General features: G+C 37.1%; 1 protein-coding gene across 1 annotated transcript; it reads right to left on the reverse strand.

Moving 5' to 3' along the window:
* Window positions 1–10,870: 10,870 nt before the first annotated feature.
* Window positions 10,871–54,158, reverse strand: TPO (thyroid peroxidase). Its single transcript, XM_017833826.1, has 15 exons — window positions 53,995–54,158; window positions 53,235–53,405; window positions 48,499–48,592; window positions 46,179–46,260; window positions 42,386–42,555; window positions 39,909–40,041; window positions 35,033–35,162; window positions 32,126–32,332; window positions 25,433–25,948; window positions 20,612–20,870; window positions 19,919–20,089; window positions 18,188–18,425; window positions 14,884–15,092; window positions 14,194–14,364; window positions 10,871–11,031 (listed from the first exon to the last, which is right to left on the reverse strand). Exons 2-15 carry the CDS (start codon window positions 53,271–53,273, stop codon window positions 10,871–10,873), a joined length of 2,580 nt encoding a protein of 859 aa, XP_017689315.1. The 5' UTR covers window positions 53,274–53,405; window positions 53,995–54,158.
* Window positions 54,159–72,089: the final 17,931 nt, after the last annotated feature.

Here is a 72,089-nt window from a genome sequence, read left to right on the forward strand (position 1 = left end):
ACCACAAAACCCAAGATCATTTTATGATATACTCACTGAAATACTCCCATGCTACTTACCTCAACTAAACAGACAGGTGCTCTTTATTTTGAAAGTGTAATACACACCAGATAGAAACCAAATATCACCAGCTCAGAAACAGATCAAAGAGAACGGTACTGCTTTACTTGGGAACAGCTCAAAGGCAGCATTTCTGCCCCATGGAAGAAAATGGCAGAATTTTACAGTGTAAGGACTTGTTCTCATTCCATGTGAAATAAGTTCATTTAATGAGGAGTTTATTTGAATAATATATCAGAGGAATATAGTGGGAAAATCCATTCAGAAAGTCAAAAATGGGTCAGAGCTGATTACAAATAGCATCATTATAAAACATGACAATTATTTAAATTCTTTCTGGTAAAATCCGTCATTGTCACTTTGACGTATTTCTTATATTTTAGTTGAAATGAAGTTTCACATTTGAATTTTTAGGGTAAAAGCATCAGTAATTTTTCAGAGATATAATCAGCAGGCTCTTTATAGGCAACAACAACTTGACTGTCTTACCATGAATTCTTCCTTAGAAGCTCACAGATTTTTGGGGTGGTCAACAATCTATGCACTTGGTATTTGGAGATCATTTGTCTCAGATCAGAGTCCCCAGTGTAAGCTTTGACATGACAGAATTAAAATATTAAGGGTATTGCTAGAGCTATTCTGGCTGGAAAATGACCTAAAGCAGCTGAGAGCTTTGTATTTTTCCTAAAATTGAGAATAGGAGGCAGAAAAATTCTGCAAAATCTCTGAAGCATCGTGGAATACATAAACTTTGATCCATAGCTCTGTCTCTCCATTCACACAAAGGATCATGGGATTTTAATGACTGAAATGGGTCAGTACCTTTGATTTATAGCTCATCTAGTGGGGCACTAACCTCAGCCCATGTTTGTTTACTGTTATTTGGCTATACAGAGTGTGGTATCAACCATTATTCTTCATTTTAGGAGCTCAAAAAGAAGAGAGAATACAGGACTCTTTTTTCAGTCATGTCAACAATTATCAAAGATGTGAAACCAAGCACTTGTAATGTGTAGTGCTCAGCCAACCTCGATGACAGATAAATGCTGGGAAAACTGTAGTTCATTTTAAGCATTGACTGAAGTCTCTCTTGCCACCTTCAGGGGACTCATCCAATATTAACATCTCCTGTGTTCTTCAAAAGGTGATCATTTCCCTTGCGGTCAAATCTCATTCAGCAATCAAATCAATGAAGTGATAATTAATTACAATTAATATAGAAACCCCAGGAAACCATGAGTGGAAATAAAAGATAAGCACTCTACAGTTTTATGATAAAAAGTCAGAGAAAAAGCATGCAGGTCATGTATATGATAAGCAAGTAGGTGCATGAAACACTCAAAAGGAGAATGGGAAGAGCGTGATAAACATGATGGAGGATGGGCTGCCTACTTCTTTCCAGGCACTGTGCAGGCAGCTTGACAACACCACTCTGCAACAACACAGTGTCTAAAATCACAGTTCTTAGGCTGCACTATGTAACAGAGTGCAAACACCTGCTGGGGAAATGGTCAGTACACAAACCTTTAGCTTTTCAGTGTGACTTCAGCCCTCCAGTTCGGTCAAAGCTGTGATTCAGTCTTGTGATTTGGTTTCTCTTGAAGTGTTTACCTCTGAGTTAATCCTGAGCTAGCAGGGTCTACCTGGAGGTTGGCTATCTATGCTGTGTTCAGGGGCTGGGGATTCACATTTACATAGGCTCCAGTATGTGGCCCATGACAATGAATCTCTTCTGCTGCATCATGTGCCATAGTATCTTTTACCTTTTTCACTCTGCTGTTCTGTCTCTCTGATGCAAACAGAAGTATGATCAAGTACAAACTGGTACATGGTGATAAAGTGATAAAAGTTTCCTGAAGGGTGGAATTTGTGCCCCTGCAGTGATGGGTATGCAAGGCATCTTCAGCTGCCATCTGTATCCCAGCAAAATTGCTTTGCTGTTTTGGGAGTGGGCAGGCATCCATCAGCTTGGCAGGTGTGTATGTTTCCAGTGCCATGCAGCACCATGCAAAATAAAAATGACCTTCCAAGCTGGGAAATCTGATTTTCTTGAATTTCAATATCCAAAGGGTGTAATCATGTCACTGACAGACTTGTGACTGACAGAGTTCTAAAGAGAGCTACACCAAATTCATCTGCAGCTTGTGAGACAGGATGGGAAAAATAATAATCAAATGAGAATGTTAATTTCTCCTTAACTTTCCACCAAAAGTTGTACAGATTTAAAAAATTGATGACACTGGTAACTTAGTTTTGTAATTGTCAATGCTTTATATTTACTATAAATGTACAAAACTTTTCTTATGTATGCTGAAATGCCAAAAGCAATTGCAATGAATACTCACATAAATAATAATACAGTTTTAATATTTTTCATTGAAACATTCTAACAGAAGGGAACGTGTCAGAAAATAATATCATAACTGCAAAACAATGCTGCTAAAAATCTTCTCTTATTCTGCTTTAATTCAAGTATTTAGTTTTGCTTTTACACATCTCAGTCACTAGTGGATAAAACTTTAAGTTTAGTACACACTTCATTTGAAGTGCTGAACTCTTTTGCTTCAATCTACTCTCTTTACCTACCCCTGACTATAGCTCACCATTTATCTTTGTTTCTTAATTAATCTTTAGACATGAATCTACCCACTGGAAAATGCAAAACTGAGAATTATCTGAGTAACAGAATATAGGGCTCCCCTTGCAAAATTTTCTCAAAATATAGGTCGTATTTTTCCTGCAATTTTGACAAAAGTGTCAAAAGTCTTGGGGTTTGTTGTCTCAAACCAGCTGGTTTTCTCAACCATGCAGGGTACAGTGCTGAGACTACTAAGTGACTTTGCAGACTAAAGCACCTGCTGTGATGACTCACTACTTACAGTATTCTGCATTCTGCAGCACAACAAAGAAACTTGGTCCAGTATTATATATAATTCAATGAAATTTTAAGGAGGTGTCATTTTCAGGATTTATGTTCCTTCGACATAGCAGTAAAAGCATGCAAAAAGATAAAAACATTTATCTAAATGTTACGATCTGTCACTGTCGTAAAATTCAGAACAAAAATTAAAGCTAAATAAAATTAGGAGGCCAATGACTACATTTTAGATTGAATGACTGTGAGGAATCTTGAAACTAAATTCTTTTGTGCTGAGGTAAAATGCATTTTAAAAGATAGGTCTTTCTAATAATGGCGTAATAAACACTTGAAGAAAAGTACCAAGATCAGTGTTTACAGAGTCATAGTGCTGTCTACTCTCTTGTATGGTTCTGAATCATGGGTCATCTACCGCCACCACCTACGTCTCCTAGAACGCTTCCATCAACGCTGCCTCCGTACAATCCTAAATATCCACTGGTCAGATTGTGTGACCAATACATCTGTTCTAGAACAAGCAGCAGTCACAAGAATTGAGACCATGTTGCTGAGAACACAGTTGCACTGGGCAGGGCATGTCTTAAGGATGAAGGACCACCACCTCCCTAAGATCCTGCTTTATGGTGAACTTGCCACTGGCTGCCGCATGACAGGAGCCCCGAAGAAAAGATACAAGGACTCCCTGAAACAACATCTTGGCCTTGGCCATATTGATCAACATAACTGGTCTACTCTGGCCTCCAATCAGTAGGCCTGGAGACACACCATCTGTAACGCAGCTGTCTCCTTTGAGAACCCATGCAGGATCACTCTCGAGGAGAAAAGACAACACGGAAAGAATCGTGTCTTGCAGAATATACCATCTAAGGAGTCTTTCTGCTTTGCCTTTTGCAACCGGACTTTATCTCGTATTGGCCTCATTAGCCACCAACATGCCTGTAACAAACGTGGATAGAGCTTTCCTAAATCTTCGTTTGCAAAGCCTAGCCATGACTGACTGACTGACTGACTGACTTTCTAATAATATACAAAAATAACTACATACTGAAAAAAGGAATTAACGTTGTAAAGCTGTATACTCAGTTGAATTGTATTAAATGTTAACATTTTCACAAAAATTAAATTCTGACATACTTTCACCTTCCCTAACTATGGAGATTGGCTTTGAAAATCAGAGTTTACAGATTGCATTGGGAAAATCCACAAAAATTTCAAAATATCTTAGAAAGATTAGTTACATAGTTTTGTTCAGAATTGTAGAGATAGTTGCTACCTTATGAGATACAAGTCAGTGTCAGAAATGGTTATTTCTCCTCGTCTGTGATTTATACGTCCTGCTCGATGGCTTGCACCCCCTGTTCCTGATCCATGGTAACATAGTTAGCATAGATAACACAATTTTATAAAGCAAATGTCCAGTCTTTGTGACTGAGCTGGTTGTGTGTCAGTCCCCTTTCCACTCCCCATCAGACCCTGAAGTTCCTGTGCACAAGACTTCTTCTCCTTCTCCCTATTAAATTCCCTAGAATCATAGAATCATGGAATGGTTTGGGTTGGAAGGGACCTTAAAGACCATATTGCTCCAACTCCTCTGCCATGGGCAGGGACACTTTCTAGACCAGGTTTTTCAGAGTCCCATCTGTAAGACACCAGGCTCCAAGCTCGTCGAAGGGGTTTTACTTTAAAACTATACAATGCTCAAAAAAATTCACCTACTGATATTATTAAAAGGGCTTTCAGTTCTTTTATACCTTGAGAGGGCACATGGGAGAAGACACTGCACACGTTTCTCAGGAGGCCAAATAACACACTTTTCCTGGTAAACTTTAGAAAATAAGGAACTTGGCAAAAGTTAGAAGGACAACATTCAATCAAAATAAAGCATTCCAGAAAGCTTTGACTTAGCACATGCTAACCTATACATCTTAGCAAAATCCAAGCCATCTGGGTTTAAGTTACCCAAATATCAAGGAGATTAGGAGAAGTGAAAAAGAGAGAGAAAAAGAGAGAATTATAGCTAGCACCCCTAGATCCCGCATAGATCCAGCTATCAGCAATCCAGGAGACGGCAGGGCTGTGACCACCATCCAACCTGGCCTTGAACAATTCCAGGGATAGGGCACCCACAATTTCTCTGGACAGCCTGTTCCAGTGCCTCAACACCCTTACAGTAAAGAATGTATTTGTAATAGCTAATCTAAACCTATCCTCTTCCAGTTTAATGCCTTTTCCTATTACTACATCATCTCTCCTTTACCAGCCTTGAAGGTCCCATCCCTTTGAAGGCTGGCACTTGGTCAGCCAGGCTGGGATGACCCTCTCTCAGAGCAGGGAAATGTAACAGCACACAGAGCATTGTCTATAAAATTTAGCATTTACAACTCCTAAGTGGATCTTGCACTGGAATTGCTGCTGGTGAACAATACCTGTGATCCCTCAGTGGTCAGGGATGCCTCCACAAATCATCCATTTTCTCCAAGGACTGAGGGAATGACTTGTATTCTTTTACCTGGTTTTGAGTCTAGATTATGATTCTTATATTGATACAGTAAGCCAAGTATTAAGGTTTGAGTCAGTGTGCAGAGGATCCAGGTAATTAGGAACCATAAACTAAGCTGTACTAAAAATTCTGTGCTATGCTACTTACAAAATTGTGCTACACTATTTCTGCTATGCTAATCATAATATTCTGTTAAAAAATTAAAGCTTTCATTGAAACTACAACTTATTGTTTCCTTGTTCTGCTGAGGATCTCCGAAAGAGTCTGTCTGTTCCCGTGATGTCAAGTGACATGATTTTACCTATAGACTTCAATAACTTCATTCTTTTAGATTGCAATGGGCCAGAAAGCAACTGGGAAAGTGTGATCTGAGAGGGATACCTATGGTCTAGTCTGTTAAACCCTAAATCTGTTTTCTGTAATCATTGTTCAGTTAGACACCTAAAAGCAGCAACAATTGTGAAGGACCAGGAATCAGAATGGGGAAAATCTCAGAAGTGGAAAAAGATGTACAGTGATTGAAAGGACTTTATGATACAGACTTTACAGTTATTATGTATATACACATTGTATGCCTCCCCGAAATTTGTATTTCCTGGGGGATGTCCCAGCCTGTTGACCTCCCTGCTCCCCTGTTTCTCTGCCGATTGGCTGGAGGAGCTGCAGAGAGGGGACAGCCTCCATTCACCCCCTCTCCCCAGTTCCTCCCACGTTCCTCCCTTTTTTGCCCGTGTCCCTATCCTGGTTTGTCCCCCCGCTTTTCTGTCTCATGCTCCACCCTATGTTCTGGCCCTTTCCCCTCCCAAGCTGATGAAAGACTGGGTGCACGCGTGAATAAAGCATTCTACCTGCATCCCACCTTTGTGTCCAGGACTCGTGCGGTGCCACGGCAAACAATAGACAGAATCTAATTTAAAAACACATATCAAAAGAAACCGTTTCCCCTCCTTGAACTCAAAAACCTCACCACGTTTTCAATGCCATTTCAGTTAATGCAGTATTTTCAATAAAAATTTTAAATATGTTGAATGTTTTCTGCTACATTCTACAGTAAGCAAATGTAAAGTTTTAGAAAGTCTAATCATCATACTCCAAAAAGAAGAAATATGTCAAAAGGTCAAAATTTGTGAACTTTATATTTGCTACTGGTTGACTATGCAGAGAAAAAAACAAACCACGGGCAGAAATTCTACACAGAAGAAATGTTTGCATATTTAGATAAATAAGATAAATGTTGGTTAAACTAAAGATAACTGTTGGTTAAACTAAAGACTGGCATAGTACTTTCAAACTCAATATTTTAAAAAAAAAAGATATTGATAATTCCTAAAATGGTGGAAACTAAAGGGCCTTTTTTTAATCAAATGAATCAAAATGTCTAATATTCATTCTGATTTATATAGAATATACTTAATGTGACACAGCACCCTCATTTCTTGCCAGCTAGATCTTATTTCAGTACCAGAGAGGGAAGCACCTCTTAATTTTCAGTTTGTTTGTTCTTTCAGGGAGCTATTAATAGAGTATTACAGATAACCCTGAAACGTCACTTCTGGGTCTACCTAGCTGGTCCTTGGGATTAACAGTTAAGGGCAATTCTTTAGTGGGAGTTGTCCTCTGATTAATTTAATTGGAGATTTTAATCTTTTTTTTCTTCATACACGCTGCACAACGAGGTTAAACTGGTTACGGAAAAGACTTATGGTCAATTCTCAAGTGAGTTGGACTTCATATCTTTAAAAAGTATAAGATGGGCTGGATACACATGAATATTTATATTGAAAGAGACAGGTAATGGTTAGCACTGTAAGAAACAGAATGGTAAAATGAGTTCCTTTCCAGTTGAAAATCGCATTTGCTGAAGTATGCAGTGTTGAAGGTAATATTAACCTGCTCATCAACAGTAGAGAAATGAACATGAGACTTCCTTTAATTTTAAAACTATTCAACTGTTCATGTTAGTTCCTTTAGACTACATTGTGACATCTTTAATGACAGAATTAAATCCTCCAGGTAAGAGTCCAGTATTGTTCATTTTTTTGCCCACAACATAGACATGAAAAAGGCTGAGGGCAGTCACACAATAGGCTCCTATCCTTTTAATGCATAATGTGTTCTTTTTGTAGTGTCACTGAAAGGCCTCATTAAAGTTATAGAAGTTTAAAACACTCAATAGATTTTTTCATTAATTTGTAATCTAATTTAAAATGTAAAGTTCAAACTGTATTACTCATTGAATTAGAAATTTCCCACGAGCACTTTAGATAATCCTCATCCATTAATCATATAAACACATGCTAGTGTACTTGTTGGAAGTATTTTTAACACAGCTTTTTCAAGTTTTTTATATATTTGTCATATTTTAAAAAAATGTGACTAAATAAATTGAGATTGCTTTTTTATTTGAGATAACATCAAATAATTTAGGATTTATTAAAAAAATCAAACTGATGTCCATTGATTGTTGTGAGGGTAGAAATAAGTAATTATGTATATGACATACTTCAATCTAAAAAGTTTCTGCCCATTGAATAAGTCTTCATAAATGGTTAGCTTTAGCTAACTTTAGCTACTTCATTTTGGAGGCAAAACACACACATTTTAAATATTTTCACCATGGGTCAACAGTGAAGATATATAAAATGTGACAGTCTTTTTCTTGTGGTTAGGGTATGCATAGATGGAAAATTGAGACTTTTATGGGGGGTTTTTTGTTTGCTTGATTTTATTTTTTTTCCTTCTAAATATAACATAAACCATGGGCCAGAGTGGTAAGGGATGAGCAACTTTGATTTGAGGCAATTCAATAAATTCACTTCTTGAATAAAGTTACCGTATAGAGGTTTCCATCTGAGTTAAAACTTTATCCAAACTTAGAAAAGAAAGCCTTGAGACTAGTGATGAATTCCACCAAAGAAAGCAGGATTGAAGGTTATGTAGATTTGCAGTATTGACTAGTTAGCATACTAGAGCTCTTCAAAATTTTAAGAGAATTTAAGTTTTGAAGATAAATATTCTTATAATGTGAAGTGCTCTTATAATTTTAAATCACTCTATACTGCAGATTTCCAAATTCTTATTACTTCAAAATTTCAGCAGCTCATGTATTATTAATGTGTTGGTTTAGAAAAGTGTTGCACTCCCTTTTTTTACTAAGTCTCAAAACCTTACTCTAAGTGTATGGTAAAATTATCTAGGCCTTATGAATGATGTCCTTAAAAATGCAAAAACAATAGACCAACAAACCAAGCCACTCAATGACCTTGATAAAAACTTATCAGTTGAAGTAAAAATACAGACAAATTGTTTTATGTAAATTTTTCATATTTTTTTTAATATGGAAATTAAACAAACTAGAACACAGTTGACTGTAACATTTTCCTTGCACTTATTATTACAAATATTTTTTGGAGCAATCTACTGTCACGTAGCTAATTGACTACTTATTTCTCAATGCACACTAGCATGATAAGAACCGCAATTTACAGAGAAACCATATAAAACACTGCTAAAATCCTGCTCCTTTTCTCCATACCTAATCACAGAATCAAAAAGTCATTGAGGCTGGAAGGAACCTTTTGAGATAAGCTAGTCAAATCTTCCTGTTTAAGCAGGATCATCTATAGCAGGTTGCCCAGGAACCTCAATAGATTAGATAAATGGGCTGACAGGCACCTCAAAGTTCAACAGAGGAAATACAGACTCCTGCATCTGGGAAGGAATAACCCCAGGCACCACTACACACTAGCAAATGACTGGAAAGCAGCTTGGCAGAGAAGGACCTATGGGTCCTCATGGACACCAACTTGAACATGAGCCAGCAATGAAATCTCGATGAAAAAGCAACTAATGGCATCCTAGGATGCATTAAGCAGAGTATTTCCAGCAGGTCAAGAGAGATGATCCTTCCCCTCTGCTCAGCACTGGTGAGGCATCATCTGGAGTCCTGTGTGCAGGACTGGGCTCCTTAGTACAACAGAGATATGGACATATTGGAGAGAGTCCAGAGAAGGGACACAAAGATGATCAGAGTCTAGAGCACCTCTCCTATGAAGAAAGGCTGAGAGCTCTGGGGCTGTTTAGCTTTGAGAAGACTCGGGGACAATTATCAATTTGTCTGAAGGAAGGGTGCAAAGACGGTGGAGCCAAGCTCTTTACAGTGGTGCCCAGTGACAGGACAAGAGGCAATGGACACCTACTAGAGGCTCCCAGAGAGCAGGTAAAGAGGCAATGAGATAAAGAACAGTTACAACTTCATGCTTGAATCTAAGAAGGGGAGTGATATCTTTTTAAAGTTTTTCAATATTTGTGTTAGTTTGACAATAGAAGTTATAGCCAATATGCAATGTCTGATACTCTACAGTGGCTTAAAGAATTATCAGCTGAATTAATGGCATGATTTCAAATTGACCAATCAGTTTAAAATGTAGTTATGGCAGAGATTCTGTAAAGCAAGTCTCATTGTTTCTATAAAAGAATGCAAGTGAGATCCAGCTTTTGCCAGCTTTTGCCAACCATTTCCTGAATGGATGTTTTCTTCTATGGTTTTAAACTGTAAGAGGAAGCAATGTGTGTTACATCACAGAAACTGTTATGACTGACTCTAGAGCTTCAACAATTCAAGCCTTAGCATAGCATGGAGGGATAGGTCCATGGACATCACAAACTACTCCATTAACTGAGATCTGAAGGAAGGTGCTAACCTTACATGGTAGACATACAGCAATGGCCTTGGTGGCTGTACTTGCACCCATTTTTTTTGACTTGTCAGAAAGCAAATGAAGCTCTGAAAAACATATTTGACTTGGTCTGGGATAATGATCACTTGACACAGCAGCACTGACTAAGAACTTTCTGCTTGCTCCCTTGACATATAAAATTTACCTTATATTTGGAGCTGCCTCATATTCATGCTAGTGTAGTGACCTCGTAAAATCCTTGTTGCACTCAACACCAGTGTACTAACCTCTTAAATTAATCTGAAAGCAGGTTTTGGTCTCTGGATTTAAAGGTGTAAATTAATGTAACCATGGCTGAATGGAAAAAGGAATAAATTGTAAATAATAAAGAGAAGAAACATCTGAAAAATAGGTGGGGTTTTTTTCTGTTTTCTGATTCAGATGAAACTCTGAGTGGCTCAAATTAACATGCTGAAAAGCTGAAAAAAAACCAAGAAAATGCATAATTTCTTCTAGCTCTGAAAGGGTTAAGGTATCACCATAAGGAAAACAGTGGATTTTATACAGTAGGAATGGACAATGAAAAGCTTATTTCTCTGTCTGTATTATTTATCCAATACCTTTATTTACAGAATCTGACTGTGCCTTTAAGCCTATAGTTCTGTAGAGGTTTTTCACATATGTTAACAACTCTTCGATAAATCTCAGTTTTATGATTTCTTTACAGCATTATAAAAGAAAACAGAGAAAGTTCTAATGGACAGTATGTTCACAAGCATTACCAATGCATGTTCTTCCATCTTCTGCCAGCTTGTAAGGATCAGTATGGAGACATTTGTAGCTGCCTTCAGTGTTAATGCATGTAGAAGAAGGAGGGCATGGTGGATTAATTTTATTTTCACATTCATTGATATCTGCAAAATGAATACACACTGATCAATAATAATTACAAATTACAGAGGGATTACTAACTTCTCACCAACACCTTTCACAAGGATTCACAAATAAAAGGTATTGTACACTTTCAGTGAGACATGGATACTGACAAAGATCCTTATTGATACTGCCAAAAGCTTAAAATGGCAATTGGCTGAATTTTCAAAACTGCAGACCTTAAATCTGAGAGCTCTTCTTGCATGTGTTTGTGTCCTAAGACTTTAGGTTCTTCCATAAACATTTTTCATCTTGTTCTCTATAGAGATAGTGGAAATAATAATGCTGGCAAAGTTCTATACACTTCTAGGAACGATTTTAAGGAGCCAAGATTTCAGGTTACCTTTGGTGACAAAATTTATAACAGTAATTTCTGATATCTGTGCAAATATGTTTTTTCTAGATGTTATATGAATTCTGTAAAATTACAATATCCTGGGAAAATGATGAGCAGATGAACAATTATCCATTGGAAAATGTGCATAAACATATTGTTCTTGATGCCATTCAAGACCTTTTTCTCTCATATTCTGGTTATATGATGAAATGGGAGACATTATGCAGTGCAGGAAGAAAGTACTCAGGGAGGGATAGAAGGGTTTCTTTTCCTTATTTCTGCACATTTCTTTTTTCTATGTAATATTTATTCACATGACTGAATTCAGTTGACTAAAAATAGATGTCTGGTATTGTTTTAGTTAGTTTCCCATTGGTCCTGTTTATTTGACAGCTTGTTTAATGTCTCTGACCAATGGTCCTGGGAAGAACTGCAAGCCCATATGTGGGCACCTAGCTAAGTCTTCAGTGTCTTCTCTTTTTGGTTATATTCCTTTCATTTTCTACCACAATGTTTGATCTATTACTTCAAACTAAGTAGTTGTTTTTGATTGGTATTAGAAACTGACCCTGTAGGAACGATTAACTGACTTCACCATTGTAGCTAAGTGAATTCTATCACTGTAAATAGGATCAAGCCTGATTCTCTCAAATTTTAATACAAAACAGTAACTGTTTCCAATGCTAGCTATCAACTGAGACAGTCAAAAGACTAATCATACAAGGAATAATCTTAAACTTCAGAACCCTTAAGAAACAATAGCTTTTACAACACCAATTTGAAGCAAGAAAAGAATTTGTTGTTCAGGATGAAGATATATGAGCAAGTATTATTCCCTTCAAAATTACATTTTGGGTTAATGACCATTGGCTTCATCATCGTCTGGGAAAGAGAACCTGTACAGCCTTTGCCTGCACTATAATTCAAACGTGCTCTTTCAGCTTCTGTAGATCCATAGTCAATCTATTTGTTAACTAGCTAACTCTTTTCTTCATCACTAAATAGTGTCTGTCAGACCTTACCAGCCTACTGTACTACTCAAAGAGCAGTAGCTTGCTAAATTAAAGTAAACAGAGTTATCTATCAGGAGTATGATAGCACTTAATATAAAGGAAGGTAGCATATTTTAGCACGAAACCACTTCCTGAAACAGTAGAAATGATTTCTGTCAAAGTCGAAGTTAGTAAGCAGGAATTAACAGCTCTCAGAATCCTATGTTTTTGTCAGCAAGCCACTCTGTCTTTTCCAGAGCAGCATATAATTTTGAAACCATCTGCAGAAATGCTAAGCTCTATCCTCCTCATTATGTTGCTTGATTTACTCCTAATTTGCCAAACATTTAAAAGAATGGGAACACATTGCACAGACATGAGTGGAACAAAGTGCTTTCTACTGTAAAACTCAAGTAGCATCTGCATAAGTGGGTTTTGATGGTTTTCCTTTAATAACAGCATCACTTATTTAATATATGCAGCAGCTTGTTTTCCTACAGAGATATACAATCTTTTGTTTACATTACTGAACATATTAAAAGAAACTAGGACAAAGAATGATTCACTCATTTAACTTATCTATTCAGTTCGCTGCCAGAACACCAATCTATTGAAAAGGTTTCATTATAATTCATTTAACAGCTTTATTTCTTTATATGGTACTTACGTGGGTGGAATTCAGTGGATAAATAGGATTTGAATAAAGGAAAGAGCTGCAAATTTCATTTGACTTTTTTCATACCAGGTATACAATTAGAATGAATAGCTTTCTATTCTGCTATCACAGAAATACCGATAAGCAGACTTTATTGCAGATCAGCTGCAGTGCTTGCATTCAAATTAATTTACCGCTATCCAGAATATATTCCTAAATATGGCCTTTTCAGGTTTAGTTTTCTCCCATGTTCTTATAAAGTAGAGCAGTTTGAGTATGAGTGTATATATATATATATATGTATACATGTATTTGAGAGTATATACACACATACACACACTCCATTATAAGCACATGCATTTGAAATGTGAATAGAGAGAATTCACACTTCATAGTGTGAAGAGTGAAAGTCTTGAAATATTTGCCAAATTTTCTTTCCTTCTAACCTACTCTATGGAACAGTAAAAATGAGATGAAAAGGAAACAGAAGGTGAAAGAATGATTAAAATAACAGAAAAGTATTCCCATGAAAATGTGCATGAAATGTTGAAATAAATTATCGTTTTACTGATTTTTCACCTGTTCTGCTTTTGTACCTGCAGAAGTAATTAAATTCTGGCATGTCTTTTCACAGCTATTTGGGAGAGGGAGGTTGGACCTAAAGTAATTATTAATTCACGTAATTTCACTTATTCATTTCACAGTATTTTTTTTTCATTTTTACTTAAATTATTAACATGACACATGACCTAGTGGTGTAGAGCTCAATTTCTATGTAGAGCATCCATTGAAACAATGCTAGGAAAATGACAACTGTCTGTCTGCTGTTGTGCTGAATGTAGGAGGAAGCAATATATAATTCTGATTTACTGCTTTTTTTTTCCCTACTGGATGTTAATAGATTCTATTTTTGCTTAATTAGGTGATTTTTAGTGTCATTTTCCTACTATCAATTTGATTGCTGAATTAGGATGGGTAGAGACTGAGATGGAGTGCACTATGGAGCAAGGAGAGTTTCACATAATCATACTATTGTGCCTATAACCCCAGAAGGCTGACTACAAAAAAGCATAGGAGTGAGTTCACTTCTGATGAGTTCTGCTGGACTTTAGGTTTTAGAAAATTTACAAATAATAATTATAATAATAAAAAAGGATACCTATACAAATGGGAGCCTCAAAGTTCCATCCTTTACTTGTGCAGGTTAATTGCTCTTCTCCTTGTAATTGAAATCCATAGTGACATGTATAAGTCACTGTAGTTTTTCCAAATTCTGAACAGTATACAAAATCACCATTTTCCACACTCTTTGGTGTTCCACATAGTTCCTCTACAAATAAAAAAACCCCGTATTACAGGCTTTTTAAAAATTATCACCTTACCCTTGCAAATGGACATTATTCTCCATTACTGTTATAAATTAACTTCAGTGAAATTTCTCATGTATTTTAAAGTGATCAGGACTTAAATTTTTCATTTCTGGAAAAGAATACCACATGTTTGACTTATAACCCTTGTAAAAATAACATTCTGCAAAGCTTTTAGTTAATATTTTCTAAGAACTTCTGCCCTAACTATCAAAATGTCTGGTTATGTCACCAGCCATTTAAGTTGTCAGAATGAAGTTGGCAAATTGTGTCCTTTTTTTACAGAGGAATTTGAGAAAGGAGAGAAAGATTGGCAATGTGCACTTTCAGACCAGAAAGCCGTATCCTGGACTGCATCAAAGGAGGTGTGACCAACAGGGGGAGGGAGGGAATTCTCCCCCTCTACTCTGCCGCGGTGAGACCTCATGTGGAATGCTGCATCTCCCCTCCCATCAGAAAAAAAATGGTAACTACTAGGTTACCTTCCTGATAAAATTCTTGCCAAGCTTCTAAATTCATTCCAGGTATATTGTTACAATGCTTAAAATCCTGTGGAAACTTTCCAAGTTGAAAGGCATCTGCTGGCACTTCAGTAATTCCTGTGTTGTCACAAATCACGCGGGACAATGAGTGTTTTTTGAGTTCATGCTTTTGAGCTTCTGTGAAAACATTATCATTTTCCCACCAAAATCTGAAAAGATTGATAGAAAATTTTTTGAAAAGATCAAACTGAAAGAGCTGCTTATTCTTACTTTCATAATACTTATGTAAAAGCCAAAAAATAAGAATTACAGTAAGAAGTAGATAGATATAACACTAATAAAAGTAAATACCATGGCCATACAGAACCATTCCTGAAAAGGTTGGTGTGAATCTGATGTACTAGTCAACTCAGATAGTGTGTTAAAGACAGCTGGTTAAAACTACTAATTATTCATATTTGCAGAATTACTTTTCATTGATGAAACGAGGCCACAAAAAATGTTATGATTCTGAGAGAAAAACTTGAAAAAAATTTGGTTGAACTGGATGCTTACTCCTACACACAGGTACTTGCTGTTCACTCATAAATTGTTTTGAGCATAAATTAAAGGAGAATTGCAGGAGTAGCTATAATAGATATTCCCATACTATAGCTTTTGAATTCTGCTTGTAGTACTGAATGGTTGCTATGAAAACAGGTATTGCTGAATGCTTCTCTGGTTAATATAGAGTACTTAATTTTCTAAGAAACCTGTAGATATGCAGATTCATTATGGTAGAAAAACATAAGACAGTAATTATGCTTTTGATCTTAAAAAAGGTAAGCTAAAAGGACTGTCTGGAACAGACAGGAGCTGCTTTTCTTTGTAAGATCAGGAGTGTGGTGTCAAACAGAATAACCAGCTGGTGCTTAAAAGATGTATCTATTAAACGGTATACATTATATAAAATATATATGTATGCATACACACAAATGTATATGTTTAAAGGTAAAAGGAAAGAAAATACTAGGGGGGAAAAAGGAAGATAAACATTTTGTACATAAAGACATTGCATTAATACTTCTGCAGAGTTTGATAGAACATCTGTATTAGACAGTGTTAAGCACTGCTAAACTTCCAAGATAGTTCTGTCTGGTAGTCAGGTCAATTAGGATTTTCCCAAATCCTAGGCAGGATTTGTGATAATATTGTCTATATTGAAGGAGGAGGCAATCTACAGGACCAGTAGTGGAGCTAATGTCCCACAGCTCAGCAGCACTGTGACAAGAAATGCAGGAGAGGTGGAGGAGCTGGAGGGAGAAAAAAATAATGAAGCCTTCCTCTTACACCTCAACTTCGCACTGTTCCCAAACTTCACTGACCATTCCCAGGCCCCTGGGAAGCTATCAAACACTTTTCTCCACTCAGCTCTCCTACACCTGTCATTTCCCCTTTCATGTGCATTATAATCTATTCAATTTTCATTACAAAATTCAGTTTTATGTACACTGCTGGGAAAGCTTGAGCAGAAAATGATTTTTAATCTGCTCAGCAGATAGGTGTTTACTCTAACAAAGGCTACTCCATTCAATCTGTATCAGGTGGCCAAACCTCTATGTGAAGAATGACAAAACTTCAGAATTTTTTGCCCAAATATTTCAAATCCTGAGATCAACAAAAAGATTCAGAGAAGGAAGAAATGGAAAAAGAAGGCTGGTGGATTGTAAACAACTTGTTTCAGGTGATGTGGCCAAGTTTAAGGCAGTGCTTGGGTTTAGTACATAGGAAAAAGAAATCCTTTTATACTTTGTCAGATTACTGAAAAAAGATTTTAGGGCTATCAGAATGGAGTTCAGTCAGAAAAAAATTCCACTTTGTCCTGATTTCTGATCTTAAAGAGTATGTTAGAAAAAATATTTTTAAATCTCTACTTACTGACGTGTCATTTAAGGTATGTAGTGTCACTGGTGGAGATACAGATAACACCCAATACTCTATGTGACCAGGCATTGCAATGAGTTTCAGACGTTTCCATTTTTATGCTTACTGTGCAACAACTATAACGTTGTTACATACTTCTAACTTCTCTTAGGTGGTTCCTTTGGTATTAATAACAGAAATACTATTTCAAATTTAAGTTACCTGCCACAAACTTTGTGGCAGAAACTTGTGGAATTCTTTCATTACTAGAATTCTCTTTTTCTCAACTAGGAGTTAACATATTCAATTATGTTTATGTTTAATTAATGACAGTAGTATTATAAGGCACTGAATAATAAGTAACATTTTAAGGCACTGAATAATGGGAACAAAACTGGAAGGACCTCCATAGACAGTCCTTCTCCAGATAGGGTCAAGTATGCCTGTACAATTCAGAGGACTTTCAACCATGTTTTTAACTCAGCTCAGTGGAATGTTTGTTGTCTATACAGTTTATGCTAATAAGATACCACCTTTATGAATATCATTGCTGTTTCCTGTGAGCTAATTAATTGACATTTTTTAAAGTTCAGATTTAAATTCTACCTCAGATGGTTATTTCCATAATGGTTTCTTTCCATAACAGTGACTGATAAGAGGAGTTTAAAGGTGTGTAAGGACCAGAGATACTTAAAACACCACTGCTAGCATGGTGTGAGCTGTTTAAATTAGTCTTCTCATGACATTCAAAATTATTACCATGAGTACAAGACAGAAATGAAAAGACGGTGGTTTAATAATTGCTTCAGCAGCAGAAGCAAGATACAACTGCTTCTTACACCCTGTTGTGACCTGACACTGATTTCTCCTGCCTTCTAAGTGTGAAGGGTTGTCCCAGCACAAGATCGTGATGGCAGTTGTGCAGGGTTGGTTGAAGTGCCCAATGAGGCAATTCTGTGAGCATTCTGTAGTCCCAATTCACTTGAGGCCAGGTATGTGGTGTTTCTATTATCCCCTTACAAAGCCTGAATTATAGGTTTTTCACATCCATTCTGACTTTGCTGCAGTTGTCAAAGAAAAATATTGAAGTTCTTCCAGTTCCTGAGCACAATGAAGAGGGGAATAAAACCTGCATAGCACTACATCTGTCCTCACAGAAGTTAGTGGTCTCTGCCACAATTAACATCTGGTGGCACCTTGCATTTTCAGCAGGCGTGCAAAGCTGGACACCTCAATACCATAGAAACAAACTCCATGTCATCTGGAATTGGGACTATGAAGAAGGAGCTAAGACACAAATGTGGAAGGGGCATGATTTGTTTAAAGCATATTTAAGTTGCTGTAAAATCTCCATTGGTACTGGGGTTTTTTACACGTGATTTTACTGCGTGAATAAACTCACCGGTCACCATCCCTTAGTGCTTTCATCTGCTTTCCAATTATACATGCAAACAGGGGACCGGTTCTAGCACCTGGAATAAAGTCTTCTACCAGACCGCCAAGCCAAACATCAATATTGCTAGGATTATGGTACAATTCCATGATTTTTTCAGTGACATTGTGATTCATTATTACTGTATTCAGGTCAGTGTGAGTTTCCAGTTTTGGTAAACCACAGAATTCTCGCCATTCATTATAACCTGTAATAAAGGAAGGTTAGTGATTGCTAAGCATGATATATAAAATTATTAAATTTATAAGCAATGGATTTTCACAACCTTAATCATAGTCATAAACAGTTATGTATAAAAGAGGCCTATTATTATAACTTGAATTGATCAGGGAAATTATGGCAGGATCTGAAACTGCAGGATATGCAATTGTTACATTGTTTTAATGAAGGAAAACAAAAGTTTAAAATAATTATCTCATACTTAAGCAATGATAATAGATGATAATATGAAAACATGATAATAGCAGCATACACTGTGTCTTGAGATTTCTAGACTAGGAATGCAAGAGGCAGATGAAGAGTGGTCAAGAAGCAACCTGAATTAATTAGTAACTAAAGTATTTTACTAAAGAGAGTGTCTGTGGGCTCATGTCCAGCTTTCTGGAAAATAGATTTCTTTTACATTCAGAAAATCACAGAGTTGTTTGGGTTGAAGGAACCTCCTAGTTCCAGGAGCTACTTGTTCATCTATGCAGGCCTCCTGGCATTTTTGCCTGGCTTCCTCTTTGTTTGGATGCATTGCTCCCAAGCTTAGATCTTGCATATTAACCAGCTTTCTTGGGCCCCTCTTCCCTCCAAGGCTTTATCCCATGGTACTCCACCAAGCTGATCCCTCAAGAGGCAAAAGTTTGCTTTCCTGAAGGCCAGGGTAGCAATCTTGCTGTGCTCCCTCCTCACAGTCCTAAAGATATTGAATTCCACCATTTCAGGGTCACTGCAGCCAAAGCTGCCTTTGAGCTTCATATTGGTAGCCAGCTCCTCTGCTCTCAGAAGCTGTGGCATACTTGTAAGAGTTTCTTACACTGAACAGTGAACCTACTGTATTTTTTTAACAGCTGATGCAATCAAATTAAACTAAGCTCCAGCAGTCTTCCTCTAAGCAGGTATATCCATGGCCTGATGGGTTATTGCTCCTTCACTGTTAGTTCAATCTTACCCTGGTCTGACTGGAATAAAAAATTTAGGGCAAAGAAACAGGCACAAACGTGTAATATTTCTTAAAATGAAGTGTGTACCTAACTAAGCCATCTACACCACTTCTGGAGGTATCTGTCAACACCTTCTATGGTTGGTAGAGTCAATGAGGTTGTGCCTAAGCTGACCTATCCCACAGGCTGAGGACAGCCTGATAATGGGAAGTAGTTGTTGCAGACAGAAACCCCACTGCTCTGGAGCTGCATCCAGCAAGAACAAACTTCAGGTACCTACATTGGGCACACCCCAATCCACTCACCAGTACTGTTCTATATTCCAGATTTACCAGATTGTTTTAATTTCAAAAGCTGTGGAATATTTTATGTCCATCAAAGTTAAAAATATTAGCAAATTACATTTTAAAAATACTTAAATTACTTTTCTGATTAGCAAAACTATTATTTATAATCTTATGATTACATTTCAAATATAAACAGTTATACTGCAGTTATCAGTTGGAAGAAAATTCAACAAAAGTCAGCAGACCTGGGAGTCCATGGTCACGGCCACGCTGTAAATTTAATGATGCTAAATCAAGTGAACCATTATTTGACAATACAAAGAGTTTTTCTGTTAACTCCTCATTCAGCAGTTGATCTTGCACCTGCAGTTTTGCTGAATGTGCTAGAAGACCTCTTAGTAAAGGATCCAAACCTCCTTTAAACACAAAAATAATAGTATTACAGCATATATATATAAACCACTTTAACTTTTTTAAAAAATGTGAATGCATGTATGTTTCTATGTTTTCAAAACATTGTCCAGGCAGGCTTTTAGATTCAAACATATGCAAAAATCTCCTTTAGTTTAAAATATAAGTAATAGTGCTATGAAAAACCTCCATCTTTTTCTTCAGAAAAGAATTTTCAAACTATTAATAAATTTATCCACAAAAAAAGACATGAAGCATCTTAATCATCAATCATCCTTCTATTGTCAATCTACTAGACTGGTTTATTCTAGAGAGTAACATTTTTCTGATTCAGTCAACTATTTAATTCAGAATAACCATCCGAGTTTGAGTTACTACTCTGGAATCCATTCAACAACTTAAATAAATGATCTAATTAAATAAATGTTCCTATTCCTAATTCAAGATATGTAACTTTGAAAAAAAGTTACAATATTCTGGGGAGAAAAAAACCCCAAAGCCCAGAAACAGTTTAAATAAAACCATACCTTCTTTAATGAGCCTCCAAGGACTAAAGAAAACTTCATGCAAATGAAGATTTGGGAGTTTGGGATCATCTAAATACTGTGCATTCAGTCGCCTTACTATTGGTTGGATTGTTGCATGACCAAAACGAAAAGCAGCTGTTGAAAATACATTAGAAACTGTAGGATTCACTGTGGGATCATAACCTGTATAAAGGCCGATATACATATTAAAAGCATCTGGACCAATGATTTTGGGAATGTAATCTCTTAAAGTAATAATCTGAAAGAAAAGAAAAAGAAACATCTTTCAACATTTCTATGGATGAATAGTAATGAATCCCAGGTGCTAAATACCTTTTTCTTCACTCAACTATGCCCAAGCATTTGTCATGACTAAGAGCAGTATTATCTGGTAAACAATATCAGTCTTATTTTTGCAGTAAGGAGACAAATGCCCAGAGAGAATCCGTGGCACAGCTCAGAACAGTGCAATAGTCAGGTCCCTGGTAGCTCCTACCATAAATGCTATAGCACAGCCTCCTGACCAGAGATTACCAGTGTTGCTCATTTACAATTTACGGGGGTAATCCAGCTCACAGGAGGTGTGCTGAGATTAAAAGTCTTGATTGTGATGGTGTAAATTATAATGCCCTTAAAAGTCACAATGAAAGCACGAAGGACTATCAAATCTTTCAAGAATATTTGCTAATGTGAACAGATTGTATTTTCAGCCATATATTTGTGACACAAATCCTCTTTACTTATTATTTGGAATGGCCAGGCTTTAAGATACTGGTGCCTAGAATCCCCTTGTAAAAATTTTATACTAAGCTCAAGCCAATTTATAGACTTCTAAAAAACTCATTTCAAAAATGAAAACAATGATAAACATCTTCTGTCAAATGCTTTTATAATGTAATAGTATTACAGTGGCATGGAAAAGCATATGAGTAATCATGACAAAAGGAAAGACGGGAAAATGTTCTAATGTACCAAATAAAATGGAAGTGCATTATAGGTTAAAGATTATGCTGAACTCAATAAAGCAAAATGAGATAAATATGAAACATAATGAACTCAATAAAATACCTTATATATTCAATATAATATGCAATAAATATACAGACAAATGTACTTTGAACTTGATCTAGTGCATATTGAAAAGCTAACTGGCATAAAATGACCTTATAAAAAACTTGTATCTTTATTTTAGGCACAGTGAAGAGACAAGCCCACCTTTCCAGAATTTACTCCCTTTTCTCAGAAGGTAGAGGTTTATGTTTTCAGGTTAGATCGTGCAGTGAACAAAATATTTAAAAGACAGTATGTTAGAATCCCTTTTACAGCCCTTTTAATGCAGCATATGAAACAAATAAAATTATTGCAAGAAATTAATACTGACACTGTCATTTGAGAAGTTAATCTTTTGCTACATTTGCAAAGGTTTTGCAAGACAGCAGTTCTAATTTTAGATGCATAGTTTTTACAGTCAAAGACTTTCAATAGGACTAGGTTAGTCATGGATACAAACATCCTGGTATGACTAATTTTTTGGCTCATTGTAAATCCCAGAGTTAAGCTGCTCATAAAGGCCAGACTCCTTGAAGGAAAGGGCAACTCAGATTTTTCATTTGCTCCAGAGGCAACATCTTAATTTCTAGTTTCCTTCACAGGGAAAGAGGGGTTGCCATTTCAGGGTATGAAAAAAGGGGTCGTATGTCTATCCTGAGCTAGGACAGGCATCTGTTTGATGGAAATTCCCAATGCTTAAATGAGGCTCCATCAAAGAGAGTTGCAGGGTAAATTGTTACTAATACAGCAGAATATGATACTGCTCCTGGAGTCTGCCAAAGAACCACTCCTAAAATAGCATCGAGTATTTGTGTAGTCTCTGAATGTACCTTGCCCAAATTTGTCTGTGTGATGTCAAGGAGAGGCTCACTACAAGTTCTCATAACTGACACACATTAAAGTTTTAAAGGAGGTATAAGCATCTGACAAACATCAAAATTATTTTTGTTACATTTCTTTTGCATGCAATCCTTGCTCTCAGAGAATGATATAAAAGGTTTATTTCCTTTCATATTTGGCATAAATAAGCATAGTACTTTCTCACAGTAGAGAGTTCTTTCAACAAATGAGAATCTCTTGTGGAAACAAAGGAATGTGCTTGTCTCAAAATATGTCCATAAAATAAGACACAGAAAGAGACTATACGGAAAAGAAATCGCAAACTAGTATAATGAACTTCTCCATCTTTTGTTACTTATTATGAGTGTATTTATGAATAATAAGTTAACTTTCAGGTATTTGCAGCAGCATAAGGAATGTGTGTGGATATAATGAGTCTGAACCTGCAAGGTAATGGGTGATCTTAACTTCTTTTGACATTTATGAGATTAGTGGTGATCCAAGCTCCTCCTAGGACACATTCATCACCTCATAGCATCAACTCCAAGCTCTCCAGAGGCCACGAAGGAAACAATTTTAGTCAATAATGTGAATATTTCTATTGTTTCACAATGGTCATTGTTTCAACAGCAAAATTCAGTGAAAAATTATGACAAATAGGTACTGTGTTTTAAACAGAGATCCATATGCTCAGTGATTGCATGACTTTTGTAATCTATATGATCAGATAGTAACAGAGAGATTAAGAGCTTTTAAATGTTATTCATTTAGTCATATCAGAGAAAATAAAATGCTAATTTCTTAGCAATTCAGCAATATCATTGGATAATTATCCAGACAGAAACAGCATCTGAGTGTCTTACAAGAGTGTCAGAAAAGGCCTGGTATACATTTTATATCATACCATGAATCCCATGTGCACTGTTTATAGCAAAAGTAACTGAATCCTGACCTGTAAACAAGATAATACTCCAAGTCAAACGGGCTTTTAGTGTTAAAGGCAACACTCTTCTCATTCAGAAGGCAGAATTACAAAAGGGATTCCCAAATGTCCTCACGAACTCAGTGAGTATCCTGGCTGTGTTTGCCTCCAGGCTGAGCCACCTCCAACAGATGTCAGTCACACATTAAATATTTGGAAATAGGTTACATGATTTCTGATTATTTTTAAGAACTTTTTGTTTGTGCTAAAAGTTAATACAAATTAGGTGCAAAAGATACAGGAATTCATTTCACTTTGCACAAGGCTCAGCAGGCTTTCCTTGCCACAATGGTTTGAAAAGGAAAATGAAAAAAAGGCTGGAAGAGAGAATTTTATATATATATATATTCGTAAGAATCAGAAAACATGTCTAATATAAACATTCTTATAGACTTTTCTTCTGTATTTTCCCACATTTATTTCCTCTGATGTCTCCTGTGTTGTGGTCTGAGACTCCTCAAAAATCCAATTTCCAAGTTCAAACCCCCCTCCCGCAATTTGCTTCAGTGTGAGAGGGTTTTCAGACAAAACACAGCTACTCAGCATTGGGGGAAGGGGAAAGTACTTACAAGGTTTATTTACATTCATATATATAGGTAACAACTTAACTATCTCTTCTACAATGAAATAATATATTTACATTAGATTAAATTTCTCTTTTTCTTCAACAAGAGTCCAGGAAGAAAAGAGAAAAGTCCTTTTGTCACTTTTCAGGTCACATTTCCTTCAAATTAGTTTCTGTGGTATTAGTTAGTGTCCTTTATTTTTAAGGCAGCAGATTTAAGTATTGCAGTCAGAATTTTTCTGTTGTTACTTTGTGAAAATCCCAATCCCTCGAGCCTGAGCCTTCAGGGGACTTCCTCAGAGACTTTCACTCCTCCTCCTCTGTGATGCTGCTGCATTTCGGGACTCCCTAAGAGTATGGAAGTCCACCCCTCCTCTCTAGAAGGTCTCAGGGTTTTGGGAAAGTAATTCAGTCTTACCCCCAAAACAGTCTGTGCTGAGTTTTCTCTGCTTTGTTGCCAGCTCTCCCTCCTGCAGGAACATCTCTGCATCTCTCAGCCGTTGTGCCATCTCTGCTGCTTGTTATCTCCTTTGGCTCTCGGCCACAGTTCTCTGTTCAGTGTGGCTCCACCGTCGCTTTCAGTGTCTTCTGCTGCCCACTCACAGTGGAGAAACTCCTCCAGCCTTTGACTACAGCACCCAATCGATCCAGTTTTAACACTGTTCCGGGCTTCCACAGGCCCCAGCCAGGTGCTGGGGGGGCCTAGCCCCCAGCCGGGCTCCTGGCCCTTCTCCCCTTGTGGCCTAAAACACTTGTCCTCCAGCTACGTCATCTCTTTCTTTTCCGGTCTGTTATAATATGTTGATTTCAAAGGAGCAAAATGTAGCTTCTGATTGGCACTGCACCCAGAAACACCACCCCCTTGGGGGTTACCACTTTCTAACTCCAGGGGAAAACACTTTTTTACCCTAGGACATCCTGTCAAGAGTAGCCCTTGAAATTCGTGCATTAATACTTCATTGAGAACTTCACAGGCATCTTTACACAAGGAAGTTATTATTTATATAATACATGTGAGAAAGTAAGCATTTTGAACTCTATGTAAATATAGAGACATTTCTTCACAAAAAAATGCATCTGAAAAGGCTTCTTCAATAGACAAAATAGACATTGGAGAAGCCTGCACAAATATGGAGCTGAGTAGAAAATGCCATGAAAAACAGAGCATTGGGGTGTCCAGACAAACTAAGCACTAGGACACTGCACACAGGAAAGTGGAAAACAAAACAAACTAAACCTGTCAAATTCGAAGCCCAGGAATAAGTGGGAAGGAAAAAGTAACAAGTTGTCAAAAGCCACTCACAGAAACATATTTGGAGTTTTATGATCAGTTCTGTTCTAAGAAATTCACTGCAATGTGTAGATAAGCAAACAAGCAACCAACCTGATGCAGAGCACCAACAATTTTTCGTGCTTCTTGGTAGACTGCCTCCGCGCTCCAGTGGCTGTTGATACGTTTGAGGGCTCGGGCCAGGCGGTTGTGTTCCCTCAGCCACAGCGTGTGCATAGCAGCCAGAGACGTGACCTCACTGGATCGACTGTCTCCGGCCAGAAAGCATTCAATCCTTTCCCCTTCACTTGCATTTGAGTCCTGTGCACAAGGTGATGGGATCCGGTCTGTAAAAGGCAGGTATTCCCGATGGTTATCGTAATATATAAGGTTTACTCTAAGAAGGCCTTCTTCACTTGTTAAATTCCTCAGTTTGTTTTCAACAGCAGGAGTACTGCCATAGACTGTAGAAGCATCAAGGAAAGAAGTTAAGCCATTGATCTGTTGTCTTGGATTTAGCACTGATATATTTCCAAAAAGAATATCATGATCGCCAGTGCCGCACGCAGGAGATGACCGGTAGAAGGGCAGGCAATCCATCCCTGTGGATAATGTATCATTGGTGGTGACCTGCATAAAAAATAAGGGCATTTTCTGAGGTGAGGAGAACAGCTGTGGTTGCTGAACTTAGGGCTTGTCTAAGTATTTTCATCCTCTCTCTCTCAGTTTTCCATTGTTCAGATCTCATCTACATAATCTAAATCCATAGAGATTGTTTTCCTTCAGATATAAACAAAGTGATGAACCTTAAGCAAAGCCAGAGATAAAACCCAAAACTTTTACTCTGTCATAAGCTACTGCTCTCATACATCTACACCTAAATCAGTCTGGCTTCACAATCAAAATTCATCATAAAATGTATCAGAGTGAAGACGTGAACATCTGGTCAAATTCTGTTCTACTGAACCGCAAGTGAAACAACAGGTTTACATGTGTGCATAAAATCATAATGATGAGTTTCAATATCTGCAGCAGCACACTGTAAAAGCTTTTGTTCAATATTGAATTGTAATCCAGTTTCCTAACTAAAAAAGGAAGATGTGAGTATTCACCTGCTTTCTGCCAGTCACACCAAAATTCTTTTACCATATTATTTTACAGTGACAGCTGTCTTACAAGTATTAAATTCTGACTATATTTATAAAAAGCAAAACTACATGTAGACTTTGCTAAATGAAAGACTGCCTAGTCCTTTATTGGTTTGATCCCCACACAGTTGAGACACAAAGGTCAAATTATGATCCAGCTTTTGTGTGGTAGTCAGCACAGATATAGCCTGAACCAGCCTGTCATTTGGTCAGCTATTCCAAATATAGGCAAAGGGCCTGAGAGAAACATGTGGGAATTACCAAATGAGATCTTGAGGCATAGATAAGAATATTAGGATAATACAGCCTAAACCAGTTTTGTCACAGAGGAACACTGAATACGGTATATGAATAACTTAACTGCTGTGGGGAGGGTAGCAGGAATGCTGGAGAAGGATAGAAAGGAAGAAGGAGGAAGGTTTCATTCATGTTGTGGGATATCCAAGAGGAAAACTCAGGCCATCAAGTTTATTTCAAAAGACAGAGTTCAAGACTAAAACAAAAGCTGCCATATTGCAAAATTACTAAAATCTGTGTTGTCTAATGCAGATTTGGCTTTACAAATTCTCTTTTTCTGGAAAGCACATTATTTCCAAATTCTGACAGTACTGCATCGCTCACCAACAATGACCCATAACAGCCTGTCCATTCCAAGAGTTTAAAAGTGATTAATGTCAATTAAAAATTTTGTAATAATTATGGAGTATGAGTTTCAGGGAATATGAATCTAATGTTTTATCATTTAATCAACATGAAGTAGATACAAATAACACTAACTAAAGCTGCTCAAATATCCCAGAAAAAAATAATATTCAAAAATTTAAGCAAGAGAAAAATAAATGTTTTGTACCGGCACCTGAGCTAACCCATCTTATTCGTATTCTATCTGCTTGCTTTTCATTTTTCAGAATTATTTGGAAGGAGACAGTGAAAAGTGTATATGTTATATAAAGTAATGTAATTTCTTCTTCATTCTTCTAATAATATAGAGATCAGTCTGTGAAGATAGAACAGTCTGGGGTTAACAGTAACAATGCAATTTTGGAATGAAATTAATTAGCTTCATATAATAACATTGTTACCTCATTTATTATACCAGGCAAAATTTTCATAATGCTGAGAATTTGTGTCAGTAGAAATTGATACCAACAAAGCATTTACATTAAGAAAGTGACTATTTTGTTTTACAACTTTTTTTGGTAAAGAAATTCTACTATTATTTCTTCATTGCCTAGATTTTAGCAAATCAAAGAATGTTATGTTTGAAGGAAATAATTTCTTTTTCTTTTTCCTTCTTTCACTGATTTTTGAAATCAGTAATTTCTCTGCCTTGTGTTTTCTATTTAATATGTGTATCTGTTATTGTCTCTTGCTATTAGTGTGGCTTCTTTTTCCCTTTAGCTGATAATGTAAGCGGGCAGCTCATCTCATACTAGAAATACTTGAACTTGACAGCCACAGCATTGTATGTGTTTGTGTATCTCCTGCTTCTAGTTATCAGGAAAACCTGGAAGAATTCAGATATTATTGGGAAAAGAATGTAGGAGATGCCTTTACATTGTTAAACAGCAAGGCTCACACCAAAACCTATCAACAGTGAATGAAACTCATACTGAATAATCTTTAGTTAACTGCCTCTGCAATTTCAATTCAAACCATTTGGTCCCCGGTGGAGAAAACCAGCAGTAATGAACATTAAGGGACTGACAGAGCTGCATAATGCCGTCCTTTCCCTTTTCATGGTATAAGTAGTGTGCAGCCAGCAACTCAATGTGTAAATGAGAGGTTCCTTAGGTTATTATTCAAAACACATTAAAAATAACCTGAGTGGAAAAAACAGACCTTTTTCTGCTGAAATGGGTACAGAATCACCTTTTTCCCCCCAAACTAATGAATAATATTAATTTGTTTTGGGTTTTTTTGCCTTCTAGATGGAAAAAACTCTCTACAAAACCCTTGTTGGCCACAATAGTTTTACTGTGTTGATTTAAATGCTTATTATATATGCATGGTCAAACCTGGTGATGGTGAAATTCTTTAATGTGTAGGAAAATGAAAGGCACTAATTGTTTAAGTGCATTGCAATATGTAAACTGTTATTTCAGTTAGAGAAAAATCTTTCTTATTCTTAATTTATTCTGTGGGAAATGACCTTTTTGCTGTAGACTTAAAAGAAAACCTAGCTTATGGTGTATGAAAGTTTCAAAAAGAGGAGAATATGAATGCTTATTTGTGGCCAAGAAACTTGGAGGAGAGTCCATGACCTCATCTGACAGCAAGCTGCTGCTTCTGAAACAAAAAAGAAAAAGGCAAGGGCTCACTTTGCTGGTTGTTGAGTGCACACTGACTGATCTATTTGTAGCTGAGACAGTAACCTGTCATGTTACATGTCACCTTTTGCAAATCACCTCACTTTTCTGTGACAGTTTCTTTTCCACCTTGTTGTATCTGAAGTAACTGAAAGCTTTTCTGGATTGTATCATACTATGTGTACCTGCTGTGTCTAACCTATTGGCATCAATGTAATTAATACTGAATTCACTACTGAAGTCAGTAGCTCTCCTATGAAAGTCTTCCTAATACCTCATTATATCTCAACTCTAACCTGAAATAATCAACTGAGGAATGTCAGATTAACTCCACAACCCTATTCCATGTGTCAGGCTGCTGTAAAAGGAGTATAAACTAAAGCTAGTGGATTTTTTTGTTTTGGTTTGGTTTTTTTTTTGTTTGGTTAGGGTTTTCGTTTGTTTGTTTTGTTTTGTTTTTTTCATGTTATGAGATACTGAGGAGATACAGAAAAAGAATGTCCAGGCTCTACCAGAAGCTACAGGGAGAAATTCTATACCCTTTATTATAAAAATGTCCAGAATAGAAAATCACAATAGTTCCTGTTAGCCTATGAATCATTTACCTACACTTGTTATTGATATTAATGCACTACTGCAGCTTTCAGTCCTTCATTGAATCGCAATGACTCAGAATATTTTCCAGACAGATTCCCTAACCTGCACAGTCTGGAGTCTCCTCTCCCTACTGAAATCCGTGGAGAGTATGTGCAGCTGTAGGCAGCATTGTCCTTTTCCGAGGATCCTCCCTTGGGTGCTGCTGTTGTAGGAACACAGCAAGAGTGCAAACTGCAGCCTCTATGTTTACATTGTTGTATAATACACTATTGATTTCACTGTCTTTGGAAACCATCCACAGTTTCTTCATACACAAAATGAATGTATAAAGCTAACTGTGGCAGTTTTCCAAATATTTAATAGGTGGAGATTAATTTAATTAAAATTTCAGGAAGAAGATTAGTTCTAGAGGGTAATAGCATTTTGTTGCAGTGTAAAAATCAGTTCCTCTGGTCACACTACTGCAACACCCTTTTTTTTAAATACAAAATCCATTCCTTGGCTTTCAGAAAAAACAGTCACAAAATACTGGACATATAAAAAAGGCAAAAGAACAACCATCTTTGTATCTGTCCATCAAAGCTGTGAATATCAGGTTAATAAAATGGAGCTGAAAAATTTATGGGAATGTAATCATGAAACAAATCTATAAGTTGGGAAACACTTATAGGGTTGCGACTGAATTTCTTTGTATGTCCCCCACCATGGCCACTCATGGCTACATCAAAGGTAGCCATGGGCATGCCTTGACCCATCCCTCTGCTAGGCTACACTGCTGAGCAGGAGCAGTGTCTAGGCTACACTCAGTGCTGGATTTGTACCTGTTCACGTAACTTGTCTACAAGACCATGCTTGAAACAACTCCAGGACAAAAATCAAAAATCTGTGCCTTATTTAGAGCACTGAAGAATGCACTTGTGAATCTATACCATGAGAATCTGTACAACTTCTTTCTTTCTGCACTGCAATGCCTCTACCACAAGAATAGTGCTAGCCTTGAAGTCCTTTTTTAAAGATCCCCTATGTTGTCCCTTTTTCTAAGCAGATAGGATTTCTAGCATTGAATTAGTCAGGGTTCAGTGATTAGACTTCTATGGTCCCTATGACTGCATTCGATTGAAGTTCTGGGAAACAGTATGAGTCTTCTCAATCTAAAAAATTCCTTTTGGTAATAAAAAAATGTGGGGGTTTTGCACTTAAAAATCAATACTAATCGTGCTATTTCAAAGAATATGTCATAAACACAAAACATAAGCCCTTGCAATTTTATAGGTACAGCAAACAGACTTTTTAAAAATGGGAGTCAATATATTGTATCATATGGTTCAAAGGGATCCTTCATCACATCATGCAAAACACTGCTGGACAGGGACTTGATATCTGCCCTAGTCTCTCCTGGTAAGACTTTGGGAATGGGAATTGGGAATGTTTCTAAGCCTATTACTTAACAACACAATCAGAAAAAATTATTTCTTGCCCCAGATGGAAATTTGAAACATAGCAAACTGGAGATTTTTGTCAGAACTATGGCATACTCTTAGTAATTAGAGCTGTTGTGGCTAATTCAGGTTACTCTGTGCCTCAGTCACTCAATGTCTGAAAGAATGTGATTCTCTGAGAAGCCTGTGTTTTTTTCTGAATGCTCTCAAGATATGCTTGCAAACTCAAAAGTCCATATCTCCAGGGTAAGAGAGACTAGATTTACCTGCTTGTGGTAAAATTGCAGGCAGTCATTAATTTAACTTAACCTTTCCTGTATTTAAATTCTCTCACCAAATGGAAGAAAAACCACCTTTTAACACAAAACCCAACTTGGTTCCCATTAAAGTTAGCCAAATATTTTCCTTTATGTTTAGTGAAAGAGGAATGAAGCACTTAAAGCAAACGGAGACTGTGACATGTTTATCAAGTACAGTTTGTTGAGGCGAAAAGGGTTTTCTATTCTGATGAAACTTATTCCCTATGTTGGCTTCAGTACATAGAGAAGCTAATCACTAATCAAGCTCCAACACTGAGGAAGGTTGTTTAGGTTGCCCTGCATAGAGATGGGGGCATCAGTTCAAAAACTGTAATGAAAATGGAGCTCTCCTCTCGCATGAGTTGAACAGGCTGCTCTTTGAGAAACAAAAACATGGTTTTACTTTGTTGCTCAATTTTTTGAGTGAAAGAATGGCTGTGTTTTTAAATCAATTGATCAAGAATACAGGATGCTATATTTATATCAATTTATGTTTCTTCTAGCCCTTTAATAAGCTTTGAATTCACATTTTCCATCTGCTCAAAGCAAAGATGTGATGTATTCAAGTTTCAGCAGCTCCCTGAAGATCATTTTATGCATACATTGAAGAGATAGCTCTCTTCAAAAGTTTGAATTAGCTGCATGAGGTACCTTTGCTTTCAGTGAGTAAAGTTAAGATCCTTTCACTTTATCTGGCTGAAAATTTAAATGATTACAATAGCACTGGGAGGGACTAGTAAGGTTGCTCTGCAACATAAATCTGAGGTAAAAATTTGATGCATGTATTAAGTACATTAACCATAGTTTATTATCTGTACAAAAATATTAAATATCTACCTGTTTAACAGTTGCACTAGACTTCAATTTTTCTATCACTTTCTACTCTAATATTTTTTGATGGTCTATCAATTTTCTTTATAATTATTTCAGTATATGTGTTTCACTAATGTGTTTTACTTTACTCACCTGTCTGGGGCCTGGAATTTCTCTTCAAGAAATTAATTTAGAATCTTACCTTTATTGGAAAACATGGATTTTGTTTTTCACATGTCATCTGGCAGTCCATCCCGTTTAGGAAGGTGGTTCTACTTGTGCTCTGAGGTGTAAATGCAATGTCATGGTCTATGTACTGTCCCCATACCATAGTAATATCAGAATACAGGTTGTCTTCAGTAACAGCCTCATTAGATGCGTGAATAATCTTTCTTGTCACTTCACGAACCTGGGAAGAGAACTAATTTACCTTGAGTGCCAAGTAGCTTTTACTTCTCACAAAATGATAAAACACTAAAATGTAAGGGAAACTGATTAAAGCTCTCTTCCCCCATCCCCAACTTTATATAGTTTTAATGATTTGCCTAAAAACAAAACAAAACAAAAAACCCAACAACAACAAAAACCCAACAACAACAAAAACCCAACCTCTGACAGTGTCTTATTTCTGTTCAGGAGCCGAGATCCAGGTGCAAAAAGCAGAATCAAAGATGTTTCAGCTGAGTTTTCTATGTTTGCCAGTGAGCAGTGTATCTTTGATCTGTTCCTTTTCAGAGAATCTTGAAAACCACAAGTTTCCTTTAGACCGTCTAAAAGTTTTCTTTCTATTTATTCTGTTTTCTCCTCCTTTAACAAATGGATTTTCTGGGCAACCTCAAATCACTGTCAATATACAGAGGCTCTGGGCTGCTCTGTACATAAATGAAAGAGCTTATGCAGCCCAGGAGACAAGTTAGGTTGCAAACACGAGATAACTGAAAGCTTTGCTTCCTTTTCCCAGTCAGGGAGAAGCCAAATCATATTTCTGAGGCACTTTGGTGTAAGCTGCACAGAGATACAGATGCTCTGAGGAGGAACACATGGAGATATCTATGCTACATGTCCGGCCTATACTATAACCAAGTAAAACCATCAGAGCAAAATCAGCACTCAGTTTGTGAAGATAAGGGTGTCATTATGCACAGATTCCTCCCTCGTGCTGCAAAATATTCCCCGGCATAGAGCAGTTGCCTTAGAAATCAAGCAACTGGAAGGGCAGCATATCACTCAGTGTCACAGAGTCTGTAATAAATATAAGGGCTATATAATGAATGTATAAGGCAGGTGCAGTTAAATAGAATTGTTAAAGACAACAAACAACATGGGACTTGTTAAGAACATCAGAATTTATATTGAAATAGTAAAGAGCAAGATACATAGAGCTCATCAGGAATTCAAGTGTTTATATCGGTATTTTAATAGCTTTGGTGGCCACAAAGCACAAACTTTTTTCTTGCAGTTCATAAGATTTTCTTATCACTGTTAATTTAGCTACACTGTGTTCTAGTATTGCTTTATAGCAATCCTCACATTTATCTATCACCTTCACATTATTTTCATGTTGCTTTTAAAAGGAAATAGTTAGATAGATAAAAGTACAAAAAAAAAATAATTACATAAATGAGAAAAGGCATTTGTGACATTAGTTTTGTCCTATCTTACTCCAAAACAAAGCAGAGAACCTTGCTGATGGTGAGACATGATCAGATTTGGTACAGTTATATAATCTTTTTTTAGGGTGTTTTACTTTACAAACATGGACCCTAATGAATTTAGAAAAAGGCAGTTTGTACTATCTACTGGAAATTTACCTGTGTAAATGTCAGGTTTTCATCTTTGAGTGCTAAATTGTGCAGCTTAGAGACAATGTTATTTAATTCATAACATGAGTTGCAGATGACATTAACACTAGATTCTCTTGCTTATCCTTATTAAACATACAGCGGTTAAAATAACAAGACTTTGAGTCCATCAAAAGTCAGATTTCAAAGAAATGATGACAAAACAGAACTCATAAATCCAGCTCAAATCATTGCACACTGCGCTGGGGAATTTTTCACCTATTCCTCTGTGCAAATATTTTTGTTCAAATTTCCCTCTGTAGCAGGTCTGCTATTTTTTAAGTATATGAGCTGCTGAAATCCACAAATATTGCAATACTTTCTAAGCTCAGTAATTTGGGCAAGCTAAAAAATGAAGTTATGATTCGACAGTAATACTCGTTCATTTAAGTCTTGCTAGTCTATGAGAAACAGCATACATGCACACACCTGCATGCATGCTACCACATCTGTGTGCTTTATATTTATTTTGTTAACACCCAAACTTGCTTTCTTCCTCCTCCTTCACTGAATAAAGGTACCGTTATTGAGACAAATCACTGGAAAGTGTAGCCTGGAAGGAAACTCTGGAAACCACAGTGTATAACTTTATATTGAAAGCAAGGATTAGGTTATTGAGAAACCCATCAAGCCAGATCTTGGGGATTTTCCATGAGGGATATTCTAGTGGTTGTCTAGGCTGGAATTCATATCCCAAACTTTAATTCCTATTCCTACGAAAGCCTATTCCAACATTTAGTTGGTCTCATAACAAATTTATTTTCTTATATCCTGACAAAATTTTCTCTGAAGCAACTTGTGACCATTGCCTCTTGCCATGGCAGTGTGTAGCCTTTTTATCATGGGAGGGTCATGATTAGGTCCATCTTGCACCACCTTTCCTCTACCTGAGCAATCCTCACCGTGGGTCTGTTGGCTGTCCAGCATCTAGTGCACACCAGGCCAGGCCAGGCCAGGCTCATGTGGCCGGTTCATGCCCTACCTCTTTCCACCACAGCACATTTTGGAGTACAGAGCTGCCCCTCCAGGCAGTCAGTGCCCCACTGCACTGTCCCATTGGCTTACACCAGTCAGGGGACTTCTCACCATGTGGGGGGCTGAACTTATGGTTTAGCAAAGCCAGTGGCTCCTTAGCTGAGTTCCAGAGATACTTTTGAAGTATTTTACACAGATACTTCATTTATTGTTGTAAATGGAGGTCTGTGATGGCAGGTACGATTATAACTGAATGTAGGTGTTTCAAGTGATCTCATGGTACAGTTTCTAACCAAGGGTAACTGGAATCCATTGTATTGGATGCTGGGATCCCATCCTCGAGGTTGGCTGAGCCCATCTTCATAGGCAGGTGGAAGCCACCTAGCCAAAGCTGTGTTGGATGCTCCCCAACTAGGATGTTCCCTATGAAAAGAAAAAAACAAAACAAAAAAAAAAACCAGAAAAAAAATAGCAAGAGAACAAAAAAAATCCTGAATTTATGAAGGTATGCTGAATATAATATATATTTATATATGTATATAATATTGATATAATGAATATAAAGCCTGAGTACAAAATAATCTAAAATAATCTAAAATAATCATCAGCCACAGAGCAATATGCAATTTTAATAAGATGTTCATGTAGCAATCTTTGAAAAGGCATCAAATACCGGTCTTCGTGTATGCCAACATCAGTTTGACTCAAAAGGAAAAAAACAAAAAAAAAAATTGCTAATGAATTATTAGTATTTTACTTCTATTTATAATCTAAGTTAGTTACCTTTTGACATCTTTGAAATCACCATGAAGGTGATTTCCTGATAGTGTCCTCATTCCCCATAAAGTCAGATATACTCTTAAGTGCCTTTGTTAGCATCTTTAGAAAAGATGTTCATTTAGAGCAATAGCTAGGAAATCAAGATTTAGGAAAATGTAAAGAAACCCTAGAGTAAAGGTGAATAAAGCTTAAAAGAAATATGGACATTAGTCATAGAGAAGCAATCATTTAGCAAGACCCAAGGAGAAAGGACTGAGGAAAGGGGAGCAATGGCTAAATCCAGTGGCAATGCTCCCTCTGGTTGCATTTACACTAATTTCTTGGGTACAGCTTTGGAAGGGCCTGTGCACAAACCCAAGCACTGGTATACATCTAACTATGCTTTTAAGCACTAACTGCAGTGTATTTCTGGCTCATGACAACTAGCATTTCTCTGAATTTCACCTATCTGGGCACACCTTGGCACTACTGCATACCAGTTTGTCATCCTGCAGCCAGTCTACTCGGAAGAGGGAAGAGGAGTAAAAAAATGTAGACCAAAATGTAAAAGCAAGAGGGTAGAAAGAATAAAGTCATACGTAATTTGAGGGCCAGCAGATGATTCCTGGTGACTTCGATTTATTTTTATAGTCATTAAGTTTTGGGTTTGACCCATTTAATTTTCCCTCTATCATGAATATTTAAAATGTATTTTTTCTAATATAATATTTTAAGGTTTGTTTTTGTCCGTTTTTTTTAATTTGTCCTGTTCAAAATTTATCACGATTGTTAAATATGTATCAACATTTAAAAGAAGAAATAAATTTTTTGCAATGCACTCAGTTGGCCAAAATTGTCAATTAAGCCACAAAGAACCAGAAATATTCCTAGATAGTTAGAAATACACAGTGCTAAAACATACATTTGTATGTCTATCAGGATGCTAAAGAGGAAACAATTATTTTATTAATACTTCATTGATCTCCAGCACACTGAGGAGGCTCAATTTGCCAAGCTATATGGTACAGTAATACACTTAATTATCCACAATAATTCACACTTGAAGGTTGAAGTATGATTTAATTCAAATTAGTTACAGTTGATTTGCTTTTATTGAAATTGCATAAAATACTGCACATAGTGTAGTGCTATTTCACTCAATTAAAAATAATGAAATGTTAATGTAGCTGCTTAACCAGTGATTTTTCTCTTGATTGCTTTTGTATTTTAGCAGATCACTGGAATACTACTTTAGTAAAACCCTTCTCACACGTCTTTTTATTATTACAGTAAACATGTTAATGTCTTGGAATCTTGCTTGAGTTAAAAAGGCAGCTGAAATAATGAGATTTTGCTAACATACAGAGTTATAGAGTAGTCAAATTTGATTACTATATATTCTGTTTATGGGAAGTGAGAGTTTCCATTTACTTGTGAAGTACTGAAATTGTACAATTTGGATTCTTTTGGACTGCTTTACAGGGAACTTGGAGTTTTAAGCTGCAGTTCACTATCCAGATTTGTATCTTTTGAATGTTATTTTAATGTCCTGAGTACTTTAAGGTAGAAAGAATGCCATATGGCAACTTAATTATTAGATTTTTAAATGTTTTACAATGCACTGAAGTAACATGGAAATAATTTCTGGCAAACGTAGAACACTTCTGGAAAATAAGGTTGCCACTAAATTGAACATTTGGTGTATTAAGTGAAGTTGCTATCCTAAAGGAAATATCTCAATTCCTTCTTATAGTCAATGGATTCAGTGAACGCTGCTTGTTCTTTTCACTAGGTGAACCATACTCATACTCCTAACTCTAATGGTACTAGACCTTTAGACTGAGCATCAGGTCCTTCCTTACCTGATGGAATAGTTAATGACAGAGCAATGAAATAGAAATGCTGCTGATAAAATTCCTTCTAGATGCCCAAATACTAGGTGCACAAAAAGTAAGCTAGTCACCTAAGAGCCTGTCCATCAAGCCAGAAGGACAGACAATTCGTAGGTGCCATCCTGTCATTCCATTCTACTTCTCCTTGCTAGGAACAGCCCAAGATGTAGCCTTGCAGTAGATGTATAACTACCTCTGAAAGCTAAGATTAGTTGAAGCCGATTGCACTATAAGATTCCGTTCCTTTAGTACTTGTAATTTCTTCACCCTTGAATTCCTCTCATTTTACTAGACACTAAAAAATACAAAAATCAATGCTAGTTCGTTGCTATAAAAAATAGGGAGGGAAAATAGCTCTTTGGATTTTTTTTCTGTTTCTTACGCTTCATTTTAAAATGAAAAAAATGTAATTTTATTTTACTTGTTATTCACAAATATGCTTTAGGACAGAAAGAAAAGCAGAATCTCTTGATATCTGTTACTAGTAAATTGGATAATGGCACTGCTGGAATGTCTGATGCCATGTTGATATTCTCCATAGAAGGCCATGTTTATGGTATTCTGCTATGCCTTTGTTCTAGGAAGTGCACACTAAAGCAAAGTAATCTCAGTGCTGTGAAATAAATCTTTTGTAATTGATCTGATTTGTGCCAAACATGTGAACTGATTTAGTAAAACATCTGTAAAGCATTTCCTTGTTCACTTCTAAATAGATTTAAGCAGATTTTTCTTGTAAGCAAACAATTCCAGTGTGAGTTTTGTTTTTAAACTATGAAATGCAGTATTTACTGAACTACAGCACAGCATCCCATTGTTACTGGGTGACAATGCAACATATGTCCTGATATATTTTCTGCCAGAAAGTGGCATCTGTAAAGGAAGGAAAAGCACGGACTAGTATTACATTAAATGTCTGTGAAGTCTTGAAGCTGGTTTACATCACAGAATATGTTATTTACATTATAGTACAAGAGGCTTTTTAAGCTGATGTATTTTGGTAGAGATTCAGGTATTTCAAGGGGCTCACAAAGTGAGATCTGACTCACTGGTTTCAAAGTCTTTGTTTTTGGCGTTTTTTTCTGCCTTACACCTTTTACATAAATTTAGAGCAGAGTCTAAAATACCACCAAATACAAGTGGTGGGTTTAAACTCTGATGCGGTGCAAGCATAAAAATATACAGAGTAGAACACAGTGACTGCAGACTAACCAGACTCAATGGATTATTTACCTTACCCCACTCTAGGAACCAGACTGAAATGTCTATACAGATCCTAGTACTATCAGTCACTGAAGAGAAAAAGGTCTTCTACCTTACCTACAGCAGTGTGCTTCTCTCCATCTCTAGGGAGAAAGACTACACAGCCATGTCTGCAAATTAAGAGCTTCAGCCATGTGCCTATGTTCAACTGCATGAATCTTGGCCAACGTATTCAAGCCCTGATGGAGCTGTCAGTGCAAATATTATACTAGCTGCTACTTCAGATTCCAAGCAACTCTGCAAGTGCCTGGGGGAAATTATGGGTATCCACATAGTTAGATTTATAAAATTGATGGGTATCAGGTTGTGTCCTTTCAGCAAAGACTCTAGCAGGCATGCTCCTTGCAAATGAATGTAGCAAAATAGATTTACCTCATAAAAACAGACTGATTGAATAATAAAACTGCAGAATTTCATTGTTCTGCATTCACCACATTGCAGAGCACCTTAACCTGTGCAATGCTAATGGCCTTCCACTTTCATCTCTGTAGCCCTTCACTTGTAGCATTATAGCCTACCTTTCAGTTTGTGACCTTGTCTGTGTATACAAAGGCTGCAGAGTATAAATATCATTTGCCCTCGAACTTAAAAGGGCTCTCATTCTCAATTTTACATCCTCATTGCATTGGAGGATCTGAAGAGACAGTTATATCTATTATACTGGGTTTTGGAGGAAGCAATTGCCACATGGATTAGGCAATAAGTAGACATAGTACTAAAAAATAGTAATTCAGATAACCACTAAACATATATTTATATAAACAGATACATAAAATTAAATACATCACACAGAATATTTAGATGCATGCTTGCTAACAGTTAGGGTTGTGAGAAAATATAAAAATGAGAATCTACTAGATTTTCCTATCACTACTGAAAAAGTAATTATATTTTCCTGCTTAATATCATTTTATCCAATTCAATCAAAAATAAATGCTGGGTTAGAATTAAGTCTGCTCCATTTATATAGGAAAAGGAGTGTACTGAATCAGTCCTCCCTAAAAGTAAAGTTCCTCACATAACCTCAGAGGCCTTCAGAGGGAGAGCCTGTCTACAAAAATTAGTGTACCAACGTTTAAATGATGAGTTCTTTCACTGGGAACTTTCAGAGGCACTTCATGTCGAGACATGTTGATGCCAAAGTTAACTGATTTAGGTCACTTCCCCTCCACCAATTTTCTGGGAAAAAGTAAACACAGTGTGAACTTACAGAAGAAGAAAGGAGGATTTTTCAGGGCATAATTCTTATCATACATACCTGTTATTGCAGGCACCAGTGATGAGTCGATATTTATTAGCTAAGCAATTGTTTGGACATTTTGGTGGCAACATATAAGGCAGACATCCAGAAATATTAGCAATCCTAGTGAGCAGATCAGCTGATAAAAGATCTGAAAGGAAGAACCCAGACAAGCAATTTGCTGTATGCGATATAGCTGCTGCAGTAGAAAAGGCATTATTGTCAGCTGCAACTACAGCATTCTCTCTCTTCTTCCTGGGAAAGAGCACTTATTTAGAGGTGTTGCAGGAGGCTGCCTCAGATACTTAGAGGAAGAGCTGGTTTTATTATCTGATGCACAAAGAATGAGAAGACAATAGTCCAGCAATAGCTGAGGACTGAGGTTGACCTGCCCTTTTGTCTTTTCCTTTGACCTGATCTCTGCTTCCTTCTTTCCCTGAATTGTATTCCTTTTCTTTGCTGGTCCCTGTGCTTACAACAAAGGTGTAAAAAATGTCATTCAATACCAAAAGTATATACCAAGGAAGAAAAATGTGGGGCTGGAAAGATGAAGGAATTTAAAGACATTGTAGCTGACTATAGAATTCAGTGTTGAGTGGAAGAGGATCATAATTATTAGCTGAAATTTGGAAGTTAGGTAAATTCAGGTACTGATATAACAGTAGACAGCATGTCATTAATATATTTGTAATATGATCCAAGATGGGTCTCCCAGTGAGCAACTGATGATGAGGGACAAAATCACACTTGTGTAAACCCCAGAGAGCTGGCACCCTCTCTCACTCCATATATTTAAGCACGTGTATGGCCAGTTGGAGGTGGATATACAAATGAAATAGGAACAAAATGGTTTAGTGGAAGGTGCCCCTGTGCATGGCAGGGGGATTGGAACTAGGTGGTCTTTAAAGTCCCTTCCAACCCAAAACATTGTATGATTCTATGAATATGCTTCCTGAACTCAGAGAACCCTTGACATTTAAGCTGGTCGTAACCATCAGATGCTGGAAGTGGTAGAGGTAACATATAGCTCTTGCCCTTGTCTACCCACTGGCTAATGCAGGTCACTCAGTCCCACTACCTATTCATTCTGTCCATTCAACTCTGAACTAAGCTGCTTTAGTTCATAAATCAAACAAAAATTAAGCCAGAAAAGCAAAAATTAAAAAAAGGCCCAAGAGCCAAATCAGCTTGAAAAATGTTCTACTGAGCACTTAAAAACTGTGCAAGGCAGGAGTGAGAACAGCGAGAGAAGAGGTTGTTACACTGGCTCCATAACCTTGTCATTTTGTACTAGTCACTCGTTCCAAATTTGTAGATACAGCTGTACTTCCTTCTTAGTTCAGGTTCAAAATTATACCTAGTTATCTTTGCTGCCTAGGTATTGACTCACATGTTTTCTTTAAAGTCAATCAAGTTCTTTAATCCATGTAAAACTATTCTTTTTTGGCACATAGACTGTACAATGTCTATTTACGTTCCATTAATGTTGGTACAGTTTTAAAAATTAACAAGAGTTTTGTGCCCTTCTGCTGTTTAGAAATTTAATTTCTTTCTAAAGTGCACAGCACAAAAATAATCGTATCTCTGTGTGTGTGTAAATATATGCACACACATGATATAGATATATTTTTAGTTCTACAAATGTCCTATTAGTTTAGTAAGCCAGATGCTTCTGCATGGAAATAAAATAACAAAATAAATGTGGAGCTTTATGTTTGTCTACAGAGCTCTAATCTTGAAGAAAATGTCATGTTACAATACTATGACAGAACATTTCATGTAAGTGACAGACTTAATTTATGGAAAAAAAATAGTTAACATTTCTGAACTTTTGAGCCTTCCAGACACCAGACAGACATCTTGAAATTCATCTCTAATTAACAGCAAGAATTTTACTTGACTTAGATAATTATCTAATGTTGAATTTTCTGGACTATCTCTCTTTCTTTCCCTTTCTAACATTAAAAAAACCAGCTAAAGTGGAAATAAATGTGTAACAGTAATGTATTATAAAATTAGTTTTGGAAATGAGAATGTATTTTCTTAAAAGAGGAATATGCATAAGGCAACCAATGTCAAGAGGAAGTGTATTTGAAAATAGCAATGCCGTAAAGTGATAAAAGATCAAACACTAAACTGAAAGTGCTGGGGAAGATTTCACTGTAAACAAGAAGCTTGTAACACTGATGATATGCAAGGTGATTTATAGGCAATACAAATATACAGTCATGAGTTCACAGGATGCCAATAGTGTGATGCTGCTCTCCTCAACTATAGGAACACCACCCACACTCCAGCAAAGAAAAATGTAAACCAGTGACTGAGGTATTTTAAGAACAAAAGCAAGTGCTTCCTCGCCCCAGAGTGACAACAGGATATGAATTAGTGCCAGAGGTAAAGTAAAAGTGAAGTTAACTCAACTTTAATTTAGAACATAGCATTCAAGAAATCAGTGGGGGGAGGGGGGGGTAGGTGTGCCAATATGCTATATTTACCAGTTTGATGCAACGAACGTTTGTGCTTCTGGCAGGCTTTTTGTTTCAGCACCTGAATCGACATTTCCATTCGTTCAGCTGCTTGGGAAATATCTTGACTCTCTTGCTCAGGAAATTTTGAGAAAGCCAGAAGCAAGGTAGGGGTTGCTATTCCACTTCCTTGGATTTTTCTATATTTGAGATAAAATAGAGAAGGTTTGCGACTTTTTAGAACTTCAGAATTTTTCATAGCTTTTTTGTCTGTGTTGGATACGTTACAAGTTAAAGTACATTTTGATTGAAGGGTACACTGGGAAAGTAAAGAGGAAGACTACTTTGTGATCTTGCTTTGCAAGGAAAATTCAGAAAGGGAAAGTGTTCTTCCACTGGACACACACAACAAAAGTTAAGTTTGTGGGAAGCCTTTAGGATGAGACAGAAACTGCTGGGATGAACAGAGCTTGCAGCTGGGAGGACCCTGTGCAGGATAGTCCCAATAGAGGGCTCCCTACTCGCTGCTTTGAGTAGGCTTTGCTTTCATGTGATGTTTAGTACCAATGACCATGTCAGTCACTGGAGGTGGATTTGCAAATGCCTTAGCATCTGGGAGTCAAGCAACTGGCCCACAGATGTTTAGATGTTATCTGCAGTTTATGATAGAGACTTGTCTTCTTAGAAACTGTCCAAACACCTTCCTGGCTCTGAGTACTTGTATATGGAGTTTTAGCAATTACTTTAGTAGGGCTTAATTAGACAATTATATAGCTATATATTTTAGCTTACAGATTGGCCTTACCTCTAACTTCAAGGAGTTCAGGTTTGATGAGATAACTTCTCTAACATAAAGTTAACCACTTAAACATATGAAAACTCATTTTCCTGTAAGGGTAGTCAGATACTGCAACAGGATGCCCAGAGAGGTGATGGAGTCTCCATCATTGGAGACATTCAAAGCCCAAATGGACAGTGTGCTGAGCAACCTGCTCTAGTTGATCCTGCTCTGAACACAGCACTGACCTAGGTGGTCTCCAGATCTCTCTCAACCATTCTGTGGTTCACTGTAAGATTTTTTTTTTTTACTCAGCATGGGCTGTCTTGCCAGTGTGGTTTTTATGGCAGAGCAGCCTTGAGAAAAGTGCATCAGAGGGAATTTCCTTTTTAGCTGGAAGACTCAAGTCCTAAACTGACTCCCTACAGCTTAGGAAAAAACACTCCAGTCTATTCCATTTCTAGAATGGTCATAGGTTTCAGATATTTCTGAGGGCTTCTCTGCAACATAGTTCTTTTTTGGATATGCAATTTTCATGAAAATGCACTGTCATATTCATTGCAGTCATATTCTTGTGCTTAAAGTGCAAGAAAATTTTAAAATGGAATTAACAGTTTGATTTGGGCAAAGCAAACAGTTAAATTTCTGTTTGTAAAATTTGAAACATGCTTACATAAAAGGTATTAAGCAAGAAAATACAAACTCCAGAGGTTTTTCTAGATGTTTAATTTGTCCTTAATTGATCCAAAGGAGACTTAGCATGTTTATTTATTCCTTACAAAGAAACTATTTCTTTTCTTTGAAGAGCAGAGCTACTATGAAAAAGAACTATCTTGCTCTTCAGCACCATGTTTTTCAGGTCTTTTATAGACAATAAAGAATTTGTCAGAGAATCTGGAGTATTAAAAGTCCTGAACTGTGTCTCAGCTAAAAAGAAGAGAAAGATGACGTAACTAAATGCAAGAACTCAAGTTCAATATTTTAATATCTGCATGGGAATAATATCAGTCAAGCATCATTTAAGAAAACTTACATGAACAGACAAACATCTCTATACAAATGAGTTAAATGAAAATATTTGTACAAATTATCTAGGAGGTAAGAATCAAAAATAACCCATACCCTAAAATAATCCCAAAACCTAGCCCCAAAACTGAACCACCATCATCTTTAAGGGCAAGATGTGTTCAGTTAAGAAATATTTTATTTCTTTAATCTCACAGCAGTTATTAGTTTGCCACATTTCTTGCCCATTCTACCCCCTGCCCTTACTCAATGTATACATGCTAGTCCCTTCTAGCTCTTACCCATACTCCTAAAGCTGAACACTGTGTAAGTTGCAAACTGTCTCAGTATTTAGTAATGCAGAAATAGCCTCCTAAAGCTAGTAGAATGACTCACGATAGTATCATTATTAGGAATATGAAATCAGTCATGAAGTGTATTTTGTACGTGTTTAAGCATATAAGTCCTAGTATGGAGCATGGTGTGGTCCTAGGAAGTACCTAGTTACAAGACCAGAGTCAATGGGCACAAACCAAATTAAACACAGGAGGTGGTGTCTGCACATCAGGAAACACATTTTACTTGGAAGGTGACTCAGTACTGGCACAGGTTGCCCAGAAAAGTTGTGGAGTCTCTCCTTGGAGATACTCAGAAGCTGTATGTTCCTGGACAACAGGTTCTAGGTGGCCCTGCTTGAGCAGGGGGTTTGGACCTCCAGGGATCCCTTCCAACCTCACCCTACTGTAAATCTGCAATTCTTATAAAGGCCTTTAAAGGGAATCCAATAATAGGACTTCTGAGTAACAATGTTCTTTAGAGTCTGTGTATCCACATACACCATATTTCAAAGGAAGCTTAAGAGTCTGGTGATTCATTTGGAGTGATTAAGGGGTCTCAATTTTATTCCTAATAAAATTTCAAATCCTAATTGAAACAATCATCATTTAACACCTTTTATCATTTATCATCTGTAAGATATTGACCAAATAATTGTCACAGTATACTGTGAGATAAATAAACATCAGTGTCTCCATTTAGTACGTGAGGCAGCTGAGCCACTGAGAAGTTGAGACTTGTGTTTTTAAATTTAAATGCCTCAGGGTTGTCACCAAAAATGAAACCACAATAAAATGAAAATTACCTCAGTCTCTATATATAGATTGGCCACAGTTCTTGACAGGTCCTGTCCATATAAACAGTCATCTCTCACAGAGCTCTGCAAATTGTGACTAATTTTCAAATCACAGGAATAAATCCTTTAAGAAAATCCAAGAAAAAGTGTGATAATTGAACCCTGTAAAACTTAGCTGGTGTATTCCAAATTCTGGAGAGAAATTAATTCTGTATAGAATAGAAATCTAGTCAGAGCTACACAGAATGTGATTTAAAGAGATCCCTCTCGTAGCATAACTCCAGCACAGAGGAGCTTTCCCTAAGTAATTACCTACCCACAGTTCAAGATAAATGTTATATTTCCTGTCCCTTATCGTTTCATTACATCTGTTTTAGATGGAAGGGGAAATATGAAATTCATTTTAACAGTCCAATTTAAGGCAACAGGGTTTTGACACTGAAGCCATAGGAGCTGTTCCCATCTCACTCTGCCCTGGAAAAAAAAATAACGTTCAAAAGTATGTAATGTCCATAAAATTATATTTCTTGAGTCACATGTTAATGGAATGTGGTATGCTATTTAGATCAGAAACACATTCCTATTTATTTTTATGTTTCTTATTTTTCTCACATTTTAGGAGAGCAATTTATATGGTGATAATGCACAAGGTTATACTGGATCAGATGATCAGTGACATAATCATAGAATCATAGAATGGTTTGGGTTGGAAGGGATCTTCAAGATCATCTAGATCCAAACCTCCTGCCATAGGAAGGTGTAGGAATACTTTCCATTCAATCAGATTTCTCAAAGGTGCAGTGAATCTGTGACAATATGTTTTCTCAAAGAAACAGAAAAATTACATCATTTCTGTTATTAAAGCTTTTTGCAGAATAGATTCTTCATATCTTTTTTTTTTTTTTTACCTGTTCATTTCATAACGTGCAGCATAATCCACCAAACTAGAACCCTTCTGGATAGCCTTAGTAATGCAGTTATCTTCAATTTCTTCTTAACAGGGAAAAAAAAAAGAAAAGAAATACGAATATTTTAATCAATGGTGTACTTATTAAAATACTTAAAATTAGAAAATATATAGGTCTCTAATATTAATGCACAATGTTTCCCCTTTAAAATCATCTCCTTATTTTAGTGTTCCTGAAATTAATATTATGGCTTCTGACCCTTCTGAAAGGTAAGGTAGAAGTAGTAAATCAATTCTTCCATAATTTGTAAAGCTTGAAGAGTTAATTTCCTTTAAGTATAAATCCAGTTATGGACATGTTATATAGTACCAAACATAATAGGTAAAGCTGAAACATGTTGTGTTCTCTGTATGCAATTATGCTTAATTGGCTTCCTATGTATTTTTCATTAATCTGTCCTTGGATTGATAGGACAAATCTGAGCCTTCCTCACAGGTAATGTGAGCTAGGCTGAGACACATGAAGAATTCAAGTACATATTCAGGCATAATTAAAAAACTTTAAGACTTCTGGAATTGGACCAATGAATCGCAGTCCTATTCTCATTTCTTCATCTATGTTTGATGGAATGATATATGTGAACCTAATAATACTTCAGCTGTGCTATTTTGTATACTGCTATCATGAAACTTGGTTTAATCCTCTTTTGTACATACAACTTTAAAAGAATCACATTTAAAGTCCAAGGGTTTAATTTCCACCTGTACTTTGTAGGATGGCCCATTTTTTCTTAGAAAATGAATAATAAAAAATAATAACAATAATTTATGTACAATTGTTTATAATTTATGTACAGTGTAATTTTAGGTGAACATATTTTATCTGTAGTCCATACTGTACTATTTCTGTGATTTTTTTTGAGTAGGGCACTCAGCTTAATGGAAAATAATGTGCGATGAGGAGTAATCTTTGCTACGGAAAATTATACTCCACTCTCCTAAAGATCTCACCATCTAAGTACAGCAGTAGTTATTTCTCTTTTTCACCTATGCATGATAAAATATTCAGATGATTCATTTGATATTATCATTCAGATTTCTGCTATATCTGAATGTCTATGTTATAAAACAAGTCTGATCTTTATAGGCAACACAACAAGTAATTATTTTAAACTTTATTATGTTTTCTAATTACTTTTAGGAGGTTTACCTCTGAGAAATATAATATGCTTAAAGTTTTGCTCATTATGTGATATTGGTTCCTACTCTTATCTAAAAGAGAAGATCCACTTGCTATACTTGAATTCCATTGTCTCTCTTCCTATTCTGCTGAGAAGTATGATTTTAGTACCAATACAGTGTTTTCAAAAATGTGGTTTTCGCAGTAATAAACATTATTTTATACTGTTTCCATGAGACTAAAAGACACTTACTCTAAAAAGAATCACGTGCAGTTCATCTTTTTATTTATTTACAGTCCATGTGTATTCATGTATGGGGCCTTCCAGAAGCTCAAGTGGACATATAAAAAGGAGGGAGAGGGACTTATATGAACAGATAGTAACAGGACAAGAGGCAATGATTTTAAACTGATCGAGGGCAGGTTAACATTAGACGTTAGGAAGAAATCTTTTACTTAAAAGGATTTAAGAGAATGTAAAGTTTGAAAATCCAGTTTCTTTACGATCTCTGCCCTAATTCCATGTAAAATCAGTCTCTGCAGATTTCTTTTAAAATTCAATCTAGTGTCTGCCTACATTTCTAGTTTACAAGATCTAACTTATTTAGATTGAGCAGATGCAAATAAAACTGCTGTGATGCAAAAAACGACAAGATTGCATTGTTTGAACATAGGGACTATTGCTATCTGAGGTGCTCTAAAATCCACAGGGTGCCAGTAGCAATTGAACCCACAGGATATATGCACCCTTGTGGGTCAGCGTGCCAGGTGGGGCTTCCTATGGCAACAGCCTCTAGCCCAGGATGACTAAAGGTAATGATTAGTAAATGGGGAAAGAAATCTGTCAATCATGTTTGTAAATGTATCATCTGACGTATGAATATCACTAGGAAAGTAAAATCACTCCTAGTCAAAGAATAAGTGATTGAGATACGTTACACATACAAAGTTTTATTTTGTGAGTTTTTGAAGATGCATTTTAAAAGAAGACACCCATGGAATAATTCTCACAGAAGCCAGATAGTATATCTTGAACACAAAAAGAGATTAAGCTATACTGCCATTGCTAAACTGTTTCCAGTGCCAGTGTATTTTCAACAGTCAACAAAAGAAAATAACATTTATTTTTACTGTTACTTACCAAAGATGGTATCTTTGCCTATCTGAAGGAAAGAAAAGAAAACAGCTGTGAAGGCTGTAGCTGCTGAAAGTCCCAAAATAATGAAAACTTTCATCTACAAGAAAGAAGAAATAATTGTTGACAAATTATATACCTTCATCTTCTAATTATAAGCCATATTATAAATAATTTCCTGGATAAAGCAAATTTTACTTTAAAATTAGCTTTGTAGCCACATTTGACTGTGTTTTTGAAGCTCAAAGTAACTCACCTTCTCTTTTTACCTTCCTTGCTTATTACTTTTCTTTTACATTTTGAGAAGCTTCTAGGACAAGGAGAGACATCTCTATTTTATAACATAATATGTTATCACAATATCAGCAGCACTTAGCCTACATATTAGAAATTCATCAGTATTTTACCACAATTCATTTTGAACTTCTCTGTGCACTACCATGATTTGATTGTAGATTAGTGATTGCATGTAAGATCATTAAGTGGCCAAATTACTAATAACATCACTCAGACCCCTGTAGGCTCCTATCCATATGTAACTGTGGTATCAAAGCAGCAGAACAAATATGCTCACATAGCTTAGGTGAGCTGCATTCTCCGTTTCAGTGCACTGATTCTCTGGTAGTTATTACAGCAGTGAAAATATATAAACTATCCAAGAGGTAACATTTTTCACATGCACTATGTTGATTGGAAATTGAAAGAGTTAAAATATTTTTAGCTCTATATCCTATCAACATTAAAAAAATAGTAATAAATCGAGTCTGAAAATTCAGGGAAACTATATTGCCAATAGTAACTCAATGTGAAAGCACCCCTTCTTTTTACATTTCATGAATTAATATGATTAATTTCTTCTAGAAAATGGAAAGCAAAAGTTTTATTGTCTGACCTTTTGTCTGCTGAGGAGATTATCTTCCACAGTTCCGTACTTTATCGATGGCAGTAACTGTTCTGAATTATGAAAACTAAGTACTTTCCAGGGACTCAGCTTATGCTATCAGCTTTATGCACTGGTACTCACTCAAGCTTTAACAGTGCAAATAATTTCAAAATCTTTTTGACCACAGCATGTTCCCACAAAGCATAAACTGACGTTAATACTTGACTTATTTTTTTTTCCTGCTGGGAACCAAGAGTTACCTATGTAGTCAGTTCTTATATCAGAGTAATGTTTCTGAAAATGAGAAGAAAAAATGCTCATACTAAATATACATATATATATATTGCCATGTTATGCAGTAAAATAAACTCTGCGTATATTTTTCACTAGTTCTTTTTGTCAATGTATTTGAGAGCAACAGGAATTTTGTATCCTATTTCATGTATTCTGTAATTGGTGCTTTACCAAAACGACCATTTAAGTTACAGATGATAACCCCCAGGCAACCCGCCAACTTCTAGCACTTTTTATTTTTTTTCTTCTCTGGGGTAATTGATTTCACACTTCTGAGCCTAGATATTTTTCTTGAGTTACACTTTTCAACCCTATTTCTTCTTCTAAAGTCAGTAGTTTGACCTTTAGAATCTAACTGGCTAGGGTTTTTTCTATTTCCTATACAGACAGAGAGATCAAAATTGGATCTGGAATCAGGATTGAGGATTTCCTCATTTAATCTTTGCTGATGTCGACAGGGAGATCACAAGGTGGAGCCAAAGATCAGTGTTTTGATCTCTGCCATATGTGATAAGTTAAGTAGGAGTTGGGTAGCAGGGAGCATCCTGGAGCTTATGGATGTGGTATGTGGCGGTAAAAGAAAACCTACAAGCATGTGAACTGACTGGAGGGGAAACTCCATGTTGTTCTTACAGCAGTTCAGGAATATCATCCATAACCTGTTCAGTGTAAAGGTGAGTGGATACGGTTGAGAAGTAAGCACAGAGCAAAGGGAAACAGACCTCTATTGGAAAAGTAGGTTTATGCTCTTTGGCTGGGGCATTTAAGATTGCAGACATGAAGTTAAACTTGAAATACCTCTTTAATTTACATTCCAAATTGTAAATCTTTTAAGAATAAGTTTCCTTACATAAGAAAATATAAAGTAGATTGACTTCTCCCAAGACAGCAAAGCATTGAGAAAAGCAGGTCCATTCCAAACACCTAATAGAACAAGGAGCTCTCACCTATATTCTTTCATAAGTTCCACAGGTTTAATTCCTGGGAGATTAGAGGTTTTCTGAAAGTGAAAAATGTGTTTGATTTTCTTTGCAGTTTCACAGAAAAAAAATCAAAGCTTCCACATTTGGTTCAAAGAAAGCATACCTACATCAAGGTTTGTTTAAATAAGGATCTCAACCTTTGCTTGTTGGTTGCAGTTGAAATATTTGTCAACAGTTGGGTTTAAATGGTTACAGGCAGTAAATTGGTCTGTGATGAAAAAACTGAATGATAACATCTATTTTGTGTTTTTCTGATTTTAAGAGTATGAATGCTTAACTCCCCACTGACCAACAAATACAGTTTTAGTTAAAACATACGGGAAAGCTTAATTACACTGGATTGACATGGACAGACACAGTTGTATTCCTATTCTTACTGGAGCTTATTCAGTATCCTGTTATTGAAATCTGCTGAAAGACAGAGGGTAAAGTTTAGTGGCTCAAGAACAGCCTTAATTTTCTTAGTCCAAGATTCATATATTACCCACATGTCAATGCAGAAAATTTCGATGAATATCTTGCTGAATGTACCCCTTTGTCCCAGATTGTCTGTGAGCTGCCTGTCTTAAGCCATTCTTTCTGCAGAGAGAGTGTCAGACCTTTCCACCCAGCAAGGAAACTGCACAGATCAATGACAACCTAAACATGGAGTAAAGACCAGTGTAAAACAATCCTTATGCTAAACAGCACTCTTGAGAAAAGCAACAGTGAACCTTAACGGTTAACCATACGAATATTAGTAAGCTCTAAATTAAGTGACTCATTCAATTTGTTATATTCCCAAGATTTACATCTGCACATGAAGAGCAGTACTGTATGTGTGTTCTTAAAAACTAAAAACTTATAAAAAAAAATCTTTGAGTTGATGATAAAAAGAAAATTCTGTTCAAGGAAATACTCCAAAGCAATAGAATTTCAGACTACTCACACATGAATTTCTGCAGACCTACTATGGTGTTTAGAAAAATTACCCCATACTTAAAATATTATGCAATTGCAACTGATGTTTGATACAGGAAACAGACACAATTCTATAGCCTCAAAACAACTGCATATGCACTGTAAGAGCCTGCAGCCCTATCAGGCTCTGTGAGGCATCATCAGGTCTTTCAAACATTGGATTAGAACGAGAGATCTCTGACACATATCTGTGCAGCTGCAGGAGCTATTTTTCTAGCAGATTACTATTTTGTAAAATTTAGTGGCAATCCTGGGCACTAGCAAGGCATGAAGGACACTGTTGTTATGGATGTCTAATCTATAACAGTCAAATTAGTTTCTGATCTCTTCTGACTTTTAAAATTCTAAGAACACTCTTGCAAGAGAAGAGGCAAAAAGTGCATATAACTGCACAATACTTCAACAGAAGAAATTTTGCTGAAGTTTTAGCTTAACAACATACAAACAACAGAAATAAGCCTTATTTTAATAAAATAAGCAAAATGTCACAAGTCAAAAAAGAAGAGGGTGAAAGAAATGTAATTTAGTAGAAGAAATCGATTTAGCTGGGTTTCACTGATACCATGACTCCTGGTTACTATAAGCACTTAGTTTTTTCTGGAATTAATTTTGTTTTATTACAAACTTTTTTTTTTTTTGCTACTAATGTCTTTAGATAGAGAAGAAGACCTTGCAGAGGTCTCTCAAGCCGGAAATGGGATGACGAGGGTGAATAAGTAATGATAATTCATGTCTATTCCAGTAAAGAACTAAGAGTCAAGAAGGTTTCAAGTAGAAAACAAACAAAAAAGGACAGTTATTTAGACAACACATGAAACAGCTTGTACATATGGTAGAAAAAAATCATATGAGTTCATAGAAATGTCTTGACAATTTTAGGGATCAAAAATATATTAAGGCCCATGAGATACAAGATTTACAGCAGGGACCCCTGAATCACAAATTAACTATGCCTGGAATTTTTCTTTTCCTTTTTTTTACAGGCTTCTCCCAACACTAATTATTGGGGTTTTTTTAATCAAATGCAAAATAGGATGCTAAATGGCTTTTAGGACTAATTTTTATGCGTGATGTGTACACTTGAAGTTTGACCTAACTGATATATGTAGCTGTCTTAAACTAAATGGTAAATAATAGGTGAAAAAATACATTTATAAGTAGTGGCTAAGTAGTTTTACAGTAGAGAATAGTTCAGATATTATTCCAGTCTTTGTACACCATATTTTTTGGGGGCGGGAGAGCTATCTGTCTCTCTCTATATATATTTATTTTTTCTCATGCTCTGTGATTGAATTGATGCCACATAATTAACAATTAGTTTAAAAGATCAGGAATTGAACTGAAACAGGCCAGTAAATAATTAAACGGCTGGCTGTAGTATCTAACAGTAGATTAGCGGTAAATATTATAAGCAAAAAAAGAAAAGCAGAGCTTTGGACCTTTACTCCTGCAATAAGTAGGTTTGAAGAAGGAATAAGCAGCTTGCTGATCTGGTAGAATGTGATAGTCTGTAGCTGAATAAACTTTTTATCCATCCAGATGACTTTTTACCTGCTTTTCCAAATGCCATCCTTGTTTTCTAAAGCAATATCTCTGCCTTTGCAGATTAGTTATGGTCTCACCTTGAAGAAGAGAAGATGTCCCAGGCCGGTGGAATGCATTTCATATTCTTATCCTCTTATTCTTCTTATTTTTCTTATAGGCAACTCAGGAACAGTACAAGGATGTTGCCAGATCATGTAGAGAGAAACTTAGAAAGGCGAAAGCTCAGCTAGAACTCAATTTGACCACTGCTGTGAAAGACAATAAAAAGTGTTTTTGTAAAGACAGTTACAACAAAATGATGGAAAAGAAAACCTCCATCCTTTACTGTATGTGGGGGGAAACATTTTAACCAAGGATGAAGAAAAGGCTGAGATACTTAATGCTTTCTTTGCCTCAGTCTTCAACAGAAAGACCTGTTATTCTAAGACCAGCCAGCCCCTGAGCTTGTAGACTGGGACATGGAGCAGAACAGGCCCTCTGCAATCCAGGAGGAAGTAGTTAGTGACCTGCTGAATCATTTAGGCACTCACAAGTCTATGGGGTTGGATGGGATCCAACCAAGGGTCCTGAGGGAGCTGATGGAGGAGTTTGCCAAGCCACTTTCCATCATTTATCATCAGTTCTGGTTAAACAGGGAGATCCCAGAGGACTGAGAGTTAGGCAGTGTGGCTACAAGAAGGGTCAGAAGGAGTATCTGGGGAACTACAGGCCTGTCAGCCTGACCTCGGTACCAGGGAACAGATCGTCTTGAGTGCGATCACACAGGGCATACAGGACAACCAGGGGATCAGGCCCAGCCAGCATGTGCTTAGGAAAGGCAGGTCCTGCCTGACCAACCTGATCTCCTTCTGGAGTGGGGTGACCCCCTTAGTGGATGAGGGAAAGGCTGTGGATATAGTCTACATGGACTTCACTAAAGCCTTTGATACTGCCTCCCACAGTATTCTTCTGGAAAAGCTGGCAGCCCATGGTTTGGACAGGTGCATCTTTTTTGGGGTTAAAAACTGTCTGGATTACCAGGCCCAGAGAATGGTGGTGAGTGGTGCTGCATCAAACTGGCACCTGAGTGCTAGTGGGGTTCCCCCGGGCTCAGTATTTGGACCAGTCCTGTTTAATACCTCTATCAACCTCAGTAAATTCATAAATGACACCAAGTTGGGTGGGAGTGTTGATCTGCTGGAGGGTAGGAAGGCTCTGCAGAGGGATCTGGACAGTCTGGTTGGATGGGCTGAGGCCAAAGCCAAAGGTTCAGTAAGGTCAAGTGCCAGGTCCTGCTCTTGGGTCACAACCCCAATGCAGAGATACAAGCTTGGGGAAGAGTGGCTGGAAAGCTGTCCAGTGGAAAAGGACCTGTGGATGCTGGTTGACAGTAGCTGAACATGAACCAGCAGTGTGCCCAGGTGGTCAAGAGGGCCAGTGGCATCCTGTCTTGTATCAGAAATAGTGTGGGCAACAGGACTAAGGAACTGATTGTCCCCCTGTACTCAGCACTGGTGAGCCGCAGCTCAAATCCTGGGTCCTCAAATCAGTTCTGGGTCCTCACTACAAGAAAGACATCGAGGCTCTCGAGATTGTCCAGAGAAGGGCAACGAAGCTGTTGAAGGTTGTGGAGCACAAGTCATAAGAAGCTTGGCTGAGGAGCTGGGGTTGTTTAGCCTGGAGAAAAGGAGACTCAGGGGAGTCCTTATTGCTCTCTACAACTACCTGACAGGAGGTGGTAGCAAGGTGGAGGTTGGCCTGTTTTGCCAGGCAACTAGCAACAGTACAAGAGGACAAAGCCTCAAGCTGTGCCAGGGGAGGTTCAAGTTGGACATCAGAAAGACTTTCTTCACAGAAAATGTTGTCAAGCATTGGAACGGGCTGCCCAGGGTGGTGGTGGAGTCACTATCCCTGGAAGCGTTTGAGAAATGACCAGATGTGGCATCAGTTAAACTATGGTTTAGTTGATAGTGGTGTTCAGTCAACTGTTGAACTCAATGACCTTGGAGGTCTTTCCCAACCCAAATGATTCTATGATTCATTGATATTAGGCTAATGGTTTACCTTGAGTTAGATCAATAAGATTTGGTCATTGTATACTAATTTTAATGTACTCAGATAAATTATTTTTCTCAGAAATAGGAAGAATGTAACAGGTAAATAACAGGGATTTCTGAAATTTAATTAATATTAACTGAATAAATTTATGGAACATGAGATTGTCTTGTTAAAATGTTGATTTAAACCCAAATTGAAGTTTTATCTCATGCAAGCAAACAACATTTAAAACTCTAGTTACAGGAAGGGTTCCTAAGAAGTTCTGAGGTTTTGAAGTAACTTGCAGAATAAGACTATAGAAAGGTAATTTAACTGCAGAGGAGAGTTCACTCAATTTCTTGTGTTTGAATTCATGGTAATCTTGTATATCACTGTTTGAAAGCTGCCTTAACTAATGAGTATTATGATTCATGTAGAAGGATGTCGAACAGATGAAAAATTTTAAGGTCTATAGAAGGTCTGAAATTTAGTGGCTTGAATAACAAAAATTTTTCTTTTTTTAAAATGGAACAAAAAATTAATCTTTCATCTTGATAGAGCACTGATTTCAGAGAGAACTCAGTTTCTTTCAGACAAATCATTTTAATGGCAAGCTTAATGGTGAAATTTCTTCCTTCTTCGAATGCATGGCCTTCTTGTAGAGACCACAGCAGTTCCATATATTGAGTTTATGTTTTGGATTTAAGGATAGCTGATAGGTACACCGCATGTCATGTAGTCATAAAGCTGATCAAGTACTAATAAGGTAAGAAGCATGATCTTTTATAACTTTACAGAAAACAGAAATGGATTTAGTAAAATAAAAATAATGACCACATAATACAACTATGACAGACCAATTTTAGTATTCTGCCTGCTGTGAATGAGGCTCTCAGTATGGTTAGTGACAAGAGAATTTAAGATTCCCTAAGAAAAACTGGGAGATGCAAGTACTGCCAGTGATTAATTTCCACACTGAAAAGATGGCAGATGTTCCTGTCCTCCCTTTGTAGTGGAATATTCTGTGAATATTTCCATGGTGGGAACCATGGCACATAGATATCTCACTTCAGAAGCTCCTTTGACAGCACTAAGAACTGGACCACTGTATTTCACCTCCTGCTTCGCAGGACCAACTTATTATGAAAATCCAGGCAGTGACAACATGCTTTCATTTTGTACCCATGATGTGAAAGAAAAAAAGAGGTGGTGTAATCAAAGTGCTCAAGAAAAGGTGGGGACATCCATAAAAGCAAAGCAACAGGGAATCATGACTGGAGAGAGGATTTGCCCAGCAGTGATAAGTGCAAATGCTTTATGCCATGAAGAATGTTTCATGGTTAGTCGTATGTTCTCAGCCTCAGCTGTTCTCACTAGCTGGGTCAAGACTCTTAGTATGACAACATTGGTATAACCCATTCTGAAGAGCATTATTCTCTCTCTGCACTGTCCAAAGAGCCTGGTATTTTTATATGCTGTATACTGTTCCCAGAATGAGGCATTACAGATGTCAAGGTTGTGATGTAGAAGCCCCCCTGTGGACACAAATGTTGCAACACCTTGAAGAACAGTGCTTGAATTCCTCCTCACACTCAGATGCTTTCTGCTGATCTGCTTTAGTGAATTGCCTGGCAGGTTGCCTTTCCCATGCATGGCACTGACGTTCCAAATTTATTATTTAATTTTTAATTATTTGTTTTTATTAATTCAAAGGTAAAGGCAATAGTAGATATTAACACAGTAAGAATTTCAGAGTTGGAGTTATCAGTTTGAAAAAAGAAGTAATAAAGGGAAACAAACACCCAGTGAAAAAACAGTAAATCAGTAATAAAAGACTCTCTCAAGATGGCCACCAGCTCATTAGATGGACTGCTCACTAGAAACATCCTACATTATAAACATATTTTGTTAATTGAAAAACACATTTTAAATCTAATGAGATACTCTTGAACTGTTTCATCGAAGTTCATATTCACTCAGGCAAATTAGTGTGCTTCCAAATTAATCTCCAAATTTCCATTAGTCTGTCACAAACCAGGAAAGTAAATGATATGAAGAAATTAAATGCAACATGCTTCGTGAGTGCTGATATTAAGAGGTCACACAGCACTACTCTCTGGGATATTTAGTGTTCAAGTGAGCCTTATGACTGAGTAATAAAAACATCTTGACTATTTGACGTCATGTCAAGGTTCCACAAATCTTGAGCTGTTGTTTTTAATGCCCTGATGGGTTTGAAGCATTCTGTAGCTAGATAAAGTATTTTTTTGAAAACTCCCAGACTGAAAAAACCAGTTCTTATTTTTATGTTGAAACATCCAGATGTAAAAGGCACATAAGAATTAATGCATGCAGCATTAGATACTAACTAATAAAAAGGTCAAACCCCATCATACGTAAATAAGCATTAATAACAATCAACACTTAAAATATGCAGATGTTACCAAATACCTGAAGGAATGAAGGAACAGGGAAGCGTATCTGTGTGTATTTGTTTGTACATAAATATGTATATAAAAAAATAAATATATACATATACTTAAATATATGTAGAGATATGAAATTGCATACACACAACAAAAGAATTCATTTCTCACTGAAGTCTGCATACCTGAATTGAGGCAAAATTAATAATAGATACTGTGGTAGACTGACAAATCCAACAAAAATATTTTAATACAACCAAATATATGGTGATGTCTTTGGAAATAAATTTTACAGATAATAAATTCATAATAAGAGAACCTTGAGAAGATGCGACTCAGAAGAAAGAAAAAGATATAAAGGAATCATTCATCACTGATTCTCAACAGACTTTTCAAGTTAATGTTCTGGCAAGAGAAAATAATGTGTGTCCCTGAAATGTAAAGGGAGAGTTGAAAAAAAAAGGCCTGGTGTCAATGTATAGAATTGGTAATAAGTTCATCATGTCCTCTTCTGGGGTGTGGGGACTATGGGTAACCTTGAACAACATAAGGCTTAAAGAAGTGAAGATTTGGTGAGAAAATGCTGAAAATTGGTATTGGAAGTGGTTGAGCATTTATATTTGTAAAAAGAAACCTATAGGGAGCAAGTTTTTAGTTCTGCAGAAAAAGGTATAAGAAAATGAGCTTTATGGGAATTAAACAACCTTGGCCATGGAATAAAACATAAATTGCAAATAGCAAACAAGCCAATTAAAAATTGTAAGAAGTTACAAGAAGAAAGAGAAGAAGGAAAGCCTTCTACACAGAGTCCTGACACCCTGGGCTTGCCTTAGTTCAGGGCTCCTGCACACAATTCCCTTAGGTCCCAATGCAATTCCCTTGGACTGTCAAGTCAATCCAAGAACCAACAGAAAGAACATAAACTTTGTGCCTCCCCTCATCTTCTCATTACTCCTCCTGCAGACTGGTAAGCAACACCTACATGCTGCCCTTTCCATCCTCCCCAGCCTGTGCTTCTGCCCAGCTTCCCAACCTTGCTCTGCTGCAGGCAGTGAGGAGCTCTGCTTGGGCAGCCCCCCATTGATGACCAGACCATTGATGTCTGGCTGATTTTTTAGCCACCACTTTATTGCAGGGTATATAATGGTATCTAGGCAGTAGTTATGGGTTGTCTGGGATGAGATTTTGTCTGTCATGTCAGTTCATGTATATTCCTGTAAACCACTGGGAAATTTTTGCATATAGCTGTAGGTACCTGTGGCAGTTTGAGCTACATTAGAAATCCAAAATCCAATTTCCAGGCTTCCCCCACCCCTTCCCACAATTTATCCCAACACCGGAGAGAAACTTTCAGGCCAGAGGCTCCTATAGGGGAAGGGGGAAGTATATACATTTATTTTACACAAATAAATACTATACAAACTAAAGGCAAATATATATATAAATTATTACACTTCTATCAGTCCTTTTAAGCCCCTCCCTTTTAGTCCAGGAGAAGCCTTTCAAGGCTGATATGTAATGCAGTCTCTCTCTCATGGGAGTATTCGGGAACCTGAAACACTCCATCACCAACCTCCAGCTGGTTGCTGAAGTCCTTTCTCCTCACAAAGTCCAAGAAGGTAGCTTTGAGTCCTTTCTCCTCGGTCCCATGTCAGTCTCTGCTGTGTCATTCTCTCTCTCTCAGTCTCATACCTCGGTTCGTAGGCTGCTGTGGTGTAGTTCAGCTTATCAAGCATCCTCCGACTCAGTTTTCGGCTGCCCCCGATCAAAACTTCGCCAGGGCAACTCCCGAGCTCTTGACCCGTCTCCAATTTCACTCGGGATTCTTCTCCTGAGCGCCGAGCTGTTTTATTATCAGCCCATCCACTTGGGGGGGCATTTGAAGCAGAGCCTCTCCTCCACTTTACAGCAGAGGGAAAGAAAAGGCCCCCCTCCACAGCTTAACTGCAAAAAGGGGGGGGAAGAGGGCTTAGCTGCAAGGCCTGTCTCTCTCCTCTTACCTCAGTTGCTGTGAGTCACGTCCCTCACAAACACTCACTCTAAATGCTGCCTCTAACTCTGGCCTAGGCAGAGTTGGGGGCTGCAGGGCTCCCCTCCCTGCCCGGAGGGGGGAAAGAAGATGCCCAGCCACCCCCTGGCCTTCTACACCTACACGCAGCAGACATCAACAACAAAAAAACCTGCCAGCAGCTTCTGCTGGCTGTGTATATATGATTTTTAGCAGAAGCGAACAAGACAAGTGGTGATTGGCTCTCCAGGGAACACTGCCCTGGCACCCAGTCACCTCTGAGCCCCTGACTCCCAGGGGGGCAATCTCAAACCATGACAGTACCACAGTTAGTAAATATCTATGTCAGTTTTCCTTAACAACGTATTCCTCATTTCTTCAGGCATGCAGTTGATCCCTGATAGATAACAGAAAAAACAAATCTGTGCACTATTCAGATCAATACCATTTGATAGCAGAATTGTTTGCCTTCTAAGAAGATCACAGCTCCCGTGAGAAATAATAAAATTTGTGTTAATGAGGAATAAACACTTGATTGAAATGCCCTTTTGTGGGAAGTGGCTTCTGTAGCTCTAGCACACTGGCAACCTGTGCTCCCAAAAGGAGCTCTACCTTTCTTTCGTTGCACTGCTGAATGCCTTCAAAATACACATTAATGTTACTGTAATACAAGTATTACACATCCATACCATGATTGTACTCTGTAATTTTGCAGAATTTTGAAACCCACCTCTTCTTTCTAGTTTTCAGCAAAGTCACCACAGATCAAAGAACTTCTCATTCAAAAGGCATGCATGGAAGACATGGACGCCTTTCTCTGGTACAAAGTACCAGTGACATATGGTGGAGCTTGTATATGAATACTGGAGTCTCTGGAAAGAAAAGTTGCTTCTGTAGAGTAAATCAAAGGTGCATGAAACACTACAGATTTCAGCCGTACTATTGGAGATCTCCAAATCAAGATGAGTGTGGTTACACTGCCTGTAACAAACAGCATCTGGCCCATGATAATTCTTCAGGCATGCCTAGGGGCTGTTCAGCATGCTGTTGACTGGCCTGGGGCAAAATCATATCAGATACATTTTCACAAATTTAGCTTAGGGGTAATCATAACCCAGATCCCAATCATTTCCTGATGTAGTTTAATTTACTAATATCAAATAACGAAAAGGTCTTCATTAGGGAAATATCTTGGTTAAAAAAGAATGCTTTCTATTACATTTTTCAAGGTGATTGAATGTGACCAGCATGGAACACAGAGCATATCAGACTCTTCACTGTGTGGTGGAATAGTGCCAATAACATGCCCAGGCTTTCCTGATGACCACTCTGGAGGACAAAATGAACTTTCCAGAGCCCTAACAGGAGGACATGATTAATTAGTTTGGTGTGGGTATTCATCCATAAATAAGGACACACTGATAACAGGACCAGTAGAAGCTTTGGGATGTGACAAGTATCATGCAATACCTTTGAAGGACTATGAATAAGAAATCCTTTCCCTGCAGAAATTATTAAGCAGAGTCTGAAGTTGAGTGTATAACTCATACAGATGTGTTTCTAATCTTCATATATCATTTAAAACCAAATAATATTATGACACCAGGTAGCTTTTCTTAATACACATAAATCTAAGAATGATGTCTATATTTTCTTCCCCCCAAGGCACAGAGAAGTTAGATCCTCAGCCTCTTTTTAGTTGCTACCTAAGTGTGATAGCACCCAAGAACCTGAATTTTCATGAATTAAAAGTCATCACATTTCTGTGCCTCTGGAACAGCATAACTACTCGGCAGTGCAACCCCAACCCAAACAGTCTGGGGGAGGCAATGCTCATTCCCGCAGGCTGGTTTTTTTCAAGTCTGTCTGAAGCAGATGAACACAGTGGACTGTCCCCTGTTGTCAAGTATTTCGGCACAGGCGAGAGCTGTTGACACACAGGGAGAAACAGAGGGGAGAAAAGAATAAAGATATTGTATTTCATGCAGATTTGGCTAAAGGAGCCTTGACTGTTCTGAATTAACTGTTACCTTTTGAGATTTCATCTGAGACAAGGAACAGCTTCATTTGCCTGGGTAGTGAATATATCTGCATTATTTCTGAGGTGATTTTTATGAAAAGTTGCATAAAAGTTGCTAAATATCAACATTAGCTCAATATTCTCAAAAAAGCTAAATACTCTACCGCAACATTAGCTTAATATGAACAAAGTTCTTGCAGCAAGCATGTCTTGGCGAATATGATGTACTTTTACTGTCAGAGAGAGATTAGCACAGCTGGGGATAGGCAGGTGCAAGCAGGATAGACTGAGGTACAAGGTGGCAGAAAGAACAGGTGGATCCTTTAAAAGGGAAACTCAAAAATGGCAACAGCAATGGGCAGAAAAAGACATAACTTTCCTGGAATTCTGCCTGTGCCAGTTGCAGTAATTATATGGCAGAATGAACCTGCTAGCAGCAATGTTTGTTTTCTGTGCAACAGCCAGGCTGTGGTATACATAATTAGCAAGCAGATGGCTAGAGCCCCACAGGGACCACAGTTTGTGACGACTTTTGCACTCCATTGCTTGTGCCATAACATTCTTTTTAAAATAGTACATGTGCCAGGTCTGGGTAATTGTTTAACAGATGCTTTATCCTGGTTTCAGGATAGCAGATGCAGGAATGTTTCTCTGAGAGACAGGAAGGAGATGTGCATGAAGCTATAGATGTTTCAGTATGTACAGCCTTGTACAGGTGTACATACGTTCCTTTAGCACTGAGAATGTCAGGGACATAAAGATTCAATGTCAGCATTCAAGAAGGAGAAAGTGTAGAAGACAGTGAGCTCATCTCTTCTCATAAGAGCCCAATAGCTCATCCTATACAGTGAACTGACTGGTTTGCTCAGTTTTGGGTATTGAAGAATTTGGATCTGAGATATGGAGGCCAGATGCTGTTTTAGAAGATGGTGGAAAGTTGAACAGGCATGGGCACAAGGTGCTTTAGTTACATGGACCCTCTTATAGAAATGTGAAATCTCCTCCATTTAAAGTATTACTAGTAACATCCTATGTCTAATATTATTGTTTCATATTTCCTTATCTTCTATTGATCAAGTACAATAGTTCTCAAGAAAAAATGCTCATAGAATGAATTGGCAAAGGACAGTTAGTCAAGAGGTTTTGGTTATGCTTTAATACATTAATTGTGCAAAAATAAAGTTGTGGCCTCTCATTTAAACCTGCTTTTATGCGTCAGCGTTAACCTGACCTGTGTGTGTAAGTCACTATGTTCAGGCAGCTCAACTGTCTGTACCCTTTATGGGCTACTCTGATTCTTGGCTTTTCCTCACTAGTTTCTGGTGAAACATCCAGTTATTTTCTTCTCTTTTCTTTCCAGTTGTATTTTACCTTGATCTCATTTATCTCCTGAACTTTCATCTTTCTTCATGTTTCCCACATTGGCCAGAGTTCTGAGGTATAACTGTCTCATCCTTTCCTTAAAATGAGTACAACTTATCTCTGAGTGAGTTGGATAAGTGCACAAATTATAACAAAAGAACTTTGAAAATGGATAAGATTTAAATATTCTGGGCAAGACATTAAAATATGAGACCGTTCCCTTTTGAGGTCCTTCCTTACAACCTTGATCTTTTTATCTTATTTTTGAGCAATTTTCTTATTGTAACAAACTATATCAACCTATCTGCATGACCAGGAAATGTCTTACCTGATAACCCCTGCTTTCACCCAGCTCTATTCAGTGTTTTCTTTATCCCGCTTCCTGCCCCCTCACCCCAGAGCACACCATAGTATGCTCTGTATTAATGTCTGAAAGGGAAGACCTCTCTGATTCTCTATCAAAAGGTAGAGGCATTGGCCACTTTTCCAGGCCAGGACACCCTCGCTACACCACTTCCCTCTCTAACCTTGTTGGTGTCATGTACGTCCCTATTTCTGATTTCACATTCTATTTCCAGTTCCAACCCTTTCTCATGCCCCCAGACTCCATTTGTTCAGCCTTTCTCCCTCCCTCTCTCTCTCCCTCCCTCCCTTTCTATTTTGCTCAATATTCTTTGTCTTTACCCTACTTCTTCAGTCTTGGTTCTCTTTTAATTGTCACTAAACCATTCTCTTGATTTCCATCACAGTTTTGTACCTAACAGGGAGACACTTACATACTTTAAAAACCTCTGTGCTGGGTAGGCAATAAGTATTTAATGCAATGGGCATTTCACAGATGGTAGAGATACTGAACAAGTACTCTTAAGCTTTTCTTTCTCTACTTTTGACACCATCAAGTAAAGTGCCCCTTTTGGATGCACAAAAGCTGAATCTGAATCATTAAACAAGGTTGAATATAAACAACAAAGTCCAGCTCTCAGAAGAGAGAAAAGGAAGATAGCCTATTCTCTTAGGGCACTTAAAAATTAAGCCACCAATTTCTCTGTCAGGTGCCATGTTTCCAGTTCATGGGCTGCAGGAGAGACTTAGTACAACCTAGTTTAGTAAAAATTAACTGTGAAGAATAGCTCCTTTTATTTGCAAAAAATCCAGAAGTTTACAACTAACCACAACCATTATTAAAAATCATAAAAAAAGAAAAATTAGCCACTGTCTAAATATTTTTTCTACACTTGAAAAAACCCCACATTTTTTCCCAATAACCAGGAATTTTCTTCTCTTTTGAGCTACATACTGCAGAAAATAATTCAGCTCTGTCAGTCCAAGCATGAAGTAGAACAAACCAACCGAAATAGTTAATATAATTTAGTGCAAAGCAATTACATCTATTGCCATGAAAAGCACAATTTACTACCATAGGGAAGTGAAAAAGTCCAATATGTCATAGTAAAAAGCACTTTAAGCTGCACATAAATGAGACCTTCCTCACATCTCTGCATATTTCTCTTTGGAAAGGGGACTAGAGCTCAGGATTTCACCTCCCCAGATGATTTCCCTGCCTGCTAGGTTACCAAAGATTGCACCTTCATCTGCGCTTACTCTGCCTCTCCAGCCTCCTCCCCTGCATAGTGGCACAACCTCAGCAAGAGGACAAAAAGTGCTGCCACTCACAGCTGCCTCTTGAGAGGTTAGAGTCAGCTACGACATTGCACCCAAGGGCTCAGGCACATGCAAAGAGGAGTAGATGCTCAGAGCATGCAGCCCCCTGACTGCCTTCCCTGCCCCCCTGTCCTGCCTGCCCTGCTGCTGCTCACAGGCTGGACACTGAACTAGACCTCTGCAGGGACTGCTGGACTTAAAATGCCAGACTGACACCCACAATGCAGGAACACATTTCCCCCTCGGGCCCAGTGATAATTACCTGCTGTAGATCTTGCTGTAATCATCGGGCAGTTAAATAATGATGCGACTCTACATTTCCCCATCTAGAAGTACATATTTTAATAGAAATTGTAGCTGCCATGTCACCTTGTGAGGAGACTGACTGCACTCTAAAAATGCACTATAGCATCAAGCTTTTCTGTGAACCAAGCAGCCTGCCTCCCAGCTGACCTCTGCCTACCTGGAGAGTATATCAGCACACATATGTGTGTTTTGAGGATATTTGGGGTATTAAGGATGTGTAAAGATTTACAACCTTCAGATTTGCTGACAGACAGAAGACTTTTTCTGTGGTTGCTTTTTCAGTCTATGCTTTCAGTTTAGCTGTCTAAGTCTATTTTGGATACATTCTTGTGATACTAAGATACCTCTCGATTCAAAAGCTAAGATGAGGGGTGACTGAAATGTGTTAACTACTAATAAGTTGTCTTTGATGATACCATATTGGCATTATCTAGGATAGCAAGTTCAGCTCCTTACAAGCACATTCTCTTTTTCTTTTAGGTTTAAGTTCAGGATTTATATTTTTCCTTCAGAATATATTCTCTTCTTCTTTAAATACTCTTTTTTCCTCTAGGAAAACATTCTTTCTACAATTAACAGTCCTACCAGTGGATTAACAATATAAATATCATTTATGTGGTAGTAAATGTGTTTTCTTCTTAGAGGCTAGATACACTAGAAGACTATTAAAAAAAAAAAACAAACCCCTGTTTATAAAACTTTTCTGAAGTCACTTCTTCCAAACATCTGCCCAGTAGAGTTGACTTGGTCCTAACGTGCCACATTTTTCCTCTATTAGCAAAGTAAGGAACAAGTCTAGAATAATTCTTAGATTACAAATCTGAATTATGCCCAGTTTTTAAGACTGCAGACATTTTGCTGTTTAGTACCTTTTAGTTCAGGATTTCAACACTGACCTCTCACTGAAACCAACTTATACAAGGTCATTATACCTTTCAGTATATTTCAACTGGTTGCATTTAAATCATGGAAAATGCAAGTGCATCCAATTCCTTACTCCAGATTATAGACAAAGGCTAGACCCTGCCTCTGTCTTGTCCTGTCTAAGACTGAAAAACTTGTTATGCATCCCTCTGTCCATATCTTGTTTTCCATGGCCAAAATTGGTCTCAATGACTGAAGGAGGATGCAGTAGCCAGGTCCTCTCACTGGTTGATCCTGAAAAGGACTGTGGGCTGATCATGGATCACACCTTGGCTTCCTCACAGCAATTAGACCAAGTCAAAAATGATTTACTGAATGAAAGGGAAAATGTGACTAAGTCCATTACTGTTCTAATTGAAACTTTGATTTTAAAAAGAAACCGAACAAAATAATTGATGATAAAATATAAAACTCAACTAGCTGCTAGCAAATACCTTATATTTATTTCATAAATGAGAAAAAAACCACCACTGAGCAATAAATTATTTATTCAAAAACATCTATACAAAATAACACTGTTTTGGATGTACACTTTTAGATTTTTAAAGTGCATTTCTTCATTGCTACAATATTTGATTTGTTAATTTACACTGTACATTCATAATTTATAAAAAAAATAATTGGTGAATATTTTTCGAGCTGGATGCTAATAACAGTGACAGGGAGCACATATTCCATTATAGAAATCACTTTTGAAGTGTGTACATATACAAACTATTCATAACCAGATTTAAAGACACTACTGTGACAATAGCAAGAGTATCACTAGAAAGTGGAACTACAGTATACTGTACGATAATAGATTCTTGTTATAAAAGGTTATTTAAAAGTGCAAAATACATACCCTCTGCCTTTATATTACTCCCTAGTTTATTTTTTACCATTTATTAAATCCCTTTCTGACTTTCTGAACTCAGCAGATAAAATTACAGTAATTTTACAATATGCGAATCTACAACCACGCACATGTTGCAAGGCAGCATTTCCAATTAAAAAAAAAAAAAAAGCAAAGCTACACACAAAAAACCCTCTCTATTTCAGATGTCTGTTTTAATTTGCCAACTGAAATACATAAAATGTATAATAAAATATATAGTAAATACCATTTAGATGTGAAACACTATGAGTATGAAAAAATGTTGTTCATTTTATTTTGTTTGTTCATTACAGTATTACCTGTAAGTAGTTGCCTATACAAAGATGATCATATACATGGCCTCATTTTGGTGCATGATATTTTGGTCCTCAGTACAACCTTTCTCCAAAACAGAAAGAAACTTGCAATTTGCAAAAACCCCAAAGAACTTCAACAAACATCTAACTGCCTCATGAGCAAGATGAACAACATTCAGACATTCTCTATGTGTCTATATTGAATTTTGATACCTATTTACATTTGGCTGTATTATGAACTGCTGAACTAATGCATTTTTAGAACAGAGGTAGTGAACTGCCAGGAAATATTTAATAAGATATAGTTATTGGCTGTAATAGAGTATACTAATTCAAATGTTTTTCTTCTTAAAAAAGAAATTCTGAGTTTGTGTTGTTTAAAGTTTTAAAACTGAAAATCTTGTGCTAATTACTTGATGTAGATCACTTTGATTTTTTTTCCTGTGCCAGATATTTCAATATTCTTGATTTTTCAAAACTTATGTGAATTATGGAAGAAAAGATAATCTTTCCCTTTCAATAAAGATTTACAGGATATAAATAAGAACAAATCGCAATTAGAGGTGAAAACCTGAGTATTAATGTCACCAGTGATGATTTAAACCTAGAGCCCTGAGTTCTTAGGGAATTCTGACAATGCCAATTGACTTTCAAAGGCATGACTAAAAGTGGTTTAAAAGATTTCCTATAAAGTATCCATGTATCTTTTTCTACTTTGGGTGAAAATAAAAATACACTAAAAAGAATATCTGAATTCTACACTTTTTTTTCAATGAACAACAGCACACAGGAGTCAGCCTTATACCACATTGTGGGTTACTGATCACAACATGAACCAGCTCTAGACATCACTGTCAGTGATACACATACACTGGAGAAAAGCACTAATTTCATTAAAAATCACCACACTTCACCTCCATAATATATTCTTGTAAGTTTTCACCAAGAAGTGGCAATTGCCTTTTACTTTGCAAACAAGATTGCATGATGGACGAGAGGAGAAGCAACGGCTGGGTGTTTCAAACTGATAATTTTGGGATGGAAATTCTCACATGTTTAGTGAATGGCTCAGCAACTAATGGTGTTTGTTACCCACAGTGGACAGACTGTGGTATTTAAGGTAGAAATTCCTGGAAATATTCATATAAAAGTGGGAATGCTATTAATAGAAATTTCAAGGACACATAACAACTAGTTTTCTCAAATAAGAACTCAAGTAGCTTTCCCTTCTTTTCTCTTACCACTTTCACAAATAATAATGTTTTGTCTCCATTTTTCTACAGCTAAGTGAAACCTGAGAACATTCTGAGAACTTTAATTCCAAATCATAAGTGATTTAGGGAATGTTATCTTTACCAACCTAAGCCATTAATCATGTTTCTATTGAAATAGGACTAGTACTTGACTAATATACTACAAAATATGCTGAAATACTTGAATTAAAATTACCCCCCCATCTTATTGCATAACAATTCTTTTTCTTTCTTTTTTTTTTTTTTTTAATTTATTTTCCAGGGGATATAAAGGGAAATACAGATCTGAGCATCTAACATCATAAATTGTTATTAACTTTTTAAAAATAATCATGGCTTATAACAAATAATTATTTTTTTCTCCTGTGATGGAATAAAGATAATGCAATAAGCATAAATAATTAATCATTTATGTACACCTGATAATGTTATGGCAATGTAAAATTTTGAAATAACTGACATTTTGTATTGTCAATATAGTAAGCTATCAGAAAGTTCCAAACGGGGTTAAACTTCTATCTCCATCTGTCTCTGAGAGATTTAAGAACTCCAAAATATGTGGTTTGGAAATAAGAAATTTTGATTGAATTGATTAACAGAGGCACTAAACAAGATATGATAAAAAACCAACAATCCAAGGATGCTGGTATAGGTGAAAAAATGGCAGCAATATGTCTAGTGAACAGGCACCTGCTGTGGGAACAGCAAACACAAAGGAATGAGCTGAGAAAATTTTCAGTGACCAGCAGTGACCTCCTGGAGAATGGAATTTCTTCTCTGAATGTTTATATTGTCCCCCAAAAGGAATGACTAAAATCATAATCTTGGGAACAGGGTAGTGAGTTATACACATATATGCTTCAAAAAAAGATACAGAAAGTACTTGCATTTGCAAAATCACTCACTAGCACAAAAAGGAAAAAAAGAACCTGAAAGCCAAGACTTCACTTGGACTACTTAGGACCACTGTTCCATAACAATTGAGCAGTATTTGTGCTCATGCCGTGCAAGGAATTGTTGAATAATTCTCTTTTCCTACTCTTCAAATTTGTAACTATGTATACTGCCTACTCTAGTCTGCATAACAGTTTCTCAGGACTCAGTGTATTCCCAAGCATCTGGTTCCATGCTGTTCCAGTGGAACTCATTCATGTGTTGTGTTTTTTTTTTCTCTGTTCACGTCCCAAGTTTTTCATTTGAGAGAGCGCTTTTACAGTTTAAATATATTTTTTCCCATCACTGAATTAATATTTAAAATTATTTCTAAGTATCAGTGCTCTGTTTATACAGTAGACTATGCAGTCCTGCCCTTTATTTCAAACGCTGCACACAGCTATGGCATAAAGAAAATGATTCAACAGCAATAAGTTGGCCATGTATAAAAGGTGGTTAGAAGTACTTATATGTGGTTTTGCAGAGCTTTGTGTTCCAGACAAGAGCCTTCTGAACGCAATTATCTCATTTACAAGATGGTTTTTACATCTTTTGTCTTTCTGACTGTAATCAGATATTGTACTGCAACCACTGTTTTCTCACCAAAAAAAAAAAAACAAATTATGCAAATATTAAATGTTTAAAACTAAATGACAAGTCACTCGAGTACATTTGTCTCTTATTATATACTTTAAATTAGCCCACTGTTGCCTGTACAAGGTGAACAAGAGGCAACTGCACAAGTTCTAGGCAGTGAATTAACCCAACTCTTAAGTCTTCAGCGTGAGCAGGCACCATTTTCAAAGTGGAGGAAAAAAGTGGTGGGTGCTGTGATAATCATGGTGATTAACAAGCTGAGGAAGCACAGCTAAAATCACAGAGTAATATGGAACCAAGACAATCAGAGAACACAAAGAGGAGATTCAGATACCTCTCATTTTCAGTACTTGCTGACAGTGAATTTGTTTTTGTCCTAATCTGCAGAATGGGAATTTTTAATGAAAAGAGTGATCACCCCTTAAGCTCTGCTGTTATTAAAATAGAAGAACTTGGAAACATCTTTATAATCCAGGGCCTATTTTCTGAAATGAAGTGTGGTGGCAGGAAAACTGACAGGTTGAGGATTCCCCAAGTGCTGGATCCTGGAGACTCTGTCTGTCTGGACTTGGGCAGATTGATTGTTGGTTGGGACGAATTGCCAGATGTACAACAGTTGTGCTGGGATGCACAGAAATCTACTTTGTCAATTCATCCCAGTAAGTACTCTTCCAAATTCAGCTTATAATTCAGGGTATCAGAAAACCTTTTGTTTGTGGAGGCAAATCAGTTCAACCAGGAAAAAAAGGCAACAACAAAAGTAAAGTATAGACAACAAAAAAAAGTACAAGAAAAAAATTCAAATTAATAGATGTTTCCCTATCAAGATTCATCCTCCTTTTACTTGTAATAGTTGGGAATCACACTTTTGTTTCACCCTGTGTGTGTAGAAGACAGGCTGAGGCCACACTTCCTTGCTAGGACCTTTAATCTGCTTGTAATGCCATTTGACTAACCCATGGAGGCTTAAGGGAGTGTAGAAAAGACTAAAAAACTGTGCTAAATGAAAATGGGTCTTTTTTACACTTAAGGACAGCTTTTCATAGAACGACAGAAATAATTTTGGTTGGAAAAGAATATTTGCCCCATTTTGTTTCAATTTTGACTCAAGGAAGAAAAGCACTTTTTTTCTGGGTCTAAATATAAAACTGTTCCTCACTCTCAAAAATCTGAGATAAAATGCATGTAAGAAATGGTGGAACTTCGCTTTCCGATGTAGCAGCATAGGGAATGTGCAGGACGCAGAGCTTCCAGGAGTAAGTGGAGATGGCTCTGGATAAAGCCTCTAAAGACTCAGGCATGAATTTAAAGGGAGAATCGTTAAGCAATGATGCAGCTGAACAGGCAGATCCTCTGAATGACATCTCACATTTGAAAATGTGATTGTATTATGATTTAAAGGATGCCTTTCCTACCCTGCATAGCTATGTTGCCATGAATACAAAATAAATGGCTTAGTTTAATATGACTAGAAATTATTAGAATTCAGAAACATAAAGATGGCTTTTAATAGACTTTTTAATAGACTTTTCAAGTTCATCAAGTGTGTTTATTTTTTTCTACTCATAATGCAATTATGATGCTCTCATCAGACTAAGAATATTTTGCAGAAAATCTCCTATACTTTTAATTTCATTTCAAACCCACCACTGAAGCACACTTCTAGTGGGGCTAATCTATTTGACCTGAAAAGTCAAAGGATAGATTCACAGATAAGCAATCATAGGTAATCAAGCTATTACAGCTTAATGATGACTTCCACTCATCAACTGAGGCACAGTAATCATCTATACACATATGTCCTAGTTAGGACAGCTGAGACCAGTTCATCATGGTATGGGTGTAACCCAAAACTGTGTATTCTATAGCCTTCCATGCCACTTCCCAGAAATTGTTAGCAGTAGAGGCCTGTATATGTTCCTGTCCTCATACCCTTTTATGGAATTCCCTGCTCTGAGCGAAGGACTGAGCATCCTCATACCCTTTTATGGAATTCCCTGCTCTGAGGGAAGAACTGAGCATTCCTGACTGAACTGGAGAATATATAAACTTGGAGTTTTGGAACCTTTTTACCACTCGTGGGATCCAGAGGAGGACTGCAGCTCACCACTCTCAACCGGACTGCAGCTCACCGCTCTCGGCCAGACTGAGACCACCACCCTCGACTGGACTGCAATCACCATTTTGACCAGACTGCAACAGCTCTTCCACCAGCAGGTTTTTCCGCTCTCCCTTTACTTTGGACTCAGGGG

The sequence above is a fragment of the Lepidothrix coronata genome, unplaced genomic scaffold (assembly GCF_001604755.1).
Source record: "Lepidothrix coronata isolate B3197 unplaced genomic scaffold, Lepidothrix_coronata-1.0 Scaffold222, whole genome shotgun sequence".
Classification (NCBI taxonomy): domain Eukaryota; kingdom Metazoa; phylum Chordata; class Aves; order Passeriformes; family Pipridae; genus Lepidothrix; species Lepidothrix coronata.

Bases quoted from the DNA above. Each gene is read 5' to 3' on its own strand.
- TPO (XM_017833826.1), bottom strand. From the start codon at position 53,273: ATGCATTCCACCGGCCTGGGACATCTTCTCTTCTTCAAG. The intron at 42,556-46,178 runs GTAAAAAAAAAA...TCTCAAATATAG, and splicing joins GCACGTTATGAAATGAACAG to AAAAATCCAAGGAAGTGGAA. The intron at 35,163-39,908 runs GTATGTATGATA...TTCTTTTCATAG, and splicing joins ACTGGTGCCTGCAATAACAG to GGAACATCCTAGTTGGGGAG.